Source organism: Carya illinoinensis, chromosome 9 (assembly GCF_018687715.1).
Source record: "Carya illinoinensis cultivar Pawnee chromosome 9, C.illinoinensisPawnee_v1, whole genome shotgun sequence".
Taxonomy (NCBI): domain Eukaryota; kingdom Viridiplantae; phylum Streptophyta; class Magnoliopsida; order Fagales; family Juglandaceae; genus Carya; species Carya illinoinensis.
The window spans coordinates 20625125-20696726 of record NC_056760.1 but is presented as its reverse complement, the minus strand read 5'-3'; the positions used below and the strand labels follow the sequence as shown (position 1 = coordinate 20696726).

At 37.0% G+C, this 71602-nt stretch overlaps 4 protein-coding genes and 1 long non-coding RNA gene across 7 annotated transcripts; 2 read left to right on the top strand and 3 right to left on the bottom strand.

Annotated features, from left to right (window-relative positions):
- Window positions 1-17978: 17978 nt before the first annotated feature.
- Window positions 17979-38815, top strand: LOC122276437 (alpha N-terminal protein methyltransferase 1). 2 transcript variants are annotated; one of them, XM_043086149.1, is made up of 8 exons: window positions 17979-18275; window positions 18428-18572; window positions 20283-20341; window positions 24689-24808; window positions 26624-26725; window positions 27928-27982; window positions 29233-29330; window positions 30400-38396. In XM_043086149.1, exons 1-8 carry the CDS (start codon window positions 18006-18008, stop codon window positions 30409-30411), a joined length of 861 nt encoding a protein of 286 aa, XP_042942083.1. In that variant the 5' UTR covers window positions 17979-18005; the 3' UTR covers window positions 30412-38396. The 2 variants fall into 2 exon arrangements, with proteins under 2 accessions (XP_042942083.1, XP_042942082.1); XM_043086148.1 differs by lacking the exon at window positions 30400-38396 and adding an exon at window positions 38397-38815 and having other exon boundaries at window positions 17982-18275.
- Window positions 38816-40577: 1762 nt separating this feature from the next.
- LOC122277688 (LRR receptor-like serine/threonine-protein kinase ER1) lies at window positions 40578-42400 on the bottom strand. The gene is made up of 2 exons (XM_043087779.1): window positions 41114-42400; window positions 40578-41002 (listed from the first exon to the last, which is right to left on the bottom strand). Exons 1-2 carry the CDS (start codon window positions 42351-42353, stop codon window positions 40644-40646), a joined length of 1599 nt encoding a protein of 532 aa, XP_042943713.1. The 5' UTR covers window positions 42354-42400; the 3' UTR covers window positions 40578-40643.
- A 1529-nt stretch (window positions 42401-43929) lies between these two features.
- LOC122276918 (protein GAMETE EXPRESSED 3-like) lies at window positions 43930-50339 on the bottom strand. The gene is made up of 11 exons (XM_043086809.1): window positions 50268-50339; window positions 49867-49872; window positions 47256-47528; window positions 46774-47103; window positions 46266-46512; window positions 45737-46021; window positions 45529-45615; window positions 45308-45340; window positions 45167-45226; window positions 44939-45081; window positions 43930-44647 (listed from the first exon to the last, which is right to left on the bottom strand). The coding sequence occupies exons 1-11, from the start codon at window positions 50337-50339 to the stop codon at window positions 44057-44059; spliced, it is 2127 nt and encodes a 708-aa protein (XP_042942743.1). The 3' UTR covers window positions 43930-44056.
- A 6290-nt stretch (window positions 50340-56629) lies between these two features.
- LOC122275087 (transcription factor bHLH52-like) lies at window positions 56630-57638 on the bottom strand. 2 transcript variants are annotated; one of them, XM_043084029.1, is made up of 2 exons: window positions 57019-57638; window positions 56630-56905 (listed from the first exon to the last, which is right to left on the bottom strand). In XM_043084029.1, exons 1-2 carry the CDS (start codon window positions 57607-57609, stop codon window positions 56699-56701), a joined length of 798 nt encoding a protein of 265 aa, XP_042939963.1. In that variant the 5' UTR covers window positions 57610-57638; the 3' UTR covers window positions 56630-56698. The 2 variants fall into 2 exon arrangements, with proteins under 2 accessions (XP_042939963.1, XP_042939964.1); XM_043084030.1 differs by having other exon boundaries at window positions 56781-56905; window positions 57005-57638.
- Window positions 57639-65380: 7742 nt separating this feature from the next.
- On the top strand, window positions 65381-66496 carry LOC122275170. Its single transcript, XR_006228496.1, has 3 exons — window positions 65381-65585; window positions 65697-65773; window positions 66200-66496. It is a non-coding gene; the product is annotated as an uncharacterized LOC122275170 (long non-coding RNA).
- Window positions 66497-71602: the final 5106 nt, after the last annotated feature.

Sequence of the window (71602 nt, the reverse complement as noted above, 5' to 3'; positions counted from 1 at the left end):
TTGAAGTATAAATCTGAAACCCTTGCGGCTTCAAGGGGGAGATGAATGAAATTATTAGATTTGAAATACATTCTCTTAAATACAATTAGTATTTCAGATTCATATTACGATTTTATAAGAAATGTGCATTATTAAAGGAGAAATAAAATAGAGCATACAGAACATCTACCAAAAGATAGAAACACAAATATGAATATCTGTGAAATATTATTTTATTATCTCGAAACAAAATTACAGAAATTTGAGACTCTTCGCCTCATTCTTTAAACGCTCATGCTCTTCAAAAATCTGCATGCCCTTCTTATCTAAAGGAGTAGGCAATCGAAAAGAAGATTTAAGCAATGATTTTAAATTTATGTTCTCTTACTTTAGTGCTTCTATCTTCATGTTGGACTCGAGAAAAGCCGCTGAAGGATAGAAATATTCTCGTAGAGTTTGTCAACCCCACCAGTCTTGGATTGTAGTCGCTGAGAGCAATAATGGTTGATGAGTATCGAAACTCACAAGCTCGTAGATAATTTCATTATCTGACTTATTAGTCAAATCATTATTGTATTGCATTATAGCATCTACGGTATAAGTAGAAACAACTGGTGAACAAGGTGTAGAATACCTCATATATTGGTCATGAGAAGATTGCTGAGCCATTGCAGAGTGAGAATGCAGAAAGAGATTGCAGAGTAAGAATGCAGACTAATTACAGAAAAGTGAAGAAGATGAAATGTAAATGAAAATTAGATGAATAATTCTTTTATAGAGAAAATTATGACAAAGCATATCTATTGCTTCACAACATCTCTTGTGAAGCATCTCTCTACAAGAGACAAGAGATGTAGCATCATAACTCTGCGGTGCCTGACAGCTACAGAAGATCGATGTAGTATCATACCTCTGCGGCACCTGATAGCTACAGACGACCTGTAAAAATCTTGCGGATCAGAGCTTGTCTGGTCTAAAACAGATGACCACCATTTTTGTTGAAAAAAAAAAGAGGTTAGCGGCTTAATTTTGATGAATTCTCTACTAACTATGTTATTTACAAGAACACTTAAAGTATATCGCTTATGTTTTTCTAAGGAAGAGTTTCAAAAGATTATTTACTTGAAATTTTAGGTTTGGAGAGTATGTCGATACAACTTCGCCAACCTTGTGGAAAGAATTATAATATAATTGTTGATTAAAGTAAGAGAGTTAAAGAATGACATAATCTCAAAGGTAGATATATATGGGATAGACAGCAGGTTGGTAAGCAACATCTCTTCCTTAACTTGCTATTTCTTACTTGCTATTTATTTTTAGGAGAGGAGATTGTAATAGCCCGCTAGAAATTCAATTGTGGAATTTCTATTGGTTTTAGGAATCACGTGAAGACTCCATAAATTTTTACGAATCCATTAATTGTATAGGTTTTAGTCTAACCACATAGTTAGTGTTATTACTCAATATGGTATCAGAAGTGTGGAATGTCCAAATTAAGTTAAAAAAGTTTTAATTGGACACCTTAGTATTGATTTTGGCCAAGTAATTTCATCTCCCTTCATGGCTAATCAAATGTCGTCAAGAGAATCTAGAAGGTTCTAGAAGGAAAAAAAATCAAAGAGCTACCTAGAAGAAAAAAAAAATCAAAGAGCTACCTCACTCTTCCAAATCTATACTCTACCATTTGAAAATATCTTGGGCTGTTATTTGTGGATATTTTTGGGTAAAAATATCTTAAGCTGATTTTTGTGGATATTATTGGGTAAAAATATCTTGAGTTGATTTTCGTGGATATCATTGGGTAAAAATATCTTAAACTGATTTTTGTGGATATTATTGGATAAAAATATCTTGAACTGATTTTTTTGAATATTATTGGGTAAAAATATCTTGAGCTGATTTTTGTAGATATTATTGGGTAAGAAAGACCAACACTCAACCCTCACTTCAGCCTCATCCTCTTCCATATCTTGTGCATAAATATCTCCAGCCCACTCCCCACGAAATCATCTTCCTTTACACTTTTCATTGAAAGAATACCAAACACTCTCTCGGACAGCTTTTATGTGTTCTTTTGCACGCCCATTTCGAAGCTTTTGTAAGTATTTTATCATAAAATTTCCTTCATACAAGTTGTTCCTTTTTTAGTCTAATTTACGTGGATAACTTATTTGTTCCATTTGAATATCATTTGGTCAGTCAAATATTATATAAATCCTAGAAAAGTCATTTTGAGAGATAAACTGGAGAATATATTGTATTTTAGAGTTTTTGACCAAGCTAATGAATAGATCTTGGTCCAAAATTTTTATGAAATATTGTTAACTTGTGTATATAATTATTTGTTGAGGATTTTTTGTATGATTAAAGGTTTTGATGAAAGATTTTCTTAGATTTAGAAATTTAGAAACTGGAAGAGGAAAAACAGTTTCTGTTTTGAGAAAATTTAAAATTTACATGAGGCGTGTAAATTTTGGTGACTTTGGAGTTATTATGCAAAACCCTAAAGTTATGGGTAAAATGGTCATTTTCTCACATGTAGAGGGTAAAATGGAAATTTTACTCTTAAATTAGTATTTTTTCATATTTTAAATTATTAGTGATTTAGTTCTAAATTTTAGAATCACTAATTACAGTTCCTCGTGATCGCGCTTGAGCTTTTATAAGAAATGTGGTGATCGATGTAAGTTAGCTTTTAACTTACTAGCAGTTTACTATATATGTGTGCTAAGTAAAGGAACTACAGTGTATGTATGTGTGTTATCATATATGTCATGCCATGCCAAGTTATCACATATTTTTCTATTACACAAAATTTATTCTGTCATGAATTTTTATCTGTTACACAAGATATTCTGTCAGTTATTACTATACATTGCAAGTACATCATGTTAAATATGTTATATTTTACATGTATGTCATGTCATGTTCACTATTTCAAGTATGTCGTGTTATGCTCATATACATATTATGTTCATGTCAAGTCAAGTTCAGTTCACGTTTCAATTTAAGTTATGTCAGTTATGTTATGTTGTACGTCAAGTTATGCTTTGATTACTTATGTATGGGGTCACAACAATTGTGATGCATACACTACGTGAGACACAGCAATTTTGACACATAGAATACATGGTGCCGCAACAACTGTGGAGTATGTATTTAAGCAGTTAAAAAATAAGTTTCAGATCAAGTTTATGTTATGTCGTGTTATGTTCATGTACATATTATGTTCATGTTCAAGTTCAAGTCAAGTCAAGTTTATTTCACATTTCAATTTAAGTTATGTCAATTATGCTATGTTGTACGTCAAGTTATGTTTTGATTACTTATGTATGGGGTCACAGCAATTGTGACGCATACACTATGTGGGACACAACAATTGTGACACGTAGAATACATGGAGCCACAACAACTGTGGATTATGTATTTAAGTAGGTTAAAGAATAAGTTTCAGATCACGTTTATGTTAAGTCAAGTTTCAGAGAAAGTTCATGTTAAGTAAAGTTTCAGATCAAGTTCATGTCAAATCAAGTTCAGTTCATATTTCAATTTAAGTTATGTCAGTTATGCTATATTGTATGTCAAGTTATGCTTTAATTAGTTATGAATTTGATTATGCATTCATATTTTTATTGTCATTCATGCATCATTAGCCTGTGTGTAGGTTTTTTGTTAACTTACTGAGATTTGTAATCAAATCTCACTGTGGTAGTCCCAACTACCATTCCCCTTGAATGGTAGATCTTGTTACAGGACCTGAAGGAGAATCAGGAGTTGACCAACTAGACATAGTTGACTGAGCGACAGTGGAACGTCAATGTTAATACAGTAGTTAACGTAAATTATTACTTGTACGATAGAGTTGCATCTCCAGTACTTTTTAGATCATAACCATTTTGGACTAGTGTGGTGATCTTAGTTGTTCAATGGGTCTTTATGTATGAAGTATGTTTTAAGCATTTAAGATATTTTCAATTTGGTGTATAGTATTGCTAAAGAAAAAAATTTATCCGCTGTGAATATTGCATAATGTTATATATATGTTAGGAATATTGCATCTTATATGTCATGAACGGGGGCAGGTAACCTTGTGTTGCATGTTTCGACGTTTCAAATGTCTGTCCGATCCCAAGCAAAATTTGGGGGCGTCACACATATTCACTATCTTGTTTGCCAATCATGCGGATAAGCAGAGGGTGGAGGAAAGAAAGCCATGGTTTTTTGACAAATTATTGTCATTAACTAGTTTGATGGTTTGATTCAACCTTCCAAAATGAATTTTGATCATGCCTCATTCTAGTTTCAGTTGCATAATTTACCGTTGGCTAGTATGAATAAGTAGTGGGGTGAGAATAGGTAGTTCAATTGGGAATGTGGAGGAGGTCGAGATTAATGAAAATGATATGGGATAGGGCAAGTTTTACGTCTCAAAGTTTGTCTCGATTTGAAGAAACCTTTTTCAAGAGGTAGAACAATAATAGTAAACAAAAAAGAGGTTTTGGACTCCTCTTCAATATTAGAAAATGCCAAGGGTTTGCTTCACTTGTGGTCGAATTGTTCATGTTGAGCAAAAGTGTCCTCTTCAGGGTTCACATAATCCAAATCTCCTCTTCAATATTAGAAACTGCCAAGGGTCTGCTTCACTTGTGGTTGAATTGTTCATGTTGAGCAAAAGTGCCCTCTTCAGGGTTCACATCATCCAAATTGCATGCAATTTGGTTGATGGTTGCGTGCTGTGCAATCAAGTCACAGGATCTGGGACCACTCAAAGGATTGTGTTTTCTATCCAGTTTAGGCTGCTCATGGAGGAAACAGGCCATGCGAGACGATGAAGGGTGGTGTCGTGGATTCAACAGAACTGTTACTGGGAAGACATCAAATTTGGTAACTGATATGGAGAAGGGAGTGAATCCAGGCATCAATAAGGTAACTTCCAATTCTTTTAATGTAATCATGGATGCTGGGGGACATAATTTGATAACGGTAGAAAAGTTTTTCAATACTCAATTTTGCCTTAATGAGCCTCTTGATTCTATTTTGGAAAGTGACTCTTCATTGCATGATAAGGGTCAACTATCAAATGAGGGTAGAGGCAAGGTGATGGGCCATGAAGTTAATGGGCTTGAGGAGGATGTACTTCTAGCCCAGAAGAAATGCTCAGGTTGTAAGAAAAGGAAAAAATAGTTATCTATGAAGAATATTATCCTCACTAAGAGTAAGCAATAAAACTCTTCAGGCATTGTTATTGAACTTATCAAAACAAGCCAATTGATTTTAAAGAAATGATTGCTTAATATGAGTAATGCTGAAACTAAAACATAGTTTGGTACAAAGAGAATAAAACTGGACTGTTAGGAGGGAACTAGTATGGTGGAGGATAGTGGAGTTGCTATTGATTCTTTGATATCGGCACGAGCTAGTTGCCAACCCTGCCAATGAGTTTCATTAGTTGGAACTCCTGTGGGCTTGGAAACCCACAGGAGTTCGAGTGCTTCAAGATATGATTCGAAGAGAAGATCCCAATGTTTTGTTCTTGCAAGAAACAAGACTTAGTGTTAATAGAATGGAAAAGTTGAAGTTTAGTTTTGAGGTTTCCGAATTGCTTGGCAGTAAGTAATAAAGGTAGGGGGTATAGCTTTACTCTGGAAAAGTCAGTTTTCTCTAAGAATTATTCACTTTTCTAAATCTCATATCCATCCTAAGGTTAAGTTTGATGAGGACAATGATGTTTACTGGTATCTAATTGGCATGTGTGGGCAGCCTGATGCTTCAAAGAGGCATGAGACTTGGTCTTTGCTAAGGACTATTAGTGTCCCTTTTGGTTGTGATTGGCTTTTGTTTGGAGACTTTAATGAAATTTTGCACATTGGGGAGAAACAAGGGGAGGGGAGGAGATGTAGATATGCTAAACTTATGGAGGACTTCAAGGATTTGTTATCTGATTGTCAACTATCATATTTGGGCTTTAGTAGTCCTCAATTTACTTGGTAGAATGGGAGGCAGAATGGGGGTAGTATTTCTAAAAGATTGGATAGGTACAATGAAAATTATGAATGGAGATCCCTTTTTTCCATGATGACTGTTGAGCACATGCCAATTGCCTATTCTGACCATCTCATAATCAGATTGAAGTCTCAGGATGACTGTGTGAGGCATAGGAAGGGGTCTGGTTTCAAATTTGAGGCCATGTGAATAGGATCTGAGGAGTGTAAGCAGATTATAGTCTCAGCTTGGAATGGAGAGGAAGGAGAGAAAACTTTATCATTGGTTATGCAGAAAATTAAGAACTGTGGTGAGCAGCTCTAGCATTGGAGTAAACACAGTTTTGATCATGTTAAGAAATAGATTGCAAGGGCTTAAGATAGAATTAATGATCTGTAATAGGTGGATCCTGAATGTTTGAGGACTGCTGATCACAGAGAAGCTAATGCAGTTTTGCAAAAATGGCTAGAGAGTAATGAAATTATGTAGAGACAAAGGTCTAAGGCACTTTGGTTAAAGGAGGGCGATAAAAACACAATATTTTTTTTTTATAAGAAAGCTTCTCAAAGGCAGAAAAGAAATTTAATGAAAGGGGTTAAAGACACTACCCATGAGTGGCATGTGGGAGCAGATAGGGATAGAGTCATAATGGACTACTTTAGAATCATTTTTTCTTCTACAAATCAACGAGGTGATGTGAGGTTTTTGGATGGTTTACAAGGTTGAGTCTCATCTATGATGAGTGATCATCTGCTTCAAAATTATACTGTTGAGGAGGTTTTTCAAGCTCTAAACCAAATGGATCCCTCTAAGGCCTGGACCTGATGGCATGCCACCTTTATTATATCAAAAGTACTAGTCTTTGGTTGTAAGGGATGTTTCTACTGCTGTACTGAGAGCTCTGAATGAAAGGGTGTTTCCATCTGCTTTGAATCATACATACATAGCTATGATCCTTAAGAAAAACAATCCTATAGCAGTAGCAGATTACAGGCCAATTAGTTTGTGCAATGTAGCCTATAAGTTGATTGCTAAAGTTTTATCAAATAGGCTAAAAAGCATACTCCCATAGATTATTTCTATGTCTTAGTCAGCTTTTGTGTCAAGCAGATTGATCACAGACAATGTTATAGTTGCTTATGAACTATTCCATTATTTGAGACAAAAAAAAACAAGAAAAGAAAGGGTAAATGTCCTTAAAGTCAGACGTGAACAAAGTCTACGATTGAGTGGAATGGAGCTTCCTTGACATTAGATATGGGAAAAATGGGCTTTAATGAGAAGTGGAGAAAGATGGTTATGTTTTGTGTGAACTCTGTGTCATATTCTGTTCTAATCAATGGGACTCCTAAGGGACCTATCTTGCCTACAAGGGGGTTAAGAATAAGGGATCCTCTATCCCTTTATCTTTTCCTTTTGTGTATTGAGGGCTTGGTTGCACTTTTAAGATAAGTAGAGGAGGCAAAACTAATAGAAGGCATCAAGATTTGTCGAGGTAGTCCAAGGATCAACAGCCTACTATTTGAAGACAATTTACTCTTTTATAGGGCTTCTATGCAAACAAATTCAAACATTCATCAACTCCTTCAAATATATGAACAAGCTTTAGGTCAAAAGTTGAATAGGGAGAAAACAGTTGTGGTCTTCAGTGCTAATGTAGATACACAACTGCAGCAGGATATCATGGCATCTTAGGGAGTACAATAGTTTGAAAAATATCTTGGACTCCCATTTGTGGTAGGCTGATCTAAAAATAAGGCTTTCATGGATGTTAAGTACAAAGTGTGGAAGAAATTGTATGGATGGAAGAAAAGGTTACTATCACAAGGTGGAAAGGAAGTCTTGATAAAAGATATGGCCTTATCTATACTCACATACTCAATAAGCTGTTTCAAGCTACCAGGGAGTCTTTGTAAGGAGTTGGAGAACATGACGGATAAGTTTTGGTGGGGCCAAAGGAAGGAGGAGAACAAAATAAGATGGGTGATGTGATGACCCGCTTTTGCGTGTTTTTTCATTGAAGGGTTGTTTTTATTTTAATTAATATATTAGTTTATTTATTTTAAATTATTGCGTTTTAAATTTAGTTTTTTATTTTATTTTATTTGATGGATGTTGTGTTTTATTTATTTATTTGTTTTGCAGTTTTTAATCTTTTTCTCGACGGTTTTGTTTTGTTGTCCGGAGTAAGGATTGGACCTCATTTCTTTCTACATCTCTTTTTTTTCCTTTTTCCTTTTTCCCTTTTTCTCTTTTCTTCTTCTTGTTTCTTTTTCTTTTTCTTTTTTCTTTCTTTTCTTTTTCTTCTTCTTCTTCTTCCTTTCTTCCTTCCCGCGTCGACTCTCTCTCTCTCTCCTCTCCCACGCTGGAAGCCAGCCCAGCTCGACCCACCGCCGTCCGGCCGCCGTGCGGCACACCGCCCCCACCGGTCAAAGCCTCTCCCTCCGGCGCACCTCCCCACCGAATCCCAGCCCCATCCGGCCAGCCGTTTGGCCGGAAAAAGCCCTTGAAGCCCCACGGATTTTGCCCCGATCCGCCGCTGTCGCTCCACCTCCGGCCACCACCTCTTCACCACTTCATCACCGGTCCCTTGCCGTCCTAACCCACCCATTTTCGGCCCCTAATAGCCACCGGAACAGCTCCCACGAGCTAGCTTTCCATTTTGGGAAATCCGGCCATCAACCACCATTTCTACCGCCACCCACGGCCAACCACCACTTCCAATAGCTTCATAATCATTCTTAGACCATTCCGTATCAATCTCAGGCCCTGGTTTGTCCTTGTTCAAAAGTGGGTATTTTACAACCCACGGCCACAGTGAATTTTCACTGTTACGTTACTTTTTCTCCGCCGTTTGCAACGCCGCAAGTTTTCTAAAAATACCATATAGCACTGTAAGTATTTTCCAAACCCTATTTTCAGATTTAAATATATATTGCTCTTTCAATATTTTATCTGCTGGTTGGTTGATTCCGGACTGAATCCGAGGAGTTCGGGGGTCGAATGGATGGAGGATGGAGTTGCTTGTTTTATCGATATATGTTGGTTGATTATTTTTGTGCATTGATATAGCATTTACATGGTGCATGCACGTGTGTTTTTGTTTAATTGAGAAAAGCCTGTTTATTGGCGTAAGTGGACTTACGGGTGCGTGTGTATCACGACCCCAAGCCGGGATGGGGTATTATCTCGGTGGAGCTCCTCTGGTCACTCGGGAGTAGAATAAACTGAGTGATGTCCCCTGAGTTGTCGCTGGGCGATGACGGGAGCGGGGGCTAGGGGATGCTTGGCTACGAACTCGCCGGGCGCGGAATCGGGCATCGCTCTACGCACCAACTCCGTGGCCCTTCACTGGCGAGGGCTAGAGGATGCTTGGCTACTAACGCGCAGGGCACGGAACTGGGCATCACTCGTTAGGTGTCACATGCGTGGTGGTACTCTACGGTGTGGCACTGGAGCCAGGGTGTGCGGATGACCCCTAGGTGAGGTCATGGTGCATACGGATAAACTGGATAATGGTTTGAGATGGATATGGGTCAAATGTGACTTTTGGCGTGATAGTTGGAAAGGATATGTTTTTGGGCCAAATGGGATTTTTGGCGTGCGTGGAAAAATATGTTTTTATGGGTTTGCGCTTTGGCATCACTTCATGCATATTGTTTGAATTCTATATGCTTTTATTTGGTGGTATTTGGATTTTACTTACCTGCGGTACCATTTTTGGTTTCGTAGATTTTGGTGCAGGATTCGAGGAGGAGGCTGAGCCCGAGGATGCGGCTTCGCCAGAGTTTTGAGTCGAAGTTATGCTTTATAGTTTGGTTTAAAACTATATTTGTATTTTTGTAATATTTTATTTATGTATGTTTTGAATAGTTTTGTATTAAACAAGAAAAATTCTGGTGCTTAGTTATTGACTTGCTTTTTGCTGCGTATTTCTCGTGCACATCCGTCGCTTTTTCACACACTTGGCACACAACGATAGGATGATGACCCGTGATGTCATCATCCGGACGTCTCGATTTTCCTCGTATTCGTGCGTGGGGATTTGGGGGCGTCACAGGTGAATTGGTCCAATATGTGTGTTTCAAAGTTTTTTGGTGGTATGGGGTTTAAAGACTTGCAAAGTTTTAACATGGAATTATTGGCTAAACAAGGTTGGAGAATCATGATTGAGAAGTCTACTCCACTGCACAAAGTTTATAAATCAAGGTACTTTCTCAACTTTGATTTCCAGGAAGCTAAATTGGGTCGTGCACCATCATATGCTTGGAGAGGAATTTGGGAGTCCAAAAGTTTGCTGTTGAAAGGCTGTAGGTGGCGTGTGTGTAATGTCAAATCCATCAACATTTGGTCTAACTTTTAGGCTACCAAATCAAAGATTGATTCCTATGGATCATGATCAGAGTAGCGTGCAAGCTTATTAAACTGTTGCACAACTTATTGATGATGATTCTAACTAGTGGGATGCAGATTTAGTCAAAACCATTATGGCCCCACGAGCAGCTACGGAAGTATTGATACTACCACTTAGACCTACTAATAGGGAAGACTAGCTGATTTGGCACCATAAGAAGTCAGGAATTTATATAGTGAAGAGTGCCTATCAATTTTTCTTGACTCTGAGGAATAATAGTAATCAAGAGGAATGTTCTAATGCTCAATCTCAACATACTTTCTAGAAACATATGTGGAAGTTTCATATCCCTAACAGAGTAAGGGTGTTTGCATGGAGAGCTTATAAGCAAGGATTGCCTACTATGAGAAATCTGTTGGTTAGGAAGGTGGTTCAAGAGGTTTTGTAAGAACAATGTGGAGGATACAGGTCATGCACTTGTTTTTTGTCCATCCATTTTGTTATATTTGAAACAAGTATCCAGGTTTAAGTTTTTGGATGAAGCTCCTAAGGATTTTATGGAATTAGAAATGTGGGTAACGAAGGAAGGGAGTGTAGGGGATCTAGAGAAATTTTTATTCATTGCTTTGTCTTTCTGATATAGGAGGAATCAATTCTTCCATGGGGGTCACCATCAGCACCCACAACAAGCTATTGACCATGCTCTTTCTCTGTTGAAGGATTTGAAAGTTGTTAAAGCTACTTCTCAATAGAAACTAGTGGAGTGTCTTGGATGGAGACCCCTTGTTGCAGATGTTCTAAAACTTAATACTAGTCTTAATGTTCGCTTGTAGTAAAGAACCCGAGATTTCAGACCCTTTGGAAGTCGAGCTACTAGCTATCTTGAGGGAAATTCAGATATGTGTTCCTATGGGTTTTCAAGAGCTGATTGTGGAGTCTGATTCCTTATTTAGTGTTAATGCTATCTTAGGTGATGGAGAGTCCATGTCCCCTCATGGTAACCTGATCTTTTCTATTCAAGATCTCTTAAAACAGATTCCTAAGGTGCAGGCTCAACATGTTAGTAGAGTTTGTAATGTAGCAGATGATGGTATGGCAAAGTATGCTTGGTATGTAGTGAGTTTAATAGTTTGGTTGGATTCAATCCTAAGTGTGTGTCCCAAATTGTTTGGTTGAAGCCAAGTTGTAACTCTTCTTACTACTTTTGTAATGAAGTTGATGATGTTGTCATTAAAAAAAAAAAAGTGATTTTTTTTCAAACAAAAGTCTATAACTCAATGGTTCAACAAGGGTGATAAAAAAATAAAGTCTTTTCATCAAATGGTGGTTCACAAATGGAGGTAAAAAGCTCTATTGCTTCTCTCACTCTTCTAGATGGTTCTCTATCTTTTGATAATAACATCATTCATGCGATTTGCATTGATTATTTTCACAATCAATTAACTGTCATTACCCTCATCACCACGTTACGCTTGGTGGTCCTCGTTTTGAGTTCAAATTAGCTTTTTTCCTCCAAATCATCATTGTAAGTTATTTTTCTTTTATGGTAATGTTTATTTTGAGTAACAACATTATCTCGAACTTTAAGCTAGATTTTAGCAAGATACTTTTTTATTCCATATTTTATTATTTGGTCATAATTATAGTTTTGCCTCTTTTTCCTTAAATATTTAAGCTTGGCATGTGGGATTCAGAAGATATATGCAGTCTTTTTTTTTTTTTTAAAGAAACTAATCTCAGAGTTTATCTAAGAACTTTTTCTTTGTTTGCATTTTTCTTCATCTTAATATCTAGCTTCCGTTATTAGTTAGCCATCAGAATAATTCTTATTATGCATATGACGCCAGTTCCTCTTTGCATCTTTTATTTGGAGCCAAGAGATCTTTATTAAAATCTCTATTTTTATTTGGGTACTGTGGCACAATAGTGTGGGATCCCTCTAGTTTTCAAATATTCCTCTTGATCGGATGACAATGTGGAGAATGCTAGTCATATCTTCTCAGATTGCATAGTGCCTCTAGTAGTTGATACCATTCAATGCTAGTCCTCTTTCCGTGGCTTTGACTTATTATCCATTTTCATTTACTTGCTTGCTTGCTGCCCTTTGATAAAGGGTTAGAATTGCATAATTAAGTTGTTAAATGAGTGATTTATTTTATCAAATAAGAATTGAATACTTAATTATGCATCAAATTCTAATATTGAATGTCAAATTAATTGATGCCAATATTTTTGCACATCAAAGTCTCATATTTGCCCTTGAAATACTTAAACTATAATATCATTTCATTTATATATTGTAGGGCATTTATGGAAGGAAAGAAAGAATGTGACCTATGAGAAAATAGAGAAGTTAATTATGGTTTTATGGAATCTCATCTAATAGAGATCAAATGCAATATCATTCGGATCACACCAACTCACACATGAAGAAAGAAAATCACATGGACATCAACCACTCATTCGGACACCATGCAGTGGACTCACACATGCAAACATGCAGACCATTCGGACACATGCAGGATCACATGCACACATGCAGAAAAGTGCAAACACATTCGGACTCACATGCATGCACACATGTACACATGTAGACCAGCTCACACATGCAGGACAGCAGCCACTCACACATGCAATGCACATGCAGAACGAAACTCACACGGACACCATGCAACGGATCATCACATGCAAACATGCAGCTGATAGCAACCACTCATTCGGACACAGCACTTGCAGAAAACTCACACGTGCAGCAACAACAGATTTGTTCTTTCTTTTTTGAGTAGTTGGACGTGCAGCAGGAGATCAATAGCCTCACTCGGACAGCACTCATTCGAACTCTCACACATGCAGACCAGCAGAACAAACACAACAGACAACACACTTGGAAAGCAGCACGTTGCAGATACTCGGACAGTAGCAGAATTATTTCTCTCTTCCTTTCCGGAAGTTGAATGTGCAGCAGCAGAGAGTTTATTACCTTCTTTCTTTTGTTTTAGAAGCTGGAGCAGCAGGAGATCACATGGGATCATGGAAGGCAAGCTGTTCATTTCAGCTTTCTTGCTTCTGCACATGGAAGGTCACCACGACATCACATGTACAGCTCACAAACACACGGCTATAAAATGAAAGAAGGCTGAAATGCTATAGAGTGGGGGGGTAGCTTAGCTTGTATTTTTATTTTCATAGCTTTACTTTCTTTCTGTTTTTTGTTCTTCCAGACATTTTCTTTCTCTTCCGTTAGTAGCAGGTGGCTTGCTTGTCTTACTGGAGTTGTCTTCGTTTGGACGCAGCAGGTGGCAAGACAGCAGCCGACTGGTTTTGCTTTACAGACATTAATATCAACTTTGCTTTTCGTTTAGATGCTAGCAATAGAGTAGTCATTATTTTTATTTTCTTTATTCTTCGTTTAAGACAGAAGCAGCTGGTTTGAATTTTATACATTAGTTTTTCTTACTTTTGTTTTGAGTCCTTCGGCGCAGCAGTAGTCTTGAATTTTAATTTCTTTTCCTTTTCGTGTTAGACAGAAGGCGGCAGAGTAGAGGTTTTTAGTTTGTATTTTTTTTTCGTTCAGACAGAGAACAGGGGCGGAAGCTCCCATTTCGGCTGGTTATTGTTTTATTTTGTTGATATTTTCATGTTCCAGATTTTAGGCATTTTATATTTTTGCAGTTTTTGCTTTTTGTGCAGCTTGTTCTTTGGTTTCCTCTCTTTGTTTACTTGTTTCTTATTTATTTTACTTCAGCTTTCAATAAATTCACAAGTTTTAGACGAAAGCAGCATTGGTTTTATTCAGTCTTTCTTTTTCGTTTAGACGCTAGGAAGTAGGAGAGTCTTTAGCTTTTATTTTCTTACTTTACGTTGAGTAGCAGGAGGAGGCTGGTTTCTTTTTCTTTTCTCCTTAGCTCTTTCGTTTGGCGTCTTGAGGTGGCAGTTTCATTTTAGTTTTCTTAGTTTATTTATTTATTTAGTCTCGTTTGTTTTATTTCTTTGAGCTGATATTTTATAGACTATTTATTTTTCATTCTAGGGTTTATTAGTTAGTATTTTCTTAGTTTTTGATATGGCTTTAGTTAGATTAATTTTTACAGCTAGAAACATCATGTGTAGCTAATTTTAGAAACTTGGGTTGTGGAATGGGACGTGATTTGTTTTGGATTCTAGATCGATGCAATATTTTATGGTTGAATGTTGATTTCACTAAGTTACTAATTGGATTTAAATTGAAAATAGATTGAAGCTCTTGATATTGTTTTGTTGTTGACGTAAGACACAATAAAAGCTTGAAAATTATCAAGGCTTCTTTCGATTGTTTGTTAATGTGTGTTCGGCTAGTAAAATAGAAAATCCCTTAGGAAAATATTGCAAAAACTTGAGCTTAGCCTTTTTATCTTCTGATTATCAATGCCTTGATTGGGTTGTTAATCGAGAAAATTATCTAGAATTCAAAATAAAGAGAGTCTCAGACCCAACCCAAGTGTTTGATAATTTGCCTTTTTGATTAGAAACTCTAATTTCAACTTCGATTATCTTTTTGCATTGCATTTGAATTTTATTTTCATCTCTCATACTTGATTTATTTGTTACTCACAAATATCTTATACGCTTTGATAACCCATTGTCCCTGTGGAATATGATTTTGGACTTATCCTTGATACAACTTGACACTTCTACACTTGGAAGCACATTCGACCACGAGTCACCCTTTCTCCTCATTTGAGAGATTTGGCTAGCAAAAAATAAAACAAGATTAGAAGACAGTCACACTAGTAGTATTACTATCATTCCTACCATTCACAAGGTCAATAAGTGGCAAAGAGACTTGAGCCCCTCTTAAGCCTAGAACTCTTTGTCCCAATCCAATGTTTTTATCCTCAGAGTCCAGCACCACCTTTAGAACAAAAGAAGTATTTCTTAGTATAGCGGATGTCTCCCTTACGAGCATTCTCAAGTTAAACATAGATGATGCTTCTAGAGGTAATCAAAGACTCCGAGTCTCATAGGTTGTGGGGATATTAAGATCTTCTAATAACTTTATTATTGCAGAACTTTCGTTTTTGCATTAGCACCAACACTTTTTATTTTATTACTTTATTATTCCAACGAGTTCTTTTATTTAGTAGTTATGTATTACACACATATTAAACAAATTAAAAAATAAAAATAAATATATAGTGTAGGACAGCTAAAGAGAGTTTTTATATCTCAACATAAGCGTTTAAAAAAATGATAATAATTTTAGAAATAACCTTTTAGCCAATCTGTCTATTTTTTCCTAAATAACAGCCTTCTAATGAGCGAGTGTCACGTAAACCTCCTATTTAATCTCCAATATGATTGTAGAACAGGCTACTACTCACGACAACAAAAAAACCTCCCCTCTTTAGCCCCCCATCCCCTCTCTTGAAATGCAGAACCACAAATCTCTACTTAAATGACCAACATTTTAGGAAAAATTTTCAAGTACCCTAATTAAACTTGCTAAAAAGGGAACAAAAGCCAAAATAATTAATAACTTTGGAGGCCGTTAGAAGCTTTGATATCAAAATTTTCAAGGTCATTCAAAACAATAGAATGGGTGATTGCAGTACCATAGTTCTTGGTAGCCACAACATCTGCTAGTAGTATAAGACATAGAAAAATGCACTAAAATTGAAAGAGCCTTCACCATTAACACTAATGTGCACTTGTACAAGTTTTGATTTATAGGAAATTTGAGAGGGAATGGAAAGAAAAAAGAGGACAACCAAGTTTAAAAAAATGGGTTTTGTTGTGCTGTGGGAAAGGAAACTAGGGTGAAATTTATTCACCATTAGATATTCCAAGATAAGATCAATAAAGCAAATGAAAATAGTTGTATCTATTGTACAATATTCAAAAATACCAGTGGTGAAAAGGGTGTTATCTTGAACGTTTGAAATCACCAATGCCATCTTTAACACTCATTCTTTGATCGTTTTCACTAGCGCCATTTATTACTCCCGATTATTGTACCTCTTGATCTCTTCTACTTTCTACTTTCTACTTTCTACTTTTTCCTTCTACTTCTTTATCTGATTTTGATCTCTAAGTGTTCAGTTCAGTTCATTAATGCAAGAGAGAGTGAGAGTATTGATGGGTTTTCCTCTTGAGTTTTATTAAAATTAGAGAAAAAACAAAAATAAGGAGGTTGTAGGCTGGTTTACTGGGTTTCAGGTTTATTTTCAACATAACTTGGTGGCTCAATAACTATTGTGGACTCTTGGGATGACAGATCTTAGTGGGTGAAAAAACTTGGTGTGGCGACGCGCTTGTGTGGTTGTGGCGGCGATGGAACTGGTTTGCGACGGTCTCTAAATTTCACAAATAATAGGGTTGAAACTTGAATGTGGAAAAGAGATGAAACATTCGATCCTTCGTGACCCTTTGAATTATGAATTTTGCTAGTTATAACCGGCGTGTAAAACTGCCATGTAATTAGCTAATGTCAGCATAAAATTAAAAAAAAGAAATAAAAAAAGAGAAGCCATCACCTGAAACTTTAGGATTTGATGCATTTTGTTTCTTTCTCCACTCACTACGCCCATTGCCTCTAGAAGCTCCAAAAGCTTCACAAGCTTCAGTGGCAATTTCAATTCCTTAGTGCACCAATGCCTCCAGGAGCTCCCGGCTCCCAACAACAAGTTCACCTACAACTGTAATGCCCACACCTTCAACAACAAGTTTAATATCAACAACCTCGGATCCGACCACTCCATCGTTCGAGAAGTTCCACCCCCAGTGACAGACAATGCGGGCAAGCCCAGTCATGGCCACGAAGTCGACCAAATATTAAAGGGTTATGCCAATAAAATATTTGTTAGTATTTTAAAATATAATGTTGTCTTTCTTTTTTTGCTCATCTCCTATGGTGGACTTTGCATTCTAGAATCTTGCATTCCGCAAAACATACTGATGCCTAATTTGATTCTTGGATCTTTTTACACTAAATGAGAACCAAAGGATGAAAAGGTAACTCTTGCCCTTAAAATTCACATCATAATTATTTTATTTCTCAAAAAGAATCTATAAAAGAGGCACTTGGAGACCATTAGCAACCTCATAAATCATAAGAGCTATAGCAAAGGATTGTGGATCAGTTATTGCCACTACCTCTTTCTTAAGTAATCGAAAAACTGCCAAAGAAAAGGGATTCAAAGGGAGGTGGAGGTCATCTTCAACTTGGAACACAGATCTGAGGGAGGAACATTTCGCTTCGAACACGAAAAATGGACAAATTGTAGAATCAAAGGGAAGGAGGGAAATGGAATTTCAAGGGAAGACAAAAGTAGGAGAGGGAAAGGATATTTCGAAATACTGTGCTTGGGGAAGGGGGGATTTCGGGAGAAAAAAGGAAGTATTTCTAAACGACACCGTTTCTTCCCTGCCATGAGGGTAGTATTTACCTGACGGTTCCCTCAACGGGTTATATTTAGCATTTTACTTGAATTATTGGGTGCGATAAAGTTATGATATTTGTGTAAAATTAGGGTGTGATCAGTCTATAATATTTGTGTGAAATTGTTGATGTGGCAAACTTTATTTGGGGCTGTTAAAGCCTAACAACAAACCGAACGCTTGGCCGTTCCAAGGCGGTTTTGTTTCCTTATCTCATTTGTTTTGTTTTTATTTTTATTTATTATTTCCCCGTGAACACGAAATAAACGATGAGATGAGAGAGTATCTGTATTCCTTACCTTCCGCTTATTTCCCTCCCAAGGATACCCACTTTACCCTCTTCCCTCGCAGGGGATTTTGTTTCCTTCCCCACCTAACTCCGAAGCAAAGGCCGCCGTCACAGGCCACAGTTCACGCGATGGAGGTGGGAGGATCAGATTCTGATGGCCGTGAGTTCAAGAACGCCGACGAGATGTGGAGGGAACAGGTCGGTGATCCCAGCAAGAAGACCGACTGGTACCACCAAGGCGTTGGCTATTGGCAAGTATGTAAGACGCTGCTAGCAGCGTTTTCTTATCTGGCGCCTCTATTTTTTATTTTTGTTTTTTTGGCTTTCATTGTTCCATTTCGTGTTAAATTTTGGTTTCTGGGAAAATTTGTATGTGTTCTAACTGGGTTTGTGTTGTGGAAGAGAAGGGCGTGGAGGCATCGGTGGATGGGGTACTGGGAGGGTATGGGCATGTGAATGAGGCGGACGTTCATGGTAGCGAAGCTTTTCTCAAGACCCTCTTGTCTGAAAGATACCTCAATGCTGGCACAGACGGCCACCTCGTTGCACTCGGTGCCCTCTCTCTCCTCTCTCTCACTCTCTTCCGCTACGTGTGTGAATATCTGTCGACTTGTATGTGCGTGTTTCAAGTCGGAGAAGTTAGGTTCATAGTTTGTTTTGTCAAACTGCTGTGAACTCGAATCTTGAGAATATTGAAGTTTCAAGCCAGCATAACATATGACACTGCAAAGAGATAAATGGCGGGAAAATGTTTTGATAGGTTACTTATTTTTGATAGAGAGATACTTTAGTAACAAAGAGATCCCACAAAAGTAAATGATTTAGTTGAAGAAAATATCCCACAAAGAGATGTCTTTGATACAGATATATCCCCAACCCAAAAAGCAAGGTCCAAGGCATTTTGAGTTCACATGATATCAGTTGATCGAACTTCAAATGCTTTACTAGGCTTGGATACAAAAAGTATTTTATCTCAACTCATTTCATCTCATTATTAAAATTTTTCTAAATTTCCATACAAAATATAATAAACAATTCAACTTTTTCAAATTATGAAACAATAATAATATTAAAAAATAATATTTTTACAATATTTTTTTCAACTTTCAACTTTCATCTAATCTCAACTTACTATTTAAACCTACCAATTTCAAACTCTTTGAAGAACAATGCAATAGCAGGCTCCATTTCCCTTAATGAAATCAGTAAATCAAACACGTGCTTGCTGAATGAGTTGTAGCCCATTGTTGAGATGCTAAACTTATTAAGGTTTTTTTGTGGAAAATTACTAAGGGGTTGTTTGGGAACTTAGATGAGATGTCAAAATTTCTCATAATTTCCTTCCCAAGTATCACTCAAACATAAAACATTTTTCAATTTCAAATCTTCAACTTTTTCATCTAGTCATGAACTAATCATTACAACTTTCCCAAACTTCCAAACTTCTAAACAAAACACAAAAAAAATACAACTTTTTCAAATTTCAAACAAAAATTATATTTAAACAAATTTTTAATCTTATAAAGTTTTTATTAAACTTTTTCTCTCTTATTTCCCAAAACCAACCCAACAAAACATCTTAACTCAAACCATTTCAATACTATTCATAGAATTCTTATCTCATCTCATTACCAAAACATACCCTAAATGTAGATGAGGATAAATGTTTTGTCCTTCCTGCCTTCCCATTTGCTAATGTTGGCATCCAGATTTTTTTCTTCTGAAGTTAGTCTCACCTTTTTGGAGTTTTTCAGAATTGTTCTGGAGTTTGTGTCAATATCATTGTGATGCAAGCATGTAAGGTGGAGTTATTGAGGTTTTCTACAAGAGTTTTATTGTGCATTTCCCAAATGCATGCTTTGCGTAGTTTCTTTGTGAAGATTCTAATTGTTGTGTCAGTACATGAGTTAGGTCTTCTCTGATCCCGAGTAGTTAATATTGATAGGGATTTAGATCCCAGTATTCATCTAAGGTGGATCTGCTATACTAAATATACAATGAAAATTCTTAATTAGATGTTTCTCTTGTGTACTTCTTGTTACTCAGGCTTTGCTGAGATTCTATTAATAAAATTCTCTATTCTTATATAAAAAAAAGGAAATGTACAATACATATTCTTGAAATTCAGATTAAACATTACTTATCAAAAAAAAAATATTCAGTTTAAACGTTACACATATTTGGCACTTATAATATTGCATAAGACTAATGGATTAATGTTTGATGCCAATGAAAATTTTACTAATGATCAAACTGCTGCAGATTGTGGTGCTGGCATTGGAAGAGTCACCAAAAATCTTCTCATAAGATATTTCAATGAGGTAAGGTGAGTTTTTCTCCCTTATATGTAACTTTCCTGGTGTACCCTTTAGTATAGCAGTATAAACATATTTTTAAGTGATCTGGTCTGAACTGAGATATGGACTCATAGTGCATGTTGTAAATTGTATATGATGTGGTTGGATCAGAATGGATGGAAAACATTGTTGTGGTTTACTGTGCATCACCAATTTCTTTTGCAAGAGACTGGTTGTATAGCTACTTCTAGACTAGAGTCCTCTTTTTCTCTTTGTACAACAAAATCCCCGAGTTTTGAAAAATGACAGTTCTGTTTCCGGTGATTGTTTGGTGATGATTACATTGGTGAGAGTGTGATTGTTGTTAGAGTTTATAGGTGGTCAGGATGGGGTTTTCTAAACTTGTGGTGATAGAATCCAAGGTTTTTTCAATATCGAAGGTAGGGAGTTCAATATCGAAGGCTTCATCGCATAGAGATGTTCAAATATTTGCGGTTGATACATGGTGGTTGTGGAGTATGGTGGGGGTAGTAGGTGTAGTTTTATATTTATACTAGAGGATGAGGAGGGTTAGGGATGGAGGAGATTGGTGGAGGCACTGTGGAGTATGGTGGGGGTAGTAGGCGCAGCTCAAATATTTGCGGTTGCTCCTTGCTTTTCGCATATCTCTCTTGCACTAGTACTTATTCTTCCTGGATATCTCCTACCCGTTGTGCGGTCGAGAACTTCATCTTCAGATGGTAAGTGGAGGTGATAGCCTTGAGGTTATTGAGGGTTGACCGGCCGACGATGGCGTTGTAAGAGGAGGGAGCCTTCACTACCAGGAAGTCAACTATGATGGGGGTTGTGTAGGGAGCGCTACTCGCTAGGACAGACAGAGTGATCGTCCCGATTGGCTGAACTGTCTCTGCAGAGAAGCCCTTGAGCAACATCGGAGCCGGTTGGAGTCGGTTAGCGCCTATTCCCATGTGAGTGAAGGCTTCCCAAAATAGGATGTCCGAGTTGCCATTGTCAATGAGGATTCTCCTTGTGGTGAAGTTGGCTATCATGGTCACCACCAAAGCGTTGTCATGCGAGTAGAGGACTCCCTCCTCATCGTCTTTCCCGAAGGAGATTATGGGTGCAGGTTCGCTCCTCCTATACTTGGTTGGGCGATATGCCGCCAAGTACACTTCTCGGTATCAGGCCTCCCTGGAGTATGCCTTTCTTCCAGATGTGGTCGCTCATTCGCTTAAGTGAAGCCCCTCTTGGTTTCTTTTGGCTGCAGTCTCTCCGCTCTTCTTTGCTTGTCGCCTCTATTGGAGCTTCTTTCTTGGGACCCCTCCTCCACACTTGTTTTGCTCGTCGGGCAGTGGGATATCTCTGTGCTGCTCGATCTGTCCTTATCCCTTCCTCCTCGAGTGGAGTGGCAGTCTTCTGTATTATGGGTGGTCGATTGGTGGTAGGAGTAGTAACGGTGCGCTGGCTGGTCGTCCTCTTAGGCGGGCTGGCGCTCGTCTTTTTGGATGGTGAGTGTTGAGCGGTCTAGTCGGAATCCCGTACTTTTTGAGGAGGGCTCCTCCCTTCTTCCATTGCGCTGCCTCCTTTCTGTCTTTTCTCGAGTGAGGCTCCTAGCTAGGGCTTTTATTTTCTTGTCCACCCGCTCCAATTCTTTCTTCCTTAGTTTGGTCAGAGCGCGGAGTGTGTCCTTGGCGTTGATGAAGTTATTAGTCTAATCTATGAACTCCCGCAATGTGGCGGGGGTTCTCTTGGCCAGCTCTGCCATGAACTGGGACTGGGGCCACACTGCCCCTAGGAGCGTTGTCAGGGTGGCCACACTCCCCCTAGGAGCGTTGTCAGGGTGATCTTTTCGTTTTGATCTCCCATCGTCATGCGCTCCTTGTTGAACCTGGTCAGGTATGCTTTCAGGCCTTCGTCCTCCCCTTGCTTGATGGTGACGAGGTATGCTGCGGGGCACCTTCTTCTCCTGCTTGCCATGAACTGGGTGAGGAATTGGCGGGCTAATTCTCTGAAACTGTCTATGGAGTCTGGTGCCAGGGATCCGAACCATACGCTCGCTGATCCCTTTAAAGTTAGTGGGAAGGCTCTGCAGGCCACCACCCTAGGGAAACCATGCAAGGTTATATGTGCCTTGAAGGTTTCAAAGTGTTCGACCGGGTCCCAAGTTCCATCATACATTTCCCTGGGGGGGGACCTGAAATTTTGGTGGCAGGGGGACGGCCATCACTTCCTCGCTGCATGGCAAACCCGTGCTGACAAGCAGTTGGTTTACTGACGACGAGGTGCCCATTTTCCTTGCCATCTGCTCATATTTCCCCTTGAGGTTACTTAGTTCATTTTGCATGTTCTTTCTTTCCTCATCTGCGTCGCCATTTCCTCCGGCATTCCTAGTCCCAATATTTTCACTGTTGCTGGGTTTGCATCATGCCCTGGTTCGTAGGTGGTTTCTTTAAGAGACTTGTTTTCTTCTCGTAGGACACCCATCTCAGCGGTTAGTTTCTCTACCAGTTGCTCCATCGCTGCTAGCCTAGTTTCCATGTTTGTCGACGTTACTTCTTTTTGCTCCCGAGCTGTTTGAGAATGGGTTCTCGTAGGCATACGAAGAACATGTAAAATTTTTCAAGATCTCATAGACGGCGCCACTGCTAACGTCGTGTTCCGTATGCTTTCGGGCTAGGCCATTAGCAGCTCGGGTCTTCAGTCTTGGGCTTGTGAACACAAAGAAAACATAGTGAGACGATGGTAGTGGTGGTGGCTGGGAAGTCTCCGACACTAAAGTCAGTATTGCCTTTAGTGTGTAAGTGAGTGGAGAGGTTTCAGAAAGTCTAACCCTTATCTCGATACTTGGGAGCCGTTTTTATACCTAATTCCTAGGGTCAGATGCCCATGCTTTGCTCCTCCCTGTAGCCCCTTCCGCCATGCTTATTTAATGTGTCATGGCTTTCTGGAGGGGATGCATTTAATGCGGCTTGGCCCTCTAGGGGTGCATTTAATGCGGCATGATACCCTGCTTTGTTTTGCCAGTGGATGCATGCCGTTTGGTTCTTCCTTCTTCACCCGCCAGAAGGTCGAGGGTTTCCAGTGATTTGCATCCCCCTTTCCACTCAAGGTTATCTAGGACTCAGTTCCTTTGATGTGGCATGCTCTACCATTCTTTGCACCGGGGTGATCTTCCTGCTCTTCCTAGGTGGTAACTACCTTCTGCTAGGGGTCATGAATCCTTTAATTGAGCCAATGAATTGCCTGGTTGGCCTAGGCCTCTCACAATATTGGGCTAAGGCTCTAGGCCCTGGGCCCGGGGAGAAAACCCTCTAACACTTATGTTCTTATTATTGCTTTAATTAAAATCAATATCGATACAATTTTTTGGACAGGTGCTGGTTCTATGTTGTGTTTAGGTGTTAGTTTATGATAATTTTTTACCTTGTTGGTGTTGAGTTGCCAATTCCACACATATGGCCACCTATGATCTGTTGTGCCAGCATGGCTATGTGAAACAAGGTTCTGAGTAACATATGCCATATTCATTATAGTAAATCTGGGTGAACAAACTGTTGTTAGTGTTATTTCATTGAGAAGTGCTACCCACCATCCTCTCATCATCCCCTTATGCAGTGTCAAATGATTGGAAAACTATTTATCATTCTCTAATTCTAATCATTTGATGCCACATAAGGGGATGGTGAGAGTATTTCATTTCATTTCTAGAGCGATGCTACTTAAATTGAAGTGAGGTAGTGTTGTGGCATCCGTAGGATCCCCACAGCCCCTTGGGATCAGTCTAGTTGCCATTAATTTGTCATCTTTAAGGATAATACTACTCACCATGACCTTTGTCACCAGAGGTACAAGTCTTGTTTTGTGCCAATCATCGTATTTCTTCCTTGGTACTGCTATCACTCAGTGCGACTTGTATTATCTTCTTGTTTTACACTATTTATTTACTTCATACGTTCACCTTAGGAACCATTATTTTTTCACTTTTACATTTGTAAAAATTAAATAAATAAAGCATATCCTAGTTGAGTAAAGCCGCATTCACCCCATATTGAATATGGCATAACTCCTGCCCTTTTCTGCTCTTTGGAGGGTGGCTCAGGATGTCACCACCTACATACCATGGACGCGTGTACATATTTTCATTTTCGTATTGTTTGAATATTAAGACCTCTTACGCATTTTGCTTGCTGTACCTTATTTTATTTTTGTGGAGGTTTCCATCAGATATTAATGCTTCTACTTGGGCTTACATTTTGTCTATCAGCCATATGAGGCTTTTATAAGGATTATTACCCGATGCAACATGTTCAAATTTTGGAGTGTGCAACTCATTTCTTATACCTGATTGTATGTATTTTCCCTGAGATCCAGGTTGATCTTCTCGAACCTGTGTCACATTTCCTAGAGGCTGCCCGGGAAAATTTGTCTTCTGAAAGTCATATGTCCCCAGACATTCACAAAGCGAACAATTTTTTTTGTATGCCTCTTCAGGTATGAACTCAGACATTAAATATGCATAAACATGCATTGATACAGTTACTGATTTTAGAGCAAAACAAGAAGATAGTACAATAAACTAATTAGATATTCCTCGTGTATTCATTCTGTTTGTGCACTTGGGCTATGCTTTGTGGGTTTTCTAATAATAAAACTTTCTATTAAAAAAGAAAGAATACAAATATATGTAAATCTATTTGAATCAAGAAATTATATTCTTAAAAATAAAAATTTCCAAAAAACATAGTCAATTATGTTGGCTAATGAATTTGTAAGTTATGCAATGGGCATCCCTCTTATTGTTGTTTTCTTTCTTACGGTGTTTTCAAGGCTATGAGCACACTGATTATGGAGCAGTTGGTTGTCATGTGGAGTTAATCTGATTTATTTATGTTCCTTTGGGCAGGGGCGATATATCTTAATGTGCCAAGTGTCTACAAATTTCTTCTTTTGGTTGTAAATACTAGTTAGATGTTACTCATGTATACTATTTGTGTACTTGGGCTATGCCTATTATATTATTAATAAAACTTCTTGATTAGCTATAAAAATAATTTATTTATATATTTTAATGCATATAATTTGATCGAAAACATGATCTCATATAATGGATCTTTTTATTTTGTTAATTCAAATCGTCAAAAGGGTGGCACAGGACAGCACCCAGGTGCATAAGCATACACGAGGAGAGCAAAAGGCAACAATAAAAAGAAAGTAACAAAAGGAAAATAAACTACTGGATTTCATAATTCAATAAATGTGATTAGTGTACCTATATAAAAAATAAATATGTTTTATTGTAGAGGGATGCAAACCCATCATCCAAGCTTAAAGTGTTTGAATAAAGAAGTCTTTTGATATATTGAATGGATCTTTCAACACCACTGGAAGTATGCCCATTCCCTCTCCAACCATAAACGACATAGTGAACATAAAGGAGAAACTGTCCAAAACTACTTGCAAAAAAAATCCAAAACCAATTAATATTTACTGTATCATGGACCTCTAAATTTTACCATGCTAATGTGGACTTTCAATAGATTTATTTTAGGGTTAAATACCAAAATGGTCCATGTGCTTTGTCTTTTGGAAAGTTTGGTCCCTGTAGTCTAATTTTAAAATGTTTCCCTGTGCTGACCTGGCATCAAGTCATTGGTGTTGATACAACGGATTTTTAAAAGTACTAATGGGGGGACTAAAATGATCAAAGATAAAAGCACAAAGAGCAAAAAGATCAAAATTAGAGTATAAAGTCTAATTTTTCTAAAAGGTCAACCTTAAGATTTTTTTTTTTAATATTTTACCCGTTGTTTTAATGTTTATTGTAAAGACTAAAAGTAGTTTTGCAGTGATTGTTGGTCCTCAAGTTTTTAGATTTTGTGTGAGAAAATCATAATTTAATAGTTGATGTAATTAAAAACAGATGGTGGGAGCACTCCTAGTTGTAGAATAGTCAAAAACCTGTTTTTGTTTCTGTGAATAAATAATTGAACCATTGAAGTAATATAATCAATGAAATGACAATATTTTTCAAAGATATGTAAAATGGGGGTATATTTCTTTTTCTATTTTTCAATCTTTTTAAGCATCCTTTGAATGTCGATAGTAATTATATATTTTCTCTGTGTTTTTTTATAGAAAATCATATATATCTGTGATAATTTTCATTTGCTTTTTTTCTTACTTGTCAAAAAAAAAAAAAAAAAAATCATTTGCTTTTTGCACCTTCGAGTAATTTTTCTTAGCATACACACTTTTTTTAAGCTTGAATCTTTGGCAAAAATTCTGGATGTCTTGCCTTCATCTTAGGAATTCACTCCGGATGCAGAAAGATATGATGTTATATGGGTGCAGTGGTGCATTGGGCATCTTACAGATGATGACTTTGTGTCCTTCTTTAAGAGGGCTAAGGTAATTTCATTCTTTAATGTATTGTAGAGGGTAAATTTGTGGGTTCCAACCCTGTGGGTGCGTCTTTATCAATTAACAATGGTATATGATAATCATGTAGAATTATTATTTTCTTTTTGTCAGTAATAAACATGTAGAATTATTAACTTGTCAAAGGAAAAATAGTGCACTATGAACCTCTTTGATTGGACTCACCAGAAGCCAAAGTATTACATGCATTTAGGTTTTTATTATAAAAGCTTCAGTAAGAAGAATGGAGAATCAATTAAAAGTTTGTTGACTATTATATACGGACTCCTTAAATTCCCAGATTTATGCAATTCTGTGTCAAACACCTTTGAATTTTTTTTTTTTCCATCATTTAGCTTTTGGCTTTTAGCTTTTCTCTTCCTTTCTTTCTGAAATTTCTCCTAATGCTTGGATAAGCTTTTGGTAGGAAACTTGAATGTGGCAACCGCCATGAAGATGCCCTTGATATATTATCCTTTTATTTGCATGATGCTTCTGTGGTGATGTCCTGCACAAGGGACTATTTGCTAGGTTATACCTTCAGATACCCCAGTTTCCTGCAATTGTTACTAGTAATGTAATATGTACACTTCCTCAAATTGCCAAGACAACCAAGCGGTTCGATTTACTTTTTCACAAACTGATTACTGAAACAATGTTCTCTTGCTTTCCATTTATTACTTTTCTTCTGGACCAGCTTGTTTTTCTGACCAAGTTCATTGCATGGGATGATTCAATGCTGCATACCAGTTTTTCACCCTCAAAAGAAAAGAAAAAGAATAACGCATAACCTCTATTTAGTCTTAGCAAAATGATCATCCACCAAATGTGTAAAACTATAATTGATCAAGACGTAATGTATTCCTTCTATGACCGTTTAGGAGTTTCAAAGGGGTAAACTAAATCTTTTTTTTTTTTTGTTCTCTTTTTATTGTTTGTCTCAGTTGTCCTTACTTTTGTGCTTCCAAGTGCTTGAGCTTTATATCATAATATTGCGTTTTTGCTTTTTGGGTGGTAAAAATTAACTTTTTGTTGGATCTTCTTAGAGTTTGTTGTGACAACAAAGTTGTATGGATGCTGCAACCTTGTACCCTTATCCAGATTGCTTTTAATTAGTTTGATTGTATTTAGACATCTAGTGAGCATCTATATGTGCTCCCCTTCAATGGTACTAAGTTCTATGTTACTTCTAGGCTGGCCTAAAACCTGGGGGATTCTTTGTTCTGAAGGAGAACATAGCAAAAACTGGTATGTTTCCTCTGTTTTTTTTGTATCACTTTTGCCATGTGGGAATTTTATTGAAATTTCAACCTATTATTAAGTTTACGTTACAATGTGGTAACTTAGGTTTTTACCCAGCTTAAAAAATAAAAAAATAAAAACAAATAGTTTTGCACACTACAACCTCGAAGTGGATGTCCATTTAATTAAAATGGTAGCCACCAAAGTAGAGGGAAAATATCTTATGACATTCAAACAACTCATAGATGGTTATCAAGTATGTTTGCAGATATAATACTGTGGGAGACTGAGATAGTGTATTATATCAATGATGTAACATAGCTTCATACAATTCAAGCCAATCTAATATACATAATGAAGTATTATAAGTATACAACTGAGCATAGTTTTGATAATCTAGCCGATTTAATAGCTCCATTAACTTTCCGATTTTTTTTTTAATATTTTATGGACACTGCGAAGTAATGGAGTTTGAGACTTCCAAGTTCAAAGTAGATGTACTAAGATATTAGGATTGATATGAGTATTATATGCAACTTATCTATTTTATTTGCGATGGGGTCAAAATGTAGTCATTGAGAGGAACGAGGCAATAATTGGTTACGATTGCAATGTTGGATGAAAATTTAGAAGGCTGCTTTCAAGTGTTACGTCACTTGCAAATTGTAGAAATCTCATATTCAATCTTGAGTTTCAATTAGAAAATTGGATTACAGACATGGAAACCCCTCAGTGGGGAAGAAGACATTAAATTCAAAAAATTTAAAAATTAGTAGGCATTCCACTACTCTAATGCTACACTAGAATTAGGGAGGCCTACAGGAAATGGAAGCTAATCCACAAAGACCCAGAAAAGAAAACGATCAAGCAGTTTCTTTCACTGCAAGGAGTTTGGTTTTCTTCTTCATGATCAAAATTCATAAATCTAAGGGTGCGCAGCTTGCTCTCATATGAGAGCGAGTGGTCTGTAGCATCACATTAAACAAAGTACTTCACTAGTGAGTTGCTCCTACTTTTAGGTACATAACCACACAACACTTGAGCTAACTAAACTTTTGCTAATTGAAGGATCTGGTAAACTACTTATAAAAAAAGACCTATTAAACTAAATCTGAACACTCAAGTAAAAAAACTTAAGTTTCCTGTTTGCCCTCAGTTACCTATAAATTCATTTTCTGTTGGTTGGACACCTTTGACTTACAAATTTGTTGCAGTGGCATAGTGAATACATCTAAGCTAATCATACTTGTTTGTAGGATTTGTGCTCGACAATGAAGATCGAAGCATCACCAGGTCCGATTTATACTTTAAGGAGCTCTTTCGTCATTGTGGACTACATCTTTACAAATCAAAGGTAAACTTAAATTGTTGCATATATCATTGCATGTATAGTAATTGGGTGGCCACTTAAGTGTAGTGATGTATAGCTGTTGGATTGAATTGACTTTTAGCTAGATGACTTTAAACGTTCAATACCCCATGTGTCGAATAAAATTGCTTAAAGATAAATGAAAATAAATTTAGCATTTGTTTGTTTTGAAAAAGCCAAGGACAAAATGAAACAAAAGGGAAAAAATTATTAATGAACAAAATAAAAAAGTGGCTTGTAATAAGGGGAGAACTTCTTTGGGGAAGATCCTGACCATAGACAAACTATGGATATTCCGGATCACTGTTATTGACTGGTGTTGCAGGCATAGAAAAAGTGTTGAAACAGTGGATCATTAGCTACTTCACTGTGATGTTGCAGGGGCCCAATGGGATGAGTTTTTCGGAGGAGTTGGTTAGCTTGAGTTATGCCTGCAAAGGTAGTTGAGTTTATTCACTGGCCAAACAAACACCATAGTTGCATTAGAAGGACATATTATCGTTACTTATAAAAAAAAAAAAGGACATATTATTGTAACAATAGAGTTGTAAAGTGTACATATAAATCTAAAATAGGATGAAAAGTGAAGATTATTTGACATATAATCTTAACTACAAGACCATGTTCTCAATTTGAGGGCTAGTTTGGTAGCTCCGGATCTCAAGATAGTCCTCATTAGCCAACGGGTCTAAGTAACTTCACCAAATTCAGTGATGTTCGTACAAGTTTTAAGTCATGGATGTTGATTAGAGATACATGAACTTGGATTTATATTTTCCTGATCTCTTTCTATCTTCAATGACTTCATACCTTTCATAGATGTTAACAAGCAGTTTGATCGTAGGGGATCATGTAAGTAGAAGAAACATAATTTCTATACACAACTGAAAATTTGTATTTACGTTGCCCCAAAAGAATGAATTGCCTACATAAGAGAGATTCATTGAGAAGGGACACTGTTTTAGAGTATGTGGTAGCAAGGAATGATATAATCTGATATTAATGGATTGTCCTTGGCTGATCTCAATGATATGAACTGTTTCAATCTTGTCAGGAAAGCACTTGAGAGCCGTGGATGAAAATCGTTCCATGGAAATAATGTAGGTGATAGGTTTTCGTAGTTGTGGTGTAGCAGATTTGATTGTATTGTAAAGAGGCTTTTGTCTTAGGGTAGCATTGAAAAAGAAGCTAAGAGGTTCACAATATAAATCAATCAACATACTTTGTAGTTTTGTAGATTTCAAATATTCTTGCTCTTTTTCCATCTTCTTACTAGTTGGGCGTTTCTTTTTTTCTTTTTGTTTATTTTGGTGTGCTAGTTTCACCCCTCAATGGTATTGCATTACTCATAAGAAGATATGTAAATGGGTTCCTCCTATTAACAATTGGATTTAACTAATTGTTTTTTATGGTTTGAAGAGAAAGACATCTTCTTCCACGGCATTTGGTTTGGATGTCAAACCTTTCTTCAGTTCTATGAAATTGCTTAGGGAGGTAAATCTACCGCCATTTCTCTTATTCCCAAGGTGGCCGCACCCAGAAACAATAGGGTCCTTTCTTCATAGCCATACCCAAGCGTAATTGCTCTCATGAATCCTCAAGCATCACTTATCAAAAAGAAAAAAAGAAAAATCCTCAAGCATCTTTAGACAGCCATTACTATCTTTCCCAATCCCGTCTTGTTAGGGGACTCCTAATTTGAATTGCCTTGTAATGTCAAGGTGGAGTGAAATATTTTCTCTCCGTACGAGTGTGAAAAAACTTTCTACGTTAGTTTCATCGTCGAAGATGGTTTCTTAGCGATCTATACGTCGATGGTACTACGTGATGAGTTTTATTAAAGAGTTTGTGATTGAAACTAAGTTATTTTCTGTAAAAAGAGAGGGCGGCTTGATCCGTATCTCTGAGAGAGGACGGAGGTTCAAACAGGAGCTACTTCTTGGACTGGGAATTGCGCAATGGCTAGGGGGAGCTTTGGAGGGATGTGCGTCAGATAAAAGGGAAGATTTTTATTTGGCAAAGAGGGAGGGCTACCAGAGTTTCATTGTACAGAGGTCCTCAAACAGTCGGGGCCGTCACGTGAAGGTGGCAGTTTATGGTGAAGGGGGACGAAACATTGCCATCTTTATTCCTGAGGAAGAGGGTGGTCGGGGGTGGAGAAAATTGCGTGAGGCGTTGCGGGAAAGTCTTCAGGTGGCAAGCAACAGCCATGGCAAGTCTGTAGATGCCCAGAAGAAACCAGGGGGCAAGATGGTGAAGTCTTACAAAGAAGCAGTTATGATGGAAGGAACATGAGACATATGCTGGTCTCGGAGAGGGTGCCGTGTCCAGAGAGAGAGAGGACGGAAGAGACGTGAGGGAGACGCTGGTTGCTGTACGTGATTTGCAGGTCCAAGTGAGGAAATTACAGGAGGAAGTGTCTTGGGTCAGAAAGGTGGTCGAGGCATATAAGAAAGGGGATGAAACGATGTGTTTAAGGCATAGTTTGTATAAGGACCAAAATCACTTAAGGTGGGACGGAGGGGTAGTGGGTTCGGCTGGCTATAGGCCGAAACCCATGGCCCATAGCTATCATTCGGGTAGGGATAGAGTGGGAAGGCCAGCCTTTAGGGCTGGGCCTGGGCCTTATCATAAGAAGAGCCTGGCCTGCCAGGCATGGAAGGCACGGGTTAGGGGCAAAGACTCGGTGCCCGGGTACGAAAGGCATGTACCCGACCCAGAAACCTCTTAGCGACGGCAGCAAGGGCCGTCCGACCAACAGACGGTGCCGACGAAGTCACCGAAAGCGGAAGGCAACAGATTCAAGGCCGGCGATGACGTCGAAGTTGATTCACTCACCCAGTTGTTACCAGCAGACCCTGCTCCAGAACCTGTGGTGGTGCTCCCTTCACCTCCGAGTGGTGGTCCACCTATGGCGACTGATCAGAACCTGTCGGCCTTTCAAAAAACGCCGGCGAAACTGCCGACGGGAGGGGAAAACGATGCAGTGCACTTGGGGAGTCAGATCTTGCCGACGGGACAAGGGGATTCAGATCCTTTGGTGCTAGTATCGGGAGGTTGTCATTTTGTGGAGATGGTATAGATCATGCCGACGGCACAAGGAGAAAAGGGTGGAGGCCAGCCGAGATTTTCAGGGATGAACAGTGCCATCGTGGAGGTGGAAAATAGTGAGAATGGTGAAGCAGAAGACTCGGCCAGTGAATTGTTCCTATCAGATGAAGAGAGTTCACAGAGGTTATTACAGGGGTCAAATGATCATGGAGGGGAGCTTGGCTTAGTGACGGGTGACCTGAACATAGAGGGACAGAGGGACTTTAGGGTGCAGAATCCAATTCCCCTGAAGTGTATGTACCCAGATTCAGCAAGCGTAACAGATTGGGTGTTCCAGACAGTAAATGACATTAAGGACATGGTGGGATTAAAGTGTGAAGGTTATGAAGAGCAATTCATGGCGTTACTTACTGCCATTGAAGTGAGTCATCAACAACAACGGAAAACAGGGTCCAAGAAACAGCGAGAACTCAATAGGCTAACTTGGTCAATGAATTCTGAAGGTAGCTCAAGCAGGGAGAGATCAAAAGGGAAAGGGCTAGCTTCTTCCAATAAATGAAACCAAAAATCATTTCTTGGAATGTCCGTGGTCTAAATGATGCCGGTAAGCGCCTTCAAGTAAGAAACTTATTGCGGGGATGGAATGCGGACATTGTGTGTTTACAGGAGACGAAGTTGAAAACGGTCACTACGAACATTATACAGAGTATATGGAGCTGTGTTTATGTTGATTGGGCATTTTTGGCAGCTAATGGGGCCTCGGGAGGTGTGTTATTGATGTGGGACCAACGGGTAGTGGAGAAATTGGAGGTGGCCGTGGGTTTGTTCACAGTAGCATGCTCCATTAGAAGTGTGAGTGACGGGTTCAAGTGGGCTTTTGCAGGTGTCTATGGTCCTAACATAGACAGGGACCGTAGATTATTGTGGGATGAACTAGCTGGTCTACATAGTTGGTGGGACCTTCCGTGGTGTATTGGTGGTGACTTTAATGCTATAAGATTCACAAGTGAGTGTTTTGGAAATAGAAGAATGCGTCTTGCAATGTCCGAATTTTCGGAATGCATTTTTGAGCTAAACCTCGTGGATCTACCACTGGCAGGGGGTTCATATACGTGGGCTAATAATCAGACTTGGTCTAGATTAGATAGATTTTTAATTTCCCCAGAGTGGGAAATCCACTTTCCCGAGGTGTGGCAAAAGAGACTGCCTCGTTTGTGCTCGGACCATTGGCCTATCATGCTAGATTGTGGGAGGATTCAAAGAAGGGGGCAGCACTTCAAGTTTGAAAACATGTGGCTGAAATCAGAAGGTTTTGTGGATAGGGTCGGACAGTGGTGGTTTTCATACTAGATCCAGGGTACCCCTAGTTTCATTTTTGCTGGAAAACTAAAGGCTTTAAAGCAAGATTTAAAGCTATGGAATTTGCAGTCTTTTGGTAATGTCGGGGAACTCAAGAAGATAAAGCTAAGGGAGATACAAGATGTAGAAAGGGTTCAAGAGTCAAGGCCATTGAATTCGGAGGAAGTAGCCCAAAAGCTAGCTTTGGTTGTAGAGCTTGAGAGGCTTATCCTATTAGAAGAGATCTCGTGGAGGCAAAAGTCTAGAGCGCTATGGTTGAAGGAAGGTGATCGTAGCACTAAGTTTTTCCACAGAGTAGCTAATTCCCACAGAAGATCCAACAACATTGAGATGCTGAAGATTGATGGGGCAGAGTGTAGGGATGAGCAGGTGATCAACAATCACGTGGTTCATTTTTTTGAACAACTTGTTACTGAACAGGAGGGGTGGAGACCAAAGCTGGAGGGTATGGCGTTCGAATCCATTGGGCCAATGGATGTTAGCCGTATGGAGAGGCCGTTTGAAGAAGCAGAGATATTAGAAGTGGTAAGGAAAATGACTAAAGACAAGGCCCTGGGTCCTGATCGTTTCTCTATGGGATTTTTCCAAACTTGTTGGGAGATTCTAAAGGATGATCTTATGAAGGTCTTCCAGGAGTTTCATTCGCATGGAAAGTTCGAGAAAAGCTTAAATGCAACTTTTCTAGCCTTGATTCCAAAAAGGGTGGGGGCAGAGGATATTAAGGAGTATAGGCCCATTAGCCTAGTCAATGGGGTCTATAAGATTCTATCCAAGGTACTTGCAAACCGACTTAGCGAGGCTATAGGGAAGATAATTTCTAAGCCCCAAAATGCTTTTGTAAAGGATCGACAAATTTTAGATGCTGTGCTCATTGCTAATGAATGCCTGGACACTAGATTGAAGGCTGGCTTACCAGGGATTATATGCAAGTTAGACATGGAGAAGGCATATGATCATGTTAATTGGGATTTTCTTATTGACATTTTGGGGAAGTGTGGCTTCGGGGAGAGATGGCGAGCATGAATCCGTTGGTGCATATCTATGGTAAAATTTTCAGTTCTTATAAATGGAAGCCCTACTGGATTTTTCAACAGTACTCGAGGCTTGAGACAAGGAGATCTGCTGCCTCCATTACTTTTTGTTATTGTGATGGAGGCTTTGAGCAGAATGATAGTAGCACTGGTGGCAAATGGACAAATGACTGGTTATTCGACTGGAACCCCAGGAGGGGGTAGTATTAACATTTCTCATCTGCTGTTTGCAGATGATACCCTAATTTTTTGTGAGGCGAATCAATCACAGGTTCGAGTATTGAAGGCACTTCTTCTATGCTTTGAGGTAGTTTTAGGTTTGAAAGTGAATCTGGACAAATCAAAGATGGTGCCGGTGGGTGGGGTTCAGCGCTTAAGATAGTTGGCTAATACTCTAGGGTGTAAGATTGCTACTCTTCCCATGACATATCTTGGTCTTCCGTTGGGGGCTCCATCGAGAGCTATCGCGCTCTGGGACACAGTGATTGAGAAAGTTGAGTGACGCTTAGCAGGTTGGAAGAGAATGTACCTTTCTAAAGGGGGCCGGATTACGCTAATAAAGAGTATTCTTTCTAACCTCCTAACCTATTTCCTATCTTTGTTTCCCATTCCAGCAAGGGTAGCACTCCACATTGAGAAATTACAACGTGACTTCCTGTGGGGCGGAATAGGGGAGGAGTTCAAATATCATCTTGTCAGGTGGGAGCAGGTTTGTAGACCCATCTCGAGTGGCGGGTTGGGCATTAGAAAGCTAAAAACCTTTAATCAGGCGCTACTTGGCAAGTGGCTATGGAGATATCATAGAGAACCAGATGCTCTTTGGAAGGTGGTGATTGAAAGTAAGTATGGGGGTTTATGGGGTGGGTGGTGCACTAAGGAAAGTGCGAGGGGCGTATGGTGTGGGAGTGTGGAAATATATTAGACAAGGATGGGGGTTTTCTCTCAATACACTAGGTTTTGTCTAGGAGAAGGAAACATGATTAATTTTTGGTATGACACTTGGTGTGGTAATTGTGCACTTAAAGATTTATTTCCAACACTATTCGCAGTGGCAAGTGACAAAGATAAATTAGTAGCGGAAGTCATGGTGGTAGTGGGGGAGCATATCCAGTGGAACGTCAGTTTCAGCAGGGCGGCACAAGATTGCGAAATGGACACTTTTGCAGCCTTTTTCAGTCTTTTGTATTCAACCAAACCAAGTAATCAGCTTATAGACTCATTGTGGTGGATACCATCGGGAAAAGGACTGTTTTCAGTCCGTGCTTTCTATAAGGCCCTAATACAAGGGCAACCCTCTTAGTTCCCATGGAAAAACTTTGGAAACACAAGGTGCTTCTCAAAGCGGCGTTTTTCGTGTGGACCGCTTCTCTGGGTAAGATCCTCACAATGGATAATTTGAGAAAACGGAGGGTTATCATTATAGATTGGTGTTGTATGTGCAGGAAGGGGGGTGAATCCGTGGACCATCTATTATTACATTGTGAGGTAGCTAGAGGGTGATGGAATGAGGTTTTTTGTAGACTCGACTTGGGCTGGGTTATGCCAGATTCAGTAGTGGCGGCTATTGCTAGCTGGACAGGTTTGAGAGGCAATAACCAGATAAAGGTGATTTGGAAGATGATCCCGATATGCATTATGTGGTGCATATGGAAGGAACGCAACGAACGGACTTTCGAGGACAAAGAGAGATCAATGGAGGAGCTGAAAGTTTTCTTTTTCAGAACTCTTTGTACTTGGGCTATTGCTATTAGTTTTAATGGCCAAAGCCTACATGATTTTCTTACGTCTGTGGATCCTACATAATCTAGGACATTTTTTGTACTGAACGTGGCATTTTGCCTATTCTTTTATTAATATACTCTTTTACTTCTCTCAAAAAAAAAAAAGGCTTTTCGCTTGATTGCCTTTGATTAAGGTGCCCTTTTTTGTGCTGACCCCCTTACTGCTCCCAAGGTCCTCTTAAAATAGTGAAAGCAAGGTGCCTTAAAAGATGCATTTTAGTTACCTTCCGGGGACTTTCTTTGTAAGAGATGTCTTGGATTCAACTGTTTGTAAGTATTGCTGATAAATTTGGGAGAAGATTGTTATTGCCTGCTTATTAGGTATGTGTAATGTTTATTGGCAAGTAGCAAAACTTCTATTGGATCATAGGAATTCTTCCACTCAAGAAATTTGATCAAAGCAGAGTATGGGTTTTTAGAGGTGATTAGTTATTGGAGCATTTGACAGAGAACGGGAGTATTGTTGTTATATATAGTGCAAAGAAGTAGAGGCTTAACCCAAGCAGTTTCATTGGGAAAGTCAGAGGGGCCTGGCTGATGGTGGTGGTGGAAGAGTTCTGAGGTCTTCTAGGGTTAGCAACAAAGCTTTTATTGCCCAGCATTTTTCCAACCACCATGGTAGATTCTGGGCTTTGTTGTAATTTGGAGGACATGGCAGAAGAGGTTTCATTGTTGGGACAAGATTGTCAGGGGTGGAGACAATTATTGTCTGAGCTTCGACAGGTCTCAAATCTACTTCTACTTGTGGTTCAGTGATGAATTTTGAGTGGTGTTTCTCGAAGGGTGCATGCAGTGGCAATGAGACCCTGTGGATTGGCAAGACATCGTATGCACAGGCTTTAATGGTGATGAGGAGAACAAACGATGCTCCAGTTGGCAGAGGAATGATTACGGCCCAGTAATTGTCTAAAATCCGTCTGGCCTTGTACGGTTTTTCAAAATTGCATGCAGACATGTTGAGTAGGACAACTGGGGTGAAAAATCGTACAAGGCCAGTGAAAATTCACCCCAGGCCTAGAGTTAAAAGCCTTAATATGTGACTCCATTTCTTTTCCAAAATCCTCACTAGTTGGGTGTATCATTTGTGTACTTCCTGTGTACTTGGGTTGTGCCCCTGTATGGTTTCAATATGACTGATTATTGATGAATGCAATAAATTTTCTGTGATGACTTTATGAAATTTATGGAAACAAGAAATTGGCTGCAAGAAATGGTCCATCTTGATGTACTAATATTCCAAAGAGCTTTGATGGTAATTTTGAAGTTACTAAATAGGATTGAGTATTATGTGTAGGAGACTAGTTTCTGGATATAATGTCAGTTCAAACATCGGACCTTTGGTATGCATCATCTGTATTGCCCCCGACCTTTTACCCAATAATTGGTGTTTTCTAAACAAACAGTAGATGTTGAGGGTATGCAATATGTGTATAATTTTGTTTTTACTCATCAAACAAAAAATAATGTTAAAAACTAGTAGGTATCTCCTCAATGACAGCTTTGCAGTGATATAATTTCAAAACTCAATATGCCAGCTGGAAGTAATAACATCTACTTACAAAACCATTATGTAAAATTGTTGGGCGTAAGCATGGGAGGCCATGGAAACGGAAACGCGAAAAATGCCAAGCAGAAGCAAATATTCCTTGAAGTTCATTCTAATTCAAGAGTTTGAAAAATAGGATTCTCCTTTTCTTCTCTCTCTCTCTCTCTCTCTCTCTTTTTCCTGAAATTTGAAAGTATGTTCTTCAAAAGTGCATATTAAAATGAATTGCGGTGGGGTACAAATAAACTCAATTTTCTCGTCTGATGTTTGCTTTTTTAATCAGGATCAAAGGGGAATGCCTGAAGAATTATTTGCTGTAAAGATGTATGCATTAACTACCGATTCACCAAAGAAGGTTTACAAGGCCAGATCTAAAGGGCAAGCCAATAGACCTAGAATCGTCAAGTGAAGTAGCATGGAAGGAGCTATGCTTTCTCAACCAAACAGAGATTTTGTGACTTGTAGAATTTGAAGACTGGTGCAGGTCTGCAATTTGCTAGAATACTCTGCCCTCGGATTCTTGTAAAATTCCATATTTTCTACCTTGTTCGTGTATTTTTAGTTTTGTGCGTTTAACCAGCTTTTATTCACCCACTACTTCTATACTTTGTTCGAAAGCTACATGTTATATTTTTTTCGGTTGTTATCATTCCCATCACATATAAAATAGAGCTATGAAGGCTCTGTTTCCGTTGGTTCCCATTGAAGCTCTTCCTTATATATATATATTTTTTAATGCTCGGTTAAGTGATAATAGTGTAGTGAACTACCACCTTTCAGTGTTCACATTTTTTTTCTCTTTTGTGAATTGTATGAACCGATAGAAATTGCATGCATGCATAAGTTTGATACTTGAATTATTGCTCTAGACTTGAATTAAGCATGCACATATACAAGTATATGAGCTTTATTGAGCTACAATTCCAATGAAATCACTTGCAATTCAAAATCTCATGCAGGACTTCGAAAGTGACCTTTATTTATTGGTTCAACTCAATTAGAGCAACGGTTATTCTTTGATTTTTTCGCTTTGCTCTGGATTTTTCCACTTTTGATGATAGCTTATATCAGAAATCTGGTCAATGCAAAAGAAGCAAACACATTTACATACTATTAAGTGAAATAGATAAGCCATCCATTTCATTTGAGATCAATTTAGTGATCTTGGGTTGTTCCATTTTATCAAAATTTTGTTGAAAGTTCAAGTAGGAGATGAATTTGGTTTGCCTCACCAATATGTCACCCTAGCAAACTGGCTCCAAAATATATAATATGTAGTTATGTACCTTTAATTGGGTAACTACATAAGAACTCTAGGCATGTTCTTTTAATTTGTTCACTTCTCTCCTTACACGACATTGATATATTTAGATCAGGCTGGAATTACTTCTGCTCCTCTTCAAATTAAATAACAAATTAATTACCTGCACACACACTAAAGATTAATGAAGATATTTAACCCCATTCAAATACTGTTAAAATCATATAACTTAACCCATGATTGTACTCGCATGAACATTAAATCCCACATTGATCAACAGAAAACGAGAAGGTAGTTGAGTCGGGCTTAAAGATGCATGCAGTACATGATTTCATAAGGAACATATATAAAAGGTTAGAAGCTAATATTGTTCAAGATTAACGTCCAACCATGTTGCAGGGTATCTTCAAGATGATCGAGACCCAGTTTTGGAACGAGAATTGATTCCCTTGTAGAGAAATTGCATGTATGATTAATGAAATGTAGGCATACAGCTAGCATGAGCTTCCAAAGAAAGCCCCAGCTGGTTGCTGATCTTATTAGTACAGACAGATGGTTTCCATCTAATACCATTTCATAAACAAAATTCTTTAATTTGGGGTTGTTCTAAATAATTGAAAAGGCTCTTTTCGTTAGGAACGACAATATTGACAAGATTCTATGGATTCCTCAAACCAATAGATTGATCTTCGGTATAGTGAGTGTCAAAAATAATATTGGGCGACAAATTGCCAGTGTGGTGCGATACATGCCATCATCTTCTGTGGAAAGCCTGTACGAGCATCAAGAGACATTACTACTTTCTTCTGTCCTGGGCTTGAAAGGATAGTCAAACCAAAGCCATAAAATCAAAGAACCAACAAGAAAACATACATCTTTCATTTAGGTTGTTGGAGTTTGGGAATAAATACAGTGAAACTATCGTAACTAGTTGTATAGATAATATTATTGCTTTAGTTGCTGTCATTAATATGCTTATCAGAATGATTATTTTGGTCTTGCTAATTACAAGTTCGACAGTCCATTTTGCCTTTTAAGGATTGCACTTGCACCAGCTCTTGCTTAACATTGGTTGTGGTGGTTATATATAAAGATATATGCTCATAAAGCCATCTCAGTACGTGCTTTGAAATAACTGGGGATTTCTAAACTTTAGAGCTTACAAAATAACCAATGAACTTCTGCATAACCATATCACCTAGCTCGACCAAGTGTCTTTCATAGGTATTGAAATTTACAGATATCTTCACATAATTGGAACGTCCAGTTTCATTGTGTGTGCTTGTGTCCCTTACCTTTATCTACATATGATCTATTCTGGACAGGAGAGTCCAAAACATCCCAGGATTCATAGGCTCTAGTAATAATATTAGAAATCTGACCCAACTGTAGATGATGATGACTGCCTGACTGATCTGTGCACATTAAACCTAGGCCAATTACCTTTTCAGCTTGGTCAAATATGCGTTCTGTCATTTTAATTTTCTCATCAATCACCTTCCTCAAATTTCTAGGATAATGCATTCTGACATGATCAATAAATCCATGCTCACTACTCTGGAACTCATGACCACTTGGTATTTTGTTCACTAATATCTCCAGTAGGAATAATCCGAACTCATAAATCTCTGAAACCAAATTAAAAATCCAGTTAACTTAAAAACAGAACAAACATAAGAAAAAGGTTAGATAGAAACAAATCGTAAGATTTGATGCTACTTCTGGATAAGTTCACTTACTCCTTGAACTACTACTTTGATCTCCAAGCTTAAACCTTGAAATCAGTGGCTCTAGTTCATCAGATAACAAAACACTGCTTGTCCTGAGATCATACCCAACTTCAGGCCATTCTTCCTGCAGATAGCACATGCCATTCACTACTCCCATCAGTATTTTTAGCCTTTGCTTCCATGGGGGAGCTGACTCTGATATCCATATCTCGACATTCTTGCCATCCATCCATTCTGTGACAATAGCCCTCATTCTTCGGCTATTACACCAACCCAAAACCTGTACCATGTTCTTGTGGCATAATTGAGTAACAACTTTGCATTCTTCAATAAATCTCCGTCGGCTTTCCCTTGACATGTCATCCCAGTAGATCTCAATCCTCACTTCAGTACCGTCTCTCAGAACTCCTTTGTAGATATCAACACCCTCGCTCTTTCCCACCAAATTCTTCCTGGAAAACCCCCCAGTTGCTGCCTTAAGCATCGGTGGTGTGAACTTGTTCTTTCTACGAAACATTCTGGGTAGAAAATCAGGTCTTCGGAGACAGAGACACCCGAAGCAACCGACTGTCACAATCACTAAGATAGGAAAACAAACCAATAAGAGTACAACCTTCATACTAAACTTCTTCCGGTCTGGAAGGAGGCCCGAATGAAGAAAACTAGAAGCATTAAACCTTTTAAAGAACTCGGTGTCAGACATTTTACTTTCAGAAAAGTGATTGTACGAGAGATTAAGAACTATAAGGTTGGTAAGGGAGGAGAAGCTCTGTACAGGGACATCACCAGAAAGCTTATTATGGCTCAAATCAAGGGCTTGGATCTGGGTGCAGTTGAGGACCTCAATCGGAAAACTACCCTTCAAAGAATTATTAGACAAATCAATCAATAGGATAGTCAATGGGCAGTACTTCCAGAAGAAACTGAACGACAAGTAGAGTGGCGCAACCTTCGGGCGGCTTCGGAGGTCTATTTTGGGGAATGAGTCCGCACAGTTTGGGTTCTTGGACTCATTGCAAAGATGGCTTGCAACAATTGTGAATCTGAAGATTTCCATAAGGTCCATAGGCGAGGAGTTACAGTATCTTAAAGATGGGTTATTGAAGCAGTTGGTCATGATTGTGGAGTTGAAATCTGGGGGTGGTTGTAATTTGGTGAGGTCTTCCACCACTGATGCTGAGAGTATAACAGGAGATAAGGAAAAAACTAGGGAGAAGAACAGAAGAGTACTTGCAGAAATGGAAGCCATGGATAAGGTTCTGGGTGACTGTAATTTGTGGGAGTATCATAGTTTGGTAGTTGTTACCTGCTTTTGGAAGTAATTAAAACGGTTATTAACAGTAAGTACTACGATCCATGTCTGTTCAAAACGTGTACGTACGTGAAATGTGGGAGTAATCCATGTTTAGAACTTTGTAACCTACTTTGGCGGGGAGAGCGAATAACCTCCATTTCTTATTCCCCACGACAAGATATTGATGTAGATCTGATCCTCGTACTTGTTATGCTGTATCTGCGGCTTCTCAAACAATCAGGTTCTTAGCCTCATCATGCATGCATGGCATTGGTTCATCGAAGTATTATATGCACGGGGAAATACAAGAAATAAAAAAAATAATTTTTTTTGTGCAATCACTTTTGTGTTCTTTTTGCACACTTTACTAATGTGATTAACTTGTCTCGACAATGAGCAAATTTTTTTTTTTCAAATTTTTTCGTTCATTTTATTTATATTCTTAAATATTATTTTTTTAAAAAATACAACATCACTAAAAAATATTTCCGTATCATTATGTAAAAAAAAAAAGGAAAGAATTTTTTTTTATCGGGACCCAAATTTTGGTAGGACTAGCATTTTTGTTTTGATATAAAATAATTGTTCTAGTCAATTACATAAATAAAATACGTAAAAAGTATGCAAAAATAATTGTATGTAACATAATTTTTATTAAAAAAAAATCACAAATGCTAGAAAAAGGGGGGGGGGAAAAAAAGCCATTGCACGTTTTTGGTACATTGGAGAGGCACATTTTTTGGGCTCCCTAGCATTATTTACAAGTGCAAAATAACTTAAATGAAGAAACGGTTTAAATTTAAAATATGCAGTTTAAAACGTCAATATTTTAAATTGATTTGGTTTGGACATGAAACGAAAAGAATGTTTAAAATGATTTAAAACATAATAACAATTTTCTAAACACCGTTTAAATTTTTTAGTTTGTCGTAAATTTGTGAAGTAAAATATTTTTACACCATTTAATAATTGACAGTTAGACAAGCAATGCTTACAAATTTGTGAAGTAAAAATAATTGATATTTTTACACCATTTAATAATTGGTATCACCAGACGAGTGGTAGATATTTATATTAAAAAAAATCGAAAAACCGATTGAACCGAACCAAATCCAACCAGTGGGTTCGAACCAGTTTGTAAGCCCCACCAACTTGCAAATTTCTATTTTATTGATGGAATCTTACGAGCCTAGTATTGATAATACCTCCAAAATTTATTTTACCGTTTACAAATTAATAGGCTTAATTTGATTATAGTTATAAAAACCTAAAGGAAAAATTTAGTTGCAAGCATAATTACGTACTAACATGTGTACCAATTTATATGATTGGTTAAAAAGTAGATTTTATTGAAAATAATGTTAATTTAAATTTTAAATATAAATAAATCAGTGTTGATATGCAGATTAGTATGCGACTTTACTTGTATGTAACAAAACTCAAACCTAAAAGTATGTACCGACATATTTTTCTTGTTGCCAATTAATGTGGAATATTTTTAGATCAAATGTGTATAAAATGTGTAAATTAGCAAACTTGTAAAAATATTTTCCCACAATGAAGTAATAGATTTTCAAACTAGTTCATCTCATTTTTGTGATGAACTGCATGCATGCATGGTTGGAATAATATTATGAAATATGATCAATTCTCCCTCACTAATTTGTTGAAGATAGGGCCTTCCTTCTCTTTGACCTTAATCTGCTACCAGTTGATCGGGTGGATTCAATTTCCTCCTCATCATGCATGATCTTCACTTCCCCCGCTTCTTGCTCCTTTGTTTGGAAATGGATCGGTAAGCCTCTTGAACTTGATGCTGTGATCTCTAACGGACTTCTCCCGTAGTCTCTTCCAAAGCTCCCTTCATCGCGTGAGCTTTCCGCTTCCATGGGTGCCTTTGCCTTTGCTGCTGATTCCTCATTGTGAAATTCCGAGCCCTCGCTGCTGCTTTCTCCAGAAGTAGTGTCACTGAGTGTGTGGAATATTGTCACGCTCTCTTTCATTACATCTTGAAAAGAGTAGCTCCTTGCTTTCCCATCATAAAGTGGAAGCAAAGATTTTGAGAGAGATCCAGCCCTATCTCTGCCCAGACTGTATGTTGTTGAGAGCTTCCTCTCTACGCCTTCCCTTTCTCGTACCATCTCCCCCAACTTTTCAGCAACTTCATTGGCCACTACCTCCTCTGCTGCTTTCTGCTTAAGCTCTGTAATTGTCCTGTCGAAGACTTTCTTTTTTAGCTGGAGGGAACGCTGAAAGACCGAAAACTATTGTCAGGCTATTGAAGGCAACATCATTTGGATTCCTAAGCTTTCTTTTCTTCAAATTAATTAGTTTGTTTTCTTTTTCTAAATCTTCAAATTAATTAATCAGTTTGTATGAAAGCAAGAGAAGCCTGCTTCTCTTTCTCCAAGCTCAAGAGAACATTGTGCATCCTTCACTCTACTTATATTTTCCAATATTGCAACACGAGCTAGGATTCAAAGCTCTAATTCTATTGTTAAATTCAGGGAAAAAAAATTACTAGGAATCAGAGCTCTTACTCGCTTTTCTAGGAAACTTCCAAGGTTTTGACCTTGAAGCTTCTTTTTCCTCCAAAATACACAACAGAATCGTACAATCCCAGCTAGAATGACGAGTACAGCAGATTCAAATAGCAGAAACCATATTATTGCTCTTTCGTTACCTGAGAAAGTATTAATGACAGTTCATAAGTAACACTCCGAAAGTCATTCTCTTTAAGTAGAATATGCAGAAGGTTGCCAACTTACCTGTGTAGATGACGATATGCTTGGGACTTGCTTGCGAGCAGCTGGATGCAAGCTTCTGATCTGGTAACGATTGAAAACAAATTATTAGATAAAAGTTCACAGTATGAAGTAAAGGATCAGGTTAACACAAGAATGTTTTACATTTGCTGCGACATTGCAGTGGGCTGCCGATCTCTGCATCAATTGCAATGATCAAGACGTGAGAAACTACTCTAGAATTCAGAAACAGTTCAATTAAGACTTTTGCCTCTAGAAATGTGTAGAAGAATTAACCAAAGATGTTTAATCTCTATGCCCACACACAGCAGTATTATCAAAGTGCAAAATGTAATTATAACATGTGCTTTGTAGGAGCATCTCACTTGAGGCAGCTAAGAAAGCAAGAAGGATCCCCTCGTCGACTACAAATTGGCGCAAATCACTCTCAGATAATAAGGACGAGAACTCACCTGAGACATTCCAATGAGAGCATTTTTGAGTAGTAAGTCCCTAGACATTTTATTTAAAGGGGAACAAGTTCAAACAATGAAAACTCAATTTTGAGGAAAGATAACTGAAGACTGAAATTACCAAGAGAGCTTTCAGACCAATAGATGGTCCCAGTTGCTGGAACCAACAGAGTGAAGATTACAGTTTTCGGTCGCATTGCTGAGACGTAAGTGTATTCATCAATTGTGCGGCTGATCTTTCCCTCCATTTCTGTCTGAGAAAGATAAACTGCATAGCCAGAACAGTCAAGGAGTGGACCAACTTGAACAACAAAATGCAGTGCATGTTCTTTTGAAAACTTCCTAAGCATCCCAGTCGGTGAAAATGAGTATAGGAACCCATCTAGTGAGCCAATGGATACCCAACCTGATACATCAAAGAAGATCCTAGCAATTACACAAATAAAAGAAGAAAAAAGATAAAAATTTCTGAAGAAAAAACCAAACTAAAATCACAGTTAATTTCACTTCTAGTGGTAGATACGGTAAGCAAAATTAAAAACATAAACTCAGCACATGTATTTCAAATTTATAGCGTACAAATCGACAAATCCCAAATCTGTATGGGATGACAGATTTATGGTAATAAGTATTTGAGTAAATGTAGTTACCATTAGAATCCACAACTGGTGTGAATTCTGCTGTACTCAAGGGACCGATACTTCTCTGCCATAAAACAGTACCGGAAGAAGCATCTAGTGCCAGCAGAAGGGCCTTAGCTGGTACAGTGACATACAAACGACCATTGTTTCCAGGGGTGATGGTGAAAATTTTGTCGAGTGAACTAAAATCCTGGATCCATTTGAGGTTTGGGCTACGAATCGACAGACAATATAATTCCCCTTCAGTATTTGAAATCTGCCAGTGCATAATGGAAGTAAATACAGGTCCACAAGCTTGAAAGTTTGCGTGGAAACAGAGATTAGTCCTGGAAACATTGACAATTTCCAAACTAATCTGATTAAATCCACAAATAGAGACCCAAAAGCAAATCAGTTCATTGAAACCATCAAAGCTTGAATTTGAGAAGAGGGTTGATCAAAGTTCAAAATTTTATTAAGTGGTTTTAGCCCAAATGACAGCAAAGAGTGAATAGAAAAAGGGATAAGCAAACCTTACATATATACTAGCTTCGCATTGATCAACCATGGGCACCGAAGTAAAATAACAACCATTAACATTTTTCCGGCAACCTAGACGGTAGCCATATCGGTCAAGCATAGGTCCGGCACTCCAAAGTAGTTGTCCGCGTGTCAAGTATGCAAAAAGTCCTCGATTCTTGATATTGATAAATACAGATGAACTCATTGTGCTTACTGAGAGCCCAATAATTTCAAGCAGTCCTTCTTGATCTGGTACTGGACCAAAGAAAACTTCAGCAGCAGGTGGGGAAGTTGCAATGTCTAAAAAGCTTATCTTCATGACTCTGTTTTCTGCGACTAAATATATCTGGATATAATAATCACAAAATAATAACGTTCCCGGAAATATTATGCGATAAAATTGAATGAAAGAGTATGTAAAACCACAGTGAATAGTTCATCTAAGTGCAAGTTTGTAATTCAGAGATAAAAACTGAAAAAATTTAAAAAATCGTGTACCTTCCCTCGACCGCCATGAACTGGAACCATACCAACATGGCATGTGTACCCAAGATTTATGGTCCAAGAAATGGTACCATTACTTTCAAATGCATACAAATTCTTCCCTGAACAAACGTAAATCTTCCCATCTTCTCCAGTCAAAGGTCTCGAAAGCCTGTTTGCAGCACTTCTAGAAGGCTCTTGTGCTAGAAAGGAAATGATGTCATCAGAAATTTGAATGGGAAAGAACAAAGAAAGCGAATCAACCAAATATCTTGTAACCCCAGAAAACTAAAAACGATCATTCTCGTCTAATAAGATCAAATGAATTCCTTCTGAAAGTGTACGTGTAAATCTTCTTCTCTCTCGTGTGTGTGTGTGTGAGAGAGAGAGAGATAGAGAGAGAGAGAGAGAGAGACCGGAGAAAGGGCGAGGATTCTCAGGGTCTATTTGGAATTGGGTGAACTGAGAAGTGATTGAATCCGATCGGAAGAGCAAGAGCAAGAGCAAGAAGAGAACACGTTGGATGATCGGCATTGCATAAAAGGCCCCGTAACTGCATGGGTCGGAGAATTGCTACTGTCGTTGTGCATAGATATAGCAAAAATGCCAGGCTTAACAAGATATATATGGTCCCCATTTCTCTCTCTCTCTCTCTCTCTCTCTCTCTCTCTTTTTTAATTAATTAATTAATTTATTTTTTAATTTTTATTTTAAATTTTAACTTAGTAATTAAGAAAATGTCTTTTTTAGTGATTTTGTGAAATGTTTTTTAAAAGAACATTTATAAATATAAAAAATAACATAAAAGAAAATAAAAAGAAAATTTTGGTCATCTCGGGATCGAGCTCGTGAGGATGTAGGTGTTAGGGGCTGGTCGGAGATCGACAGAGATGATTCTAAATAAAAGGAGAGATAAAATTTAACATGGTTCGGCAATTGCCTATGTCCACAGCTGCTGTAACTTCACTACGAAATAATTTTTACAAAAGCCTCTATCTGCTCACCCACTCTCTTTCTCTCTTCTTTCTCTCCCACATTCACACCTCTGCACAATTAAGCTCTCCTATAGGAGAGCAACCCACTTTCGATACAGCAATTTACTGCATCAATTACGTGGGTTGTGTGTGTGCCTAATAAACCAAGAAAATAAATGGTGGGTGGGTGCCTAATAATCCAAAATACCAAACGGTACATTTTGTCTCCATTCATAACAGTAGGCTTGTAGCACTGCTCATAGATATAGATTCTAATTTTTTAATTATACATATATCTCATTATTTTGAACCAACTCTTTCAAAATAATTGATTAGGAATACCACAAAATTTTAATTATATAAAGTTATCCTTTCAACATACCACGATATTAGAACACACAAATTTATTGAAAAAAAATATCTCTAATAATCAAAGCATCATTTTATGCTTTATTTACTGTATTTAACTAATGTTGCTCATACTTCCTAATCTTGAGTGAGTATAAAAGCCTAAAAGGTACATGTTCTAATCTATTGTTATATATATATATATATTTCCTTTTGCACTGCTTGACGTTTGGTTCTTCAAATTCCTTCTGCACCGTTTGACATTTTGTAATTGACTCTTTTCCAGTGCCATCTGATCTGCGTCAATAGGTTATTTTTTTCCTCATTTTGTTGCCCCTTTTTCGGTGACGAGTAAGGCTAGCGTGCCTCTAAAAGTAGTTTTTTTTTATCCAATTTTTTTATTCACGTTTTTATTATTTTTAAAAATATAAAAAATACATCAATATATTAAAAATTACTTCATTAATTATTAAAGAAAAAAAAAATTCACTGAACAATCAAATGGAACGGTAACATGTGAACACAAATAAATATGTGAACTGACTAATTTTTCTTGCTGAGTTTAATATGTGTCGATGCATGTATTGTTATGTGGATTAGTTACCAATCATGATTCCTCCAAATCATTTTAATTAGATGGTGCTCTAAAATTCTAAATCTTTTAATTAAACACTGTTAAAATATTATTCTTCACAAATCTGCCACAACTTTAACTGGTGCTTTGTATTTTGGATTAAGTTTTGTAAAATGCTTGGATCCGATTTTTGGTCTCAAGCATTCCTATCGAGACTTTTTCTTGTACTTAGTAATTAAGTAAGTATTTTTTAATGATATTATGATTTTTTCATGCTCGCACGACTCTTCAGTTTTAAACCATTTTAGACCCTTTTTTTTTTTCATTTCACTTCTTGTTACGTGCTTTATGGTTTTGACCCTTATGTTTCATATTTTCTCTTAAGATTGTTAAGCGGTGTCGTTGTTGAATGTTCTGGTCCGTGGACTGGGTCTTTCATAATGGGCTTATGCCTTATCGTGGTCAGTTACATTATAGCCTTTCGTGGGCAGTTACATTGTAGTGTCTATTTATTTTCTGTAGATGAATGAAAGAGGTATCAATTTCTTCCAATGAATTAAGCGTTAAGGAGGCCTTGGGCACCTCGAATTGTTAATAAATATTTACAATATTTTATAGTGAATATTTACAGTCCTAACAATGGTATCCAAAGCCGCGTTCCTGCGACATGGTCGAAGGAACTAGGCAAGTATAGTTAGATGAGGCAATGGCAATTTTGAAGAGAGAGAACCTGCGCCTGTGAGAAGAACAAGAGAAACAGAAAAGAGTGTTAGATGTCGTACATATTGACCACAAAATATTCTTTCCACTTCTATCTCTATCTTTCTACTAGCTACTTCGATCTTTATGCTGTTGTCCAGGACAACTTGTCCTTTTCTGCTTGCAGGCCGGGCATATTTTTTTTCTTTTCTTGTAAAATCATATAGTACTGGAATATATATTTCTATTTTTTGACGGCAAATCATGTGATTTATATATGTAATTATTTAAGTTTGCTCATTTCTGGCCAGTATGATATTTAATGGCATTTTGTTTCTGTTAGTCAAAGTGTTAATTACAAGAGTTTGATTGGTCAAGCTGGTCTTTAATAAATATTATAAAACTTGTCTTATGTGCTTGTGATCTGATGACCTCTCGCTTCAAGCCTTTGCAGTACCTCTCTTGACGTACGTTTGGTTCTTCAACTTCAGTTTGCACCGACATTTTGCACTTTTTCCAGATCTTGTTGCCCTTTTCTCGGTGCTATCTCAACTGCAGATAAAAATAAATCTAACGTGCTATATATGGTAGTTTTTCATTTGTTTGTGCAGTTATTTTTTCAGAAAAAGGTTATTTTTACTTCATGATATTGTTGCACCTTTTTCGGTGCCATATATACCAAATGCAAATAAACATGACAAGCGGCTATATATAATTTGTTGCACCTAGCTTTCTAATTCGGTGCCACATGTAAGTTTTTTCAAATTAAAGATATATATATATATATATATATACACACACATGGGAACGGTCACGGCCGATGCGTTAGTCTCAAGGTGCAGTACCGGACATGCATAATGATTTAAATAAAAAAAAGTGAAAAGTTTTTATAATATTATTTGTCTTGAAAAAGAAAATATAATGTTAAAGAAAGACAAAAAATTAAGATAAAAAAAAAAATTAAACTTTAGAAAAGTATGTGTATTGATTTCAATCCATATTAGATTATCTATTTACTCTCTAAATAATAATAAATATTATTAATTTAATAATTTTTTTAATTTTTATTTTTATCACATTTTATAGTTCTACTAATTAAATTATTAATAATAATTATATTCTAATCAAACTAATAATATTAAATATTAATATTAATAATAATTATATTCTAATTAAATTAATAACTAATATTATATATTGAGTGTTTTAAATATTTTATTTGTTAAATTTGATTAAAGTTGAATTTTACAATGAAAATACTCTAAAGCGTTTCTGTTCTAAAGAGTAAAGTAATTTTAATTTTTTTTATTTAAAAAAATTAAAACAAAAAGAAAGGAAAATAAGTATACTGTCAGAACAAAAATGATATGAAAATGGACGTTAATTCATGTGCACCGCGGGGCTATTAAGGGCCTTTTGATAAAACAAGATCTTTCATTAAATTCTACAAGGGAGCTACATGTCAAATGGTCAAGGGTCCTAATGACCTTTTGGTAAAACAAAATCCTTTATTAAATTCTATAAAGGAGCTATATGTCAAATAGTCAAGGGTCTTAAGTGCCTTAATTTTTGTAAAACAGGACTTAAAGGAAAAACAAGGAAAGTTAATGGAAAAACAATAAAAATTACCATTCATAGTTAAATAACCACTTATTATAATAGATAGATATATTATAATTCTCGTAATGCCATATGACACTACAACAAAAAAGATTTTTTGGGACGAAAAAATTTCGTCCTAAGGTCGTCCCAACATCACTGTCCCAGAAGATATATTGGGACGAAAATCACAATTTCGTCCCAAAATATATCTTTTGGAACGATTTTGAAATTGATCGTTCGATACCGTTCGAACGATGATCTTTTTTGTCACGATTAAAATTCGTTCCAGAATGGCGTTCGAATGCTTCTTAGTTACCGTTCGAACGTTAATGTATCTTTTGAACCGTTATCAAGATACGTTCAAACGATCAATAGAATTACGTTCGAACGTTAAAGGAATAGATCAAGAGATCGAACGGTGCTGATCAATGTTTGAACGCTATGGTAATGACATGCGTTTGAACATTTTTTGAGCATATGTTATTGTTTGAACGGTTTGGTCATTAATGTTTGAACGGTACATTATCGTTTGAACGGCCTACCCATTAATGTTCGAACGTGACACGATCGTTCGAACGGATATTATTTTTATTAAAACCAATAATTATAAAAAAACTAAATAGACATCCATAATATTTGAAAAACATAAATTAGGAACTGTTTAATTACTCACAAAAGTTTTATAATAAGTGCAAAGAAATAAATAACTATGATACTAGCATTGTTCATACATAATTAGATAATGTTATAAGCTAGACGTAAAAAACCATCAGTTGGTTGGAGGCTTGTACTGTTGCGTTTGAAGTTGCATATCTCTCCTGAACTCTGCTTGTTCTTCTTCATGTTGTTTGAGGGGCATCTCCATGTCTCTTTGTCTCGCCAATTGAGCCTCTAACTCTTGTTGTTTTGCAACCAATTCTTCAATATAACATGTATCAAACAAACGATGCAAGATATGTTAATTAAGTATTTATATTATTAAATAATTAGATAGTTGTTTTATATCTTTCAAAATATTTTATTAATTATAACTATTTGTATTTTAATTAACATTTTAGTTAATAATTATAACTATTTATATTGTAATTAACATTCTAGTTAATAATTATAACTATTTGTATTGTAATTAACATTTATTTTATTAATTATAATTCGAAATTTATATTTTAATTCAAATTCATTTGATTACTTTTAACTTTTAAGTATTTAAGTATTATTAAATCTAGATTATTTGTATTTTATTTAAAATTCATTTTATTAATTCAAAGATTAAGTATTTTTGTGTTATTAAAACAAAACTATTTGTATTAACCTATAGTTGAATAATTCAACTATTAAATATTTAAGTATTATTAAATCTTAGATGATTTGTAATTTAATTCATTCTCATTTGATTACTTTAATCTTTTAAGTATTTAAGTATTATTAAATGTAGATTATAAATAATTAATTTTTAATTCAATTCCTTAAAGTATTAATTATTTTAACACTGACCAACATAACGTTCAAACGGTGCTAGTCAGCGTTCGATCTAAGGACATACGTTCGAACGGCACAGGAATACCGTTCGAACGGATTAATTCCAGATTACAGTCGTCTTCAACCTCCGAAAACCTCAACATTTACAGTCCAAATTATATCAAAAGATAGCAAACTATATGACGAACTCATTATAGCAAATGAAAACACTTATATAAAATCTAAAATGAGAATATATTTAAGGAGAATACCTAATTTGGAGAGATAAACTGGAAAATCCATCAGTACCCAATGCCCAAAAATTAAATACTCTTCACCAAACGGTAAAAACAACCTCTTAATCCGAAAATATAAGAGATTGATAGAAGTTAGTAATATTTGAGGGCTGGATTGAAGAATAATGGCGTTGGTTGGAAGAAAATGAGCGTGGGAGCGACTAGAAGTCGACTGGAAAGAGTGCGAGATTGTGAGGTTCTGTTGTGTAAATGTAGAACATTGACGTTCAAACGATTATTTAATGAACGTTCGAACGTCAAATAGATTAGCGGGAAAATTTTCCCCCTCTAATTAAACGTTCGAACGTGAAAATGACCGTTTGAACGTTTTCTTATACATTTGAACGGTTATTTTAAACTGTTCAAACGTTAAATTAAAATGTTGCTTATTGTATTTTTTTTGCACTATACCTTTAAATATAATAACTTGTAAATATACTATAGTTTAGAGACATCGTAATATAACTATATAATATATAATCAAACATATATTATATAGTTTAGTAACATATATAATATAAACTATCATATTACGTCTAGTATTATAGTCAAGTACATATATTAACTTATTATATATAACATATATATGGTATCATAGCATAGGGTTATATGTATCATATGCATATATATAGTGTTTATTATATTATATTATTATTATAATATTATTTAATAATAGGATATCTACTATTATATATAGTGTCATCTATACTACTAGCAATTAGAGTGTATTATAATGATACAAAAACTAAAATTGAGTATATATAGTGTCATTTATAGTGCTAGAATAGAGAGTGTCATCTAATTAGCCTATAACTGCAATATAATATGAAAAATATACTAAACAAGTCATGTAATACATATACTATTAAATATATATATATATTAGTTAATATCATATATAATATATATGTTATATAAATACATGAACATAGTTTCATGTATATAGTAGTCTATATTATATTAATTATACTATATAATATAACTTATACTATATACTATATAATATTCAATAGTATAATATATTTTAATTAAATATAATATAATATATACTATATATAAAAAAAATTATAAATATAATATATAGTGTTTAATAATATATAAGCGCATTAGATATATTGCATTTAATATATTTAACAGTTAAAATATATTATAATTGAATTAATTATTATATTTAATATAAGTAATACCGAATATTGCATTTAAATAACATTTATTATCATGAAATTTGGATTAATTAGGGAAGTGTATTAATGTTCAGTTAATACGTTCGAACGGTATTAACTTACCGTTCGAATGGTACCACGTTCGAACGCTTCAAATAACGTTTGAACGGTGAATATGCATCATTCGAACGTTTATAATTTACCGTTCGAACGATTTGTCAATTTGCCTCCAAAATAATTTTGCCTATCGCGCCAATATTACATTCAAATGATAACAATTAAACGTTCGAATAGTTAATCATTAACGGTCGAACGGTTAACTTATTTGGGACAAAAAATTTCGTCCTTAAGAATAGCGTTCGAATGGTCTGGCATTCTGTCATTATATGATTTTCAATTCGTCCCAAAGCAATTTCGTCCCAAAAAATGATTTTTGTTGTAGTGTGATCTCAGCATCACGTGCTCTGAAATAACGTTCATGGGATTATATGTATATATATATATATATTAAGCCTCAAAGCTTGCAACAAGCAATGAACTTCAGTGAGATAAAATCACCTAGCTTGAACAAGCTCGGTATCATGTATTTCATATCTCTCTCTCTCTCAAAAAAAAAAAAAAAAAAGCAGTGTCTTTAATTCATATGTAAACGGTTATTAACTGATAAAAATGGTTATTAACATATATGAGTATGTACTATGATGCCAGTGAAATGCGGGAGCAATCCATGCATGTTTAACAATTTTGTGGCCCATTTTGGAGGGGACAGTTAGTGAGTGATCGATAACCTCCATTTCTTGTACGTAGTCATGATATCATTATTCCATCTTCTTTTTCTTTCTTTTTTTTTTTTTTTCAAATAAATAAAGTATTGTATTACACCACATAAACATCCAATAATTTGGTATTTCTCTTTCTAGCCTTATAATTACTTACCATGAGTGTGCCTATACTAATTATGATTTATTACAGTAGTGTATATATACGTACGTAAACGTAATTGATAACAAAGAAGATTAAGGATAAATGAAAGGTAATTAATTAGGAAATATACTTATTAATTACTAACTACAAAACCGAATGTTTTGATAACGAACATCATGCATATTGTGTGCCTAATTAACATGATCAAATATGCATGTTTTTTAGATAGAGAAGTTAGTCAACTAATTAAGTCATGGATTGCTTGCAATGTTTGGATAAATTTGGAGTGAAATACCAAATTATAAGGAGGTTAGAGGCCGGGGCTTTACTTATTCATTCATTTCCGTACTGTTGATGAATTGAAAATAGTTTTATTTTATTAAGTATGAAATAAAATCACGGTACCTAGCCTGAACAATTAGCAGTGTCGACTTTCATATGTAAACGGTTATTAACCGTGTAATCAAGAGATCGACAATGGAAACAACTCCATCCCGACAAAGTAGGCCACAAAATTGTCAGTTACGCATGTACGGTTGATAATAAAAACGGTTATTAACATATATAAGAAGTACGTACGTACTATGATGTCCGTGAAATGTATATGAATTATAACCTCCGTTTCTTAATTATTTCCCACAACAAGATGCTAAGGTATAAGGCTGTGTAAATAATTAGATTGTAAGTATATATATATATATATATAGATAGCATTTTTTTCAAAAAATAATTACTAATTACTAATTAATTCATTGATCGGGTCCTCGATCTCCTAATTACATGATTCAGCTTTCAATATTTGAACTGTTTATTCTGACTTCAATCTTTTGTATATAATTATAGTACTATGTACGTACGTATGAAGCATGAAGCGAGGAGTAATTAATTTGTGGCAAATCATTATCGATTGTCTGCGGAAGACACTATTAACCATCTTGTACTAAATAAAAATTCGAAAAAATTGCGAATTTTTGACAAGGGTTGTCAATGCACGACCTTTGAAATGTACCTATATTATAAGGAAAGTACTGTTTATTTCCGACCAATTATTTTTAACGAAATAATTATTATAAAAAAAAATGAGTTGTAAATAGTTTTTTAATTGTAAAAAATTATTTACAAATACCTATTTTTCTTGTATTAACCAATTTTAGAATACTGTATTTAAAACTAGATTCAATTATTTAAAAAAAAAAAAAGACATTTGGCATCTTCGTACAAGGGAAAAAACAGTAACAGTACAGGATCTCTTGGAAATGAGAAATTTACAAGAAAGTGATCGTTACATGGCGTAATTAGCACCTAGCTGTAAAAGTGGACACTACGAATTAAGAGAATGTACCAAAAAAAAAAAAAAAGAAAAAGACTAATTAAGGGAAAATAGAGAAACGATCGAAAATAAACTTCTGTAACATGCAAATCAAGCTGCATTGGTTCGCAGCAACTGATGAATGTCCTTGAGCATCAATGGCTTTGATTGGATTTCAAGATCATTAACTAAGGTTTGAAGAAACTGTTTGGGAACTAAGCACTTGGCCTCTGAGTACAACTTCTCTTGAATAAGGGGTGATGCAAGAAGATGATCTTGGAGTTCTTTCGTATCATGCATTAATGGTTCTTTATCGGACTGCATGCATATAATATATCGATTAAAATTAACACATTATAATAATGATCAAAAGAGCAGATATATGATCGAAATTAAACAATATGGAAATGAACTTACTAGAGGCTATATACCATGATTTGAAGAACTGCGATTTGAGCCTGCAAGTACTTTACATACTTGAAAGCAGCATGGAACATCTCAGCTGTGTTCAACCTAGTCCCTCCTGGAATTCGCTTCCCAAGCTCCTGGGTCTTCTCTGTTATCTTTCTTCTCCTTTCGCGAGCAGCAATGCTCTGAGCAGACAAGCTTACCCTATTAGTGGGATTCTTCACATAACTCTCAGGAATATGTTGATCGCAGGAATGAGATGATACAGGCAATGGAGCGAGGAATTCCGGCATTATCTCTGTAAGCAGACCAGAAGGATTTGGGAGATAGCCGTCGAAGAAACCAGGAGCAAAATCCGAGTAATTATGATAATTTCCACAGCTGATCTTCTGGCACTTCGGGTATTGGTAGGATTGGAGTTCATCTTGAGGAAATATTTCTGGTGAGAAGTAGGTTAAATAATCTGATGGGGTAGAGCAGTATGGGAGGAGATTAATGTTGGAGTTGTCTGCGTAGCAGAACTTGTAGGGGTCAAGTAATGGATCGAAGTCTGCAAGAGTTGAATTGCCGTCAAAAGCCATGAGGACTTCTGCTGCGATCTCCGGATCGTGCATTTGTTGAATGTTCTGGTCCGTGGACTGGGTCTTTCATAATGGGCTTATGCCTTATTGATGCAAATCAAGAGGGAAATATGGATGTAGTTATGGACGTGGAGGCAAATCCGGAAGGTGCTGTTAACTCAGAGGCAAATCCGGAAGGTGATGATTATCCGTAAACGACGTAGCAGCAAAGGAGTTTGGAAGTTCCCCTTTCTTTTCGGATTTTCACGTTTTGTTTTTAGTAGTCTAATTATTCGGATTCTATTGTTTAATTAACACTACAAAAAATACCCCCATTTGCTGCGTTTTTATTTTCGGCGATGATTAAACAGCCAGTATGGCCATCAGTTGCATATGTGATTGTTTTCTTTGCGTCGGCATATTCAATCGCAGTCAGAATTTATTATTATCGTGGCGACAATTGCTCGTGGCTATAGAACGTGCAGTAAATTGGAGGGACTTAAATGGAGATTCTGGAAATCGCAGTTATCATATTTATTTGCTACGACGCATGTTTGTCACCCTATTCCTCATCAGTCAATCGTGTGAATGATTCGGTGAAAACTGTAGCTAAATGTTTGTTGCGGCGACCATTTTTCCAGGACATATATATACCGCCGCAACAAGCCACATAAATGCATTGACTCAAATCTCTCATGCGGGGTCACTTTGTTGTAGCAGTTGTGAGTCACTGCATTAGGTTGGAGAATACCTGATAGTGCGAAAATTTTTGTAGCGTCGAGATGTTACTCGCCGTTATAACTCTTTCTATATAACGGGTCCCATTTTGACGCACCCTTGCCTTTCCGCACGTTTTAGTTGTTTTGCTCTGCCCCGATCTCTATCCCTTTCTTGAACCCATGGTTGCCGCCGCCGCTGTCATCGTAATCTTGTTGCCGTGCCGTCGGGTCATTGTCGGTTAACTCCTCCACATTTTATCATACATTCTTCCACCATCGATAATGGCTTCTCTCTCACCCAATCTCTTTCATTAATTAGTCCTGCCCTAGCTAGCCTCTCTCTGCGATGAAGCTCCCTCCATGAACGTTTTCCACCTAGTTGCCATACGAGCCCAGCTATCCAAAGTGCCGGCCGGCCACCTCCTGCGGTAAGCTCTCTCCTTCAAATGGTGCTCTATATTTGAATTATTTTTCTTTTCCATAGGCCGTTGCAACTAGGGCTGTGCAAATCTCCGATTATTTCGATTCCGTCCGAGCTCCGCTCTGATTTCCACTCCAACAGAGTCGGAGTGTTCGGAAATCGGAGTCAGAATCGGAGTAGTTTCGAAAATATTTTCAGAGTTTGGAGTCAGAGTTGGAGTTCAAAGTTACTCCGAATTCCGAACTCCGAATTCCGATAGATATACTTAATATATTTAATATTACAATATATGTAAAGGATGTTTCATTGGCCTAATGGTCATCACCGTTTTTATTAAACTCCATTACTGGAGTTTGAGCCCCCCAACGACCAGGTGAACAAATGATTTTTTAGAGTAAAATCAATAAAGTAAAACTATTGGAGATTAAAAGGTTGTCCGTGAACAAATGTAGACTAAAATTAATAAAATATTAAAAAGTAAAACCCATGAGTAGTCTTGACTCCCCCATGTGAATTTTGGTAGCTTTTTGAACAAATGTTCCCCAACCCTCTCTCATCTCTCTGTTTTGTGCAGTAACTCTTCTAGGGACAACCGTCCCTGCGTCCCCGCCATGGCCTCAGATGATGTGGCATACAGTTGATAATATTAGAAAAAAAGAAAACCAAAACAGAATACACGGAAGGAGGGAAAATCGATTTTGAGGAATTGTTTGTGGAAAGAAGCCAGAGAGGGAGATCTGAGCATTTTGGTCACCGTCGTTCATTCTGCGTATGGTAGCTGTCCCGTGGTTGCGGTCGCCATCCCAGCTTTCAGATCTCTAAGTCTCAGCTTTGTGGGTGAGAGAGTGGTTTGCTTTGATATATGCAGCCGCGGCATCATGAGAGAGAGTGGTTTGCTTCGTCATCACATTTTGCCATTTTCTATTTCATCTAGATCTTTGTAACTGTAATCATCATTTTTCTTTCAAAAATTCAAAATTTCACTCTCGGCATATTGCTCTCGCATTCTCACTTTGTGTTTCAGACGAAAATAAAGCTGTTAAAGAGGTCATCTCTGGCCTAGGAAGAAAGAAGTATCAATTTTGTAAAGTAGGTAACAGTAGTTTTCATGATTCAATGCATTATTTATCGAATTAATTAAAAGCATTTACTATTTGATGAAGAAAGGAAAGCACTTTATACTGATCCAAAAGGTGGGGGGGTTGATTTCGACTGTGAAAGATGGAATGGGTGAAGTATTAGTTCTGGAATTGTAAAGGAAATGGGGAAAAGAAGGAAAGGCAGGTGGGGAAACGAGAAAGTAGGAAACGACGTCGTTTTTTTTTTCCACATGGATGCGAGGTCGTGACGGGGATGCAACCTGGTTGTACATAGCTTTTTTCTTTGTGCAGTGCCATTTTTGGAGTTTGGAAGCTTTTTGAAAACAATTGTTCTGCACACTATTTCTGAGTTTCTGCGTCTTTGTGCAGTGTCCATTCTCTCTATTTTTCTCAATCTCTCCCAGCGTAGGAGCCACGTCCGATGCACTATTTGAAAATTTCAAGTTAAAGTCCCAGCCCAAGCTCCGATCAGTGTTCCGATCAGCATTCCGAACTTCGACCTTTGATCGGAGTTGAACTCCGACCTCCGTTCGGAATCAGAGTTGGAGCTCAATTTTGCTTCCGACTCCAGTCGGAGTCGAAGGTCGGAAGGCACTCCTCCAACTCTGTCGGAGTTGGAGCCCAGGCCTAGCTGCAACCGAAATCTAGACTGTGAAATTATACTACATTCTTAATTGAAAGGTCTTTAATTCTCTACAAAATTAGAGAATAGGTATAGAGTTGCAATTGAAATTAGACTACAATACTAATTTCAATCTTTGTATATCGCTTGTATTGACCGCATTTAGTACTCTACCTCTACTGAAACACTGTCAATTTAATTGTAAGTTGAGCAGAAAACCATGAATCTCATAGATAGTATTGGAAAATCATGTCATGGATGAGTGGACTGTAGCTGGCCGTTTGAAGTTTTGGCCATCGGTGGAACTTCCACTAATCTATATATCCATATATATATAATTATTTGGGTGTTAGATTAGTGGAAGAAATAAATTATCTACGAAATACATATTCATGTCTTACTTTAAAATTATCGAGATTAAAGCAACGAGCCTTACTCTATGATTGAGGATATGTGTTTGAAAATCTTGACGTAACTTACAAAGTGGGATATTGCAAATTACAAATTCAATTATCACCAACAAATTTCCATATGTAGTTATCTTCACAGCTAGGAAAACATTGTACCGAGGTGATGATAATGAATTCTCCCATGAGTCGGAGTGAACGACTGAGAATAAGTTTATTTTTTGAGTCCTTTTCCTTTTCTTTTCATGAAAATTGGCTGATTCACTGCATGTATGTTTGATTCCCTGCATCTTAATAATGAATTATTAAATAATTATGCATTTTATAATTTGATAAAATGATCTGCAGAATATTATGAAAACAGTTTCTCAAAGGTGAGATAGTGATGAAAAGAGAGATGACTGTTTAGTATTGATTATAAAGCTTTTGATATATATCCTGGACATATAGCTTTGGTTGTCTTATTATTGCTCTCTTGATGTCACGCTTTGTTCATTAAATTTTCCGTGCATGAGTGATGACTTAAGTTTTATACAGCTTTCCATCAAAAGTATGTAATGCAAGTTATGGTATCTCTGTTTTATACAGCTTTCCATGAAATGTTAGTCAACAGTGTGTAAATGTGAACCGTGTACTCTAAATCCCTATGAAATGCATTGCATGGAGTACTGCTTGCCTTGATTGGCTATATATATAGGCATGCTATGAGCATTCTTTGAGTATATAGATCTGTAAGACTTTTGACCTTATGAACACTTACAAAAAATATAGCGACTTGAGTGTTATGAACATTCACTACACTTTCTGCCCAGTAAAATGGTAATGGCAGTAAAAACATTCAATGTCTTCGTGAGTTGAATACTGGGGCTAGCATAGAACAAGAAGCTTGTGATTAACTCGCCGTTATGTTTCAACTATTGTGCTGGAAAGCTATACAAACTTTCCCTGGTCTACTGTTATATAAAACCCATGGTAATCACTATGGTGGTAATGCTGTCTTTGAGTTATTATGAATTTAAGAAGACCTCACACTTCATTTATGTATTTAAAGGCTTTCCATCTTCTGTTATTCAAACAATATACTAACTCACATTGGTTGTACTAACATTGTAGACCTATTGACACATAAGGTTCAAATGGACATGAGCTGGATGCACGTGCCAAACAGGTTTACGTCACCTGAATATAGTGAAGGAATTAATAAACTCCTCACTATGGCAAAAGCCCATGCACCTAGAAGTAGTACCTTCAGGTGTCTATGTTGGAGATGCCGTAATAACATTTTCCTACCAATTAATGAGGTCGAAGATCATCTCTTCATGATAGGTATCAATCCAAGTTATACACGTTGGATATTTCATGGGGAGGGTGAAACATTGAGTGTGAACTCATCGGACAGTGATAACCAATCAGCTAATGAAAGTCATGATTATTTTGTTGATGATATGGATGAGATGATAGAGGACACACGGGCTACAACATTCATGGATCATGCATTTGGGGAACAAGAACACGATACTAGTGCCCCGCCAAACGTGAGTCACGGGCAATCGAAAACATTTAATCAATTGTGGGAGGATGCAAGACGTCCACTTTATCCAAATTGCGAGAAGTTCTCGAAGCTCTCATTTATAGTCAAGCTCCTGCATATAAAATCTATTGGTGGGTGAACTATCAATTAAGTCATTTAATATGGTTTTACAATTGTTAAGGGCAGCGTTTCCAGATATTGAAATACCTAACTCATACCATGAGGCCCGACAGATAGAGCGTGGTTTGGGGTTTAGTTATGTGAAGATACATGCCTGCCCAGATGACTGCATGCTATTTTGGAAGGACGATTCTGACAAAGAAGCTTGTTCTAAATGTAATGAGTCAAGGTGGGTGTCAATTGATGGGAAAAAGGGGAAGATTCCCCAAAAGGTTTTGCGCTACGTTCCTTTGATCCCGAGGTTACAAAGGCTATTTATGTCAAAGAATATAGCAAAGTCTATGAAATGGCATAGAGAACAAAGAGTTGATGACCAGCGAACTTTAAGACATCCTACTGATTCTAAGATGTGGAGACAATTTGACAAAGACTACAATTGGTTTGCAAAAGATGCTCGCAATGTCAGACTGGGGCTAGCCAGTGATGGGTTCAACCCGTACAATAATTTAGCTAAACCTTATAGCATTTGGCCAGTGCTACTCGTGCCATACAACTTGCCCCCTTGGTTATGCATGAAAGATCCATACTTATTGCTATCCTTGCTCATTCTTGGACCAAAAGCACCAGGAAACGACATCGATGTTTATTTACAACCTTTACTCAATGATCTAAAAAAGTTATGGGATGACAGTGTCGATACCTACAATGCATCAACTAAAGGACAGTTTCAGTTACATGCTGCACTATTGTGGACTATTAACGATTTTCCTGCATATGCCAATCTTTCAGGGTGGAGCACAAAGGGAAAGTTGGCTTGCCCATTATGCAACGAGTATATTGATTCGATGTGGTTGAAATATGGGAAGAAATATTGTTACATGGGCCATCGTGTCATACTTGGAGAAAGAAAAAGGGTGCATTCAATGGAAGTGAGGATCATCGGTTGCCTCCTCCAGAGCTCTTGGGACATGAATTACTCCACCAACTAGAGCAAGTTGGTAATGTCGAGTTTGGAAAATGTTCGAGAAAGAGAAAACGAAGACCAGATGAGTTGAATTGGACTAAACAAAGTATTTTCTTCCAATTACCTTACTGGCCGACGTTGCCTTTACGACATAATCTCGATGTCATGCACATTGAAAAAAACATATGTGAGAATGTCTTAGGGATGTTGTTGGATATTGAAGGAAAAACTAAAGACACTGTTAATGCACGTAAGGACTTGATGGAGCTTGGTTTAAGGAAGGAATTACATCTAAAATCTTCACCTAGTGGGTACTCCATGTTGCTTGGGTCATACACGCTGGACAAACATCAAAGGAGACGTTTTTGTGAATGGCTTGTAGCTATTAAATTTTCAGATGGTTTTGCCTCAAACATTTCTAGATGTGCTTCAGTTGATGATGGGAAGCTAACAGGAATGAAAATTCATGACTGTCACGTGTTCACGCAAATATTACTTCCAGTTGCAATTGGTGGGTTTTTCCGACCTGATATACGACTTGCATTGACCGAGTTTAGTTCCTTCTTCAAGGCTTTGTGCTCACGGACATTGACTTTGGATGTATTGAATCAACTACATTCCGACATTCCAATAATCCTTTGCAAGCTTGAGATGATTTTTCCACCTGCCTTCTTTGATATAATGGTACACCTCGCTATTCATTTACCCCGTGAGGCTTTCCTTGCTGGCCTAGTTCAATATAGGTCGATGTATCCTTTTAAACGATATTTAGGAAAATTCAAACTCTATGTCAGAAACAAGGCTCATCCGGAAGGCTCAATTGCTGAAGCCTATGTTCATGTTGAATGCTTAACCGTCTGTTCCTTGTATATCCATGATATTGAGACCATATATAATCGGGAGGAACGAAACAAGGATATAGATAAGGACACAGAATCTAGTCTAATATCTGTTTTTTCACAAAAGATATGTGTGTGCGGCTCCCCTACCTCAAAAAGATTGGATCAAAGTCTACATGCCAAAGCAAGGTGGTACGTGCTAAATAATTGTGTGGAGATTAGACACTACCGAGAGTAAGTATTTCTAGCTGGTTCCATTATATTCTGAATTATAGATATCATTGAACCTAAACATTTATTGAGAACTATCTAATGTTTACTATCTATGGTTTTCTAGTGAGCACTATAACAAGCTTAAAGAAATTTGTCCAGAAATAGTAGACCGTTGCCATCAAAGTGAATTTCCATCTTGATTTCGCACACGAGTACGTTCCGTTTGCTGTTTTATATGTGCATTAGTTCTATGAAATGTTACATTAGTTTACCTGTGTAATTCTAAACTTTTCAAGTTCCATTATTAACAGATTCAAGAGTTGGTTTAGAAAATCCTAATGACGTATCTGATGACATATATGCACTAGCTTGTGGACCAGACCCATGGGTCCAATCATTTTCTGCTTGCATCATGAATGGCACCAGATTTCACACAGTGTCCCGTGGTCAACATCGCCGAACTCAAAATAGTGGGGTGGTTGTAAAAGGGGAACACCAATCAAAAGCTGTCAATTTTTATGGAGTATTACATGATATTTTGCAATTACGATACATGGGTTGGTGTCATGTATATTTGTTTAAATGTGAGTGGTTTGATGTTGGTGATGCAAAGAGAGGAATACATGTTGGTGACCATGTAACTAGTGTCAACACTTCTCGAAAATGGTATAAGGTTGAGCCATTTGCCCTTGCCTGTCAGGCAGCCCAAGTGTTTTACCTTCAAGACAATAGTAAACGTGGCAATTGGGCTGTTGTGCAAAGGGTGACAAGTAGAAATATGTACGATGTTCCAACGACACCCTTGGAAACTGAAGATGACGATTATGAGCAGAATCTGAATTTTGAGGCTTTTCAAGAAAATGAACCATTGTACATGGTTGCAGAACCTGAAAACGGAAGTGATGGCATTAGTTCTCCCTTGCATAGGACTAATGTAGAACCAATCGACGTTGCTGCTGATACAATTTTCCAACAGGGCATATCCCTTCCCGATGATGAAGATTTCATTGATGACGAGTTAAATGAAAATGATGATTACCAAAGTGGTAGTAGTGAAGATCTTGTGACAGATAGTGGGAATTCATCTGAAAATGGTACAGCTTGTTTACTATTTATTACATTAAGCAAAACATTCACTTACATGCCATATACTCTTCTATTGTTGAATAATACTGATGACCAACATTTTTCCATGCATATTCTAGCTGACGTGAGGCTACCCGTCATGTAGAAGGACTACTGAGGCTACCTGTGAGGTTCGAATAGCTACTGAATGGTACAGGTATGTGTCGTAGCATTGCCATTTGAGATGTTTTTTACTTGACCATCTCAAAGTGTAAACATTATAGTATTTGCAATTATCTAAAAAGTTGAGAATAATTTACCTTCTTATTTGCTGGCTTGAATTCTCTAACGTGGAAGGACACAGTTGATGGCTCATTTACATCCAAAGTCATACTTATTTTGAGAATCTGAATTTTTCTTCCATGTTGTTGGATTTCTCATATTGCACTTACTTGTTGCACTTTTTATTGCATATCATTGGTGGGTTTTACTATGGCCATCCTATTGATCAAAGTATACAACAAGGTTATTGCAATCTGAAGTGTAATGGCCATGAAAATTTATTGCATCAATTTTACACGATTTTGCAAGATGCTCTATACTCTTCTGATGATGTGTCTTGGCATATCATGTGTTGCAGGAGAGATGATGGATATTAAATCGAGCAAAGACCAACAATGCAGAGTATTCAAACCTCATTATTATGGGACTGCAATCCGATGGGTGATTTAAATCTAAAATGATGTGGATGCTATTAGAAAAGGACCACATTCATGAATTTGTTGTAAACTAAATGCACTAGGTTTTGTAGACATGCAGGCTGGTCCAAAAAATACCTTTTGGATGTAGTTGTTTTCTGGAAATGTTTTAGTAGTTGTTGGACAGATATTGGACATATTATGTACAATGTTATGTGAAATTATTGGCAAGATTCTAATTTTATGGCCAATGGTTTTTCAATATAAATGATTATTATGCCTACTTGTAAAATGAAAACAAGTTTGCGGCAGGGAGGTTGTATTTTGTGCATCCACTACAAGGAAGATTTTATAGTTGCATGCAATAAATGCATGCATTTTGGAGGATTACATTTTGGACCTAAAACATTGCAATCATATATATATTTTCTGGATATGAAGAATTTATTCATATTAATGCCTTTGATGGAATGTGATTACCAAAGTGGCAGTTGACTAGTAAAAACTGCCCAACAAATACGAATAATGACATGAATAAAAGCACCTCTTTAAAAGGAAATGGTATACGTCCGTTTTGTATATAGACACACTTAATGGGATAAAATTCCACTAAAAAAAACTGACGCACAAGCATTATATATATAGAAAGTTATTGGAAAAGTGGGGGGTGAATGTTGTCTACATATCCTTCAAATCTGGTTAACTTCCTATCCACAATGTCAAAGCTAACTTAACATGTGTATTACAACAAGCATTCAAGTGGTTGCCAGCCATGCACTAAGATGGCCTTCTTAGACTAGCAATTATACAATTTGTACAAGTGACCATGATGCTGTCAAGTATTGGAGTTAGCTACGATACACCATGCTGCCGTCATTGACCATGCTTTCTGACATAGAACCAGGAACTCATTCCTACACGGGAGACAATTCAAGTTAGGCGGGAACTTTGAAATTCTCATAAGCAAGTTCCTTCATTAGGTGACTACCGAGGTTCCTTGGTTATTGGTGAACGTAAGGTGGTCTCTTTCTGCTGCACAGTGCACACGTCTTGCTTCTCCAAAGGAAACTACCTATGAGGCTGGTTTAAATCTCAAGTTCCACCATTCTCTGGACACAACCTTAGTAAATGTCCACCAATGAAACACATACGTGAAGGTAAAAGTTTTAATGAAAGAAAATTTATAGGAAACTTACCCATAGGTCCTGTCCCTTTTTCCCTGCTATAATTGACTGGTGCAAAACTGCAAGTGCACAGTATCGTAGTTTTATAGTAAAGTAATAAGAAAAGTATCGTCCTCAGGGATTGGTACCTTACGTTTGCCAAATACAAAAATTATACTAAACTTGATTTTATCTAGAGGAATCACTAAGATTTTTGTAGTTGCAATTTAAACTAAAATCGACTCACAGAGAAATATGCAAAGGAATTAAAACTGACGTTCGAAGATCAACTTAATGGGGAAAAAACTTCTAGGAAATCGATTTCACCTAATTCTTCACTATGCTTTTCTCATCTAGCTAACTTAATTTAATTCTCTTTTATCTATTAGCAAATCTCTAAATCATCCAAAAGCCTCTTTCAATAGTCAATTGGAAATGACTCTTGTTTATCAATTCACACAAGAATATGCAAATTTAATAAAGCAAGAAAGCAATAAAAACAATGATTTAATTACTACATAGGTTCATACAAGTCTTTCGATCTCTATACTTACCTATATTGAAATATTCAAGATCTACCCTATGATTCCCTCTTTTGATAGCAAATCACAAGATTAAAAAATCATCTAATCAATGACCAGTTAATTAGAAGCAATAAACTCAGAATAAATCAGATAAATAAAGAGAGAATTGCATTAAATTAGCGTAGACAATCAAGCATAGCTCGGAAATAGGTTACATCGTTTTCCTAGAATGAAGAAAAATTAGCTCATGCTAGAAATTGAATTCAACATAAACGAATTCACCATAATTGTTCTGAAAAGATTGGAAGAAAATAAACACTGAAAAATCCTCCTTGCAGCCGCAACTCGTCTTCAAAAGCTCAAGGGAACGATTCAATGCTTTTCTCCTGTCCGTTCTCGTGTATGATTCCAACGTACATGCAATAATTGAAATTCCCTCTCTAAAACAGATGATTTGAATCCCTCTAGCTATGTTTTTCTCTCCCAAAAAGTGTTCTCCAGTCAAAAGTCGCGGCCCTAGAGTGAAATATTCCTTTTATATGGTGTGAAGGCGGAAAACCTTAAATTTGTCAAAAAACGATGTTTGCTCGAGCGGGGTGTCGAGCGCACATCGAGCGTTCGACTCTGCCTGATTTCGCTCGAGCATCCTATCGAGCGCATGTCGAGCGTTCGACTTTGCCTGATTTCGCTCGAGCGGCCAATGTCTCTGCTCGAGCGATCTTTGTTTTTTAGTAACTCGCTCGAGCTCCCTGTCGAGCGGCAGTCGAGCGTTTGAATCTGCCTGAATTCGCTAGAGCGGCCAAAAGCATCCGCTCGAGCGAACTTGTAAAATCTGCAATATGAAATTTTGCAAGTCATCAAATACCCCCAAACTTACAACTTTGTTTGTCCTCAAACAAAAAGAAAAGCAAATGATAGTTTAGGCAATATCGACTCGACCCGAAAGAGAAGTATCATCACTCACCAAGCTTTTATGAATTTAGATTTCACTTCTAGTATCCTACTCTTTTAACATCAAAGATGACAGGAAAATCAATCAAAAATTTTGCAATTTGTCAAGCAAGAGTTAGGCGTTTACTTCAACCTAAAGTTAAGACCTTGAGTGTGTGTGTGATATAGTCAATTTAACCTCAAACCACCTGCAAACTCAGATAAAATTAGAACAACCAAAATCAGAAGAATTCTCTTAAAACTTAACCCCATAAGTCCAATTTTCAAAAATCATCTCCACTAATGTAGTCAACACCAAAATCAGAGATCAAAAGGTCTTTAATAAGGTTGTAATGATAGGCCACAGGGTGAGGGTTAAGAAAGAACTGGATATGGGAAATCAAATCAAACTGGGAAAATACTTAGTGAAAAGAACATTAAAAGAGAAACCCACATGATTCTCTTCATAGTTCTTTCGTGGCAATATGCTCATACTTGTGACATTATTATTGCTGTAATCACTGATGTAATAACAACAATTCTCTTAACAAAATCTGAGGTTATTCACACTCCGTTTAGCGACTTCTTTTTCTTTTTCTTTCTCTTTTCTTCTTCTTTTTTTTTTTTTGTTTTTTTAGTCACTTCCTTTCTTCTTCTTTTTCTTCTTCTTCTTTGATCAAACAAAGCAAACATAATACGGTTCATCATGAAACCAATTTTTCTCTTTTAAATGTAACTCTCCACCAAAATATTTTCTCAAACTATCAAAGGTAGATTCATTGTTTTTCAGGCTTAGAGCTGGCATGGTTTATGTAATTCAAAGAATAAATAAAGGCTTATGAAGGCTCAAGGGGGTTGACTATGGAAACACACCATGTAATGATGGCATGACATTTAGGACGGCTGGGAAAGCTTTTTGGTTATGCCAAAGAAATGCCTAGATCATTTCTCTAATATTTGGTCTCAACTAGGATTTCGCCTCAAGGACCCATTAATGGATTCTAGAGCAAAGCAAAATCGAACCTCCCTCTTTCAATTAATTCAACTTCTTCTCTTCATAAGCAAAATGGAATAAGAGAAAAACGACTATGTGCTCAATTGTGTTCAAGGTCAAAGATTTAAACCAAAGTACCCACAAAACTTCACTTGACATAAAAGAAATTTTTGAAAATTTTTCTCAAAACCATCTTCAATCACAAATTTCAGAGTCATAGAGAATTCAATCTTACTCCAATGCATGCTTAGTAAGAGAATCAAACAACCCATAAACAACTCAAGACTTAGAAAACAAGAAGATCAAATGATTATAGGAGTTTACACCCCCAAACTTAAAATAAACAATGTTTCATTGTAATGCAAAAGTAAAAAGGATTGAAGAAATAAAGGAACTTCCCTAGTTCATGGTGAATCTTCCGCGGATTAGAATTTTTTAGCTCTTTATTCATGCTAAATAAACCTGTATCAAAAACCAATTTATTAAAACTTAAATAAATAAAAATAATAAAATAAATGAAAGAATGAAAGATAGATCTATGGGTTGCCTCCCATAAGCGCTTGTTTTAAAGTCTACAGCCAGACTTTTCAATCATCATCAATTAGGATCTCCAAGAGGAATAAATGCATAGTTCCTCTTCATTTGCTCTCCATAGTAGTGCTTCAATCTCTGACTATTAACTCTGAAAATATTCCCAATCTTGTCCTTCAAATCTACTGCTCCAAAAGAGAAAACTTCATGAATTGTATAAGGACCCGTCCATCTTGATTTAAACTTTCCTGGAAAGAGTTTGAGTCATGAATTGAAGAGTAAAACTTGTTGTCCTGGAGCAAACTCTCGCCTAAGAATCTGTTTGTCATGCCACTTCTTCGTCTTTTCTTTATAGATCTTTGCATTTTCATATGCATCATTCCGGAACTCTTCCATCTCATTCAATTGAAGAAGTCGCTTTTCACCTGCTGCCTTCAAATCAAAATTAAACTTTTTTACAGCTCAATAAGCTCTATGCTCCAACTCTACAGGAAGATGACATGCCTTTCCAAACACTAATCGGTATGGAGACATCCTGATAGGTGTTTTAAAGGCTGTACGGTATGCCCACAAAGCATCATCAAGCTTCTTCGCCCAATCCTTTCTATTGATTTTGACCGTCTTCTCAAGGATGTTCTTGATCTCTCTATTTGAAATTTCAGCTTGACCATTAGTTTGAGGATGGTAAGCAAGTGCTATCTTGTGCTTCACACCATATTTAGACAGAAGATTCTCAAACAATTTGTTGCAAAAGTGAGTCCCTTCATCACTAATAATAGCTCGTGGAGTGCCAAATCTTGTGAATATGTTCTTGTGCAGAAATTTGAGCACTACCTTTGCATCATTTGTTATTGTAGCAATTGCTTTCACCCATTTTGACACATAGTCAACTGCTAATAAGATATAAGCAAAACCAAAAGAAGGAGGAAAAGGCCCCATAAAATCTATTCCCCAAATATCAAACAACTCAACTTCTAAGATACATTTCAGTGGTAACTCATGACGCCTTGAAATATTTCCCATACGTTAGCACCGGTTACAAGTTTTCACCAAAGTGTAAGTATCACGAAAAATAAAAGGCCAATAGAACCCACTTTGAAGTACCTTAGCTGCTGTACGGGTGGCTCCAAAGTGTCCTCCATATGATGATGAATGGCAATGATGGAGGATGTCTTGCATCTCTTCTTCTAGCACACATCTTCTAAT

What these genes read in the sequence shown, in the direction of transcription:
- LOC122276437 (XM_043086148.1), top strand. Translation starts at nt 18,006, where the DNA reads ATGAGAGAGTATCTGTATTCCTTACCTTCCGCTTATTTCCCTCCCAAG. An exon ending in TTTTTTGTATGCCTCTTCAG is followed by an intron (nt 24,809 to 26,623) that starts GTATGAACTCAG and finishes CCTTCATCTTAG; the next exon opens with GAATTCACTCCGGATGCAGA. An exon ending in CCTTCTTTAAGAGGGCTAAG is followed by an intron (nt 26,726 to 27,927) that starts GTAATTTCATTC and finishes TGTTACTTCTAG; the next exon opens with GCTGGCCTAAAACCTGGGGG.
- LOC122277688 (XM_043087779.1), bottom strand. Translation starts at nt 42,353, where the DNA reads ATGGCTTCCATTTCTGCAAGTACTCTTCTGTTCTTCTCCCTAGTTTTT. An exon ending in TCAAAGTAGTAGTTCAAGGA is followed by an intron (nt 41,003 to 41,113) that starts GTAAGTGAACTT and finishes ATTTGGTTTCAG; the next exon opens with AGATTTATGAGTTCGGATTA.
- LOC122276918 (XM_043086809.1), bottom strand. Translation starts at nt 50,339, where the DNA reads ATGTCGGTGCAAACTGAAGTTGAAGAACCAAACGTACGTCAAGAGAGG. An exon ending in ACTGCAATGTCGCAGCAAAT is followed by an intron (nt 45,227 to 45,307) that starts GTAAAACATTCT and finishes AATCGTTACCAG; the next exon opens with ATCAGAAGCTTGCATCCAGC. An exon ending in GCATATCGTCATCTACACAG is followed by an intron (nt 45,082 to 45,166) that starts GTAAGTTGGCAA and finishes ATACTTTCTCAG; the next exon opens with GTAACGAAAGAGCAATAATA.
- LOC122275087 (XM_043084029.1), bottom strand. Translation starts at nt 57,609, where the DNA reads ATGCACGATCCGGAGATCGCAGCAGAAGTCCTCATGGCTTTTGACGGC. An exon ending in TCGCAGTTCTTCAAATCATG is followed by an intron (nt 56,906 to 57,018) that starts GTATATAGCCTC and finishes ATATGCATGCAG; the next exon opens with TCCGATAAAGAACCATTAAT.